General features: G+C 38.1%; 3 protein-coding genes across 3 annotated transcripts in view; 2 read left to right on the forward strand and 1 right to left on the reverse strand.

Moving 5' to 3' along the window:
• The first annotated feature begins 6,002 nt into the window (after positions 1–6,002).
• Positions 6,003–36,221, forward strand: pdhx (pyruvate dehydrogenase complex component X). Its single transcript, XM_012853277.3, has 12 exons — positions 6,003–6,058; positions 8,563–8,738; positions 11,508–11,591; positions 13,487–13,587; positions 18,714–18,910; positions 20,754–20,852; positions 26,218–26,395; positions 26,618–26,765; positions 29,640–29,698; positions 31,177–31,335; positions 34,581–34,645; positions 35,393–36,221. Exons 1-12 carry the CDS (start codon positions 6,018–6,020, stop codon positions 35,646–35,648), a joined length of 1,563 nt encoding a protein of 520 aa, XP_012708731.3. The 5' UTR covers positions 6,003–6,017; the 3' UTR covers positions 35,649–36,221.
• A 10,626-nt stretch (positions 36,222–46,847) lies between these two features.
• cd44b (CD44 molecule (Indian blood group) b) lies at positions 46,848–63,735 on the forward strand. Its single transcript, XM_036151382.1, has 8 exons — positions 46,848–47,243; positions 57,618–57,783; positions 58,007–58,143; positions 58,239–58,304; positions 58,941–59,294; positions 60,174–60,257; positions 60,415–60,493; positions 62,030–63,735. The coding sequence occupies exons 1-8, from the start codon at positions 47,177–47,179 to the stop codon at positions 62,241–62,243; spliced, it is 1,167 nt and encodes a 388-aa protein (XP_036007275.1). The 5' UTR covers positions 46,848–47,176; the 3' UTR covers positions 62,244–63,735.
• Positions 63,736–70,031: 6,296 nt separating this feature from the next.
• The window catches only part of slc1a2b (solute carrier family 1 member 2b), a 14,059-nt gene continuing 12,001 nt past the window's right edge, over positions 70,032–72,089 (reverse strand). The window contains exon 11 of the mRNA XM_021310995.2: positions 70,032–70,103. Coding sequence (XP_021166670.2) covers positions 70,032–70,103 — 72 coding nt within the window. The remainder of the gene's footprint in view (positions 70,104–72,089) is intronic.

A 72,089-nucleotide genomic window follows, 5' to 3' on the forward strand; every position in this document is an offset into this window, starting at 1 on the left:
TTAATCAAATCAGCAGAAAAGTGTAACATTGCAGTTCATGTCAAAATAATCTAGCATTTTAATAAGCTTCAGAAAACAGATATGCACCACTTTTATTACTTTCTTTAATAAAAATGTTCACTCTTTTGTATTTCATGTGTTTATGTTGCCTATTTTTGTGGCAGCTGAGTTTTTTATATATATCTTATTATATTATAGTGGCACTATAGTGGATTTATATAGTACTTTGAATGAAGTTAATCTGAGTTTGTTTATGCAAAACCTAATTTAAGAAATGTACAATCGTGCAAAAAATTGCACCCACTCTGAAAGCATGTAAATGTTTAAAACAAGTTTGGGTATTAGGATGTTTAGTATCAAATTTGCCAAAATTGAAAATTTTAATTTAAAATTTAAATTAAATAAAATTTAAATGAATATAAACACTAGAAGCTGAATCGAAAACCTTTTTCTGGAAATGGAAAAATCAGCACACATTATTTCCACTTAAAATGGCAGAAATCACATAGAAGTATATTATGTCAGGTGTGCATGATGGAAACAATTTCATTCAGCATTTTCAAGGAGGAATGAACAGTGACGCAGTTGGGAGCACTTTTGCTGGGTTCAAATCCCAGCCAGGGGTCTTTTTGCACGGAGTTTGCATGTTCTCCCTGTGCATGAAATATAAATATCAAAATTTATTGTTCAGAACAGTACCAGCCTTCTAATTTAGCATAGGAACCTCACAATGTCCCTTACCAGCACTAAGGAGCTATAAGGAATCCCACAATCCTTTGCATGACATGACGTATAAGCACAGCCCACCTCACGAAAATTAATGAAAACGGTCAGAGAAAAGAGAGCGTTCCCTTTGTTTGTAGTTCATTTTCGGAAGGCCGTAGGCCTGGATTTGACTCGCATCATCCATGTCGGCGTAAAAGGCAGTACAAAATCAGCATAGCAGTTCCAAGCTCCTTTCCTCTCCACGATAGTGTTCTTACTGTTGACCCCATTAAAGAAGGAACAGGAGTTAGGAGCTATAGTTAGATGTATTCAGATGGTGCTGTAGTGTAAAGTTCTTTGGGGTCATCAGTGCTTTATAATGTGCCATACATGTAAAGGCTTTTTACCATTTATTAAACAGGGGCAGGACAGTGAGGAAACCCAGGAAGAAAGCTATCAGAATATAATACCCAAATGAATTAACAGAATCCACTAATTAAATCCATAAAAGTTAAAACAAACAAACTCTAAAGGACAATAAACCAAACAAAGCACAGTCGGGAACTTAAAAAACCTGTCCTAAACAAACACCTAAAGATTGTGACACAACTTTCAAATTATTTATTTCTATCTACAACAGCAAGCCTTCCTGTAAGGAAATGCTTTTGACTTCACATCATCTTTAGTTGAAATCCTACAAGGAAGAGTGCTAAAAAAAAAAGACTTCCTTAGTTACTGGAAACACTTGATGTTATCACTGCCAGGAGGAGGTTCAACTGGTTATTAAATTGGTGAGTTTACACAAAGACAAGATGTCCATTGTTGTGAGTTTATTTACTAGAAATTTTGTACAATGATGACATCCTAAAAGTGACTCACTACCTTTCTGCCTCCTTGTTGTTGAAAGAAACGACAAAAAGCTATGGTAGAACACTTAATTTTTCACAAATAGATGATAATATTTTAAAGGCTTGTTTAAGATTGATTAAAATTGTGTTCATGTAGAGTTAAATGAGCTTGATTCAAATTCAAATGACACATACACAGTGCCTGTCACGGAGACCAGCAATTTACTGAATAGGGCATTGTTGCTGTAAAACTCCACTGAATCTTTACTTCCACAGGACAGGTATATAGTGTTGTAGTCTCTTCTACTGCTGGACCGCTTCTTTTACTGGCTTACATGTTTGCAGGCTGCTGCTCTTTTGCCAAAATAAAATATCAAATGTTGTGCTCTGTTTTGGAAACTCTCATATGATTGGCTCAGGAAACCAGGACGTAAACATGTGCTACACTCTGAACATGTGTAGTTCCAGACCGTGCCTCTAGGTTTGATCCCAGGTGAGAAATGAGAATGATTTAGGTTGACTTTACAGTAAACATCTTACTTATAGCTCCTTTAACCAGACACAAGGACTATTATGAAAGTACAGACATGCACTGCACCTGATGCTGTGCATGTCTTTATCATGGAATACATACGTGTGTGAGTGTATGTATATATATATATATATATATATATATATATATATATATATATATATATATATATATTCTCACTGATGAATACTGTGTTGTGTCATTGTATAGTATTTCATTTACAATGAAATGGCAATAACTGGGATTGTCAGTTCATATAAATTTCAATTTATATTTAATTTAATAGGGTGACACTGTCTTTACATTTTGATTTCAGCAATGAGTGATTACACATTCTTTAACAAACTGAATGTTGACTTTTGTACCGATAACCACTAATAAAAAGGTATTATAATAGAAATAAAAAAGAAAAACATATTGTGCTTTTACCCTAGAGGAAATATTTGAAAGTAAAGGGCACTGGTTCAGTTGCAGAAACATTTTGTAATACTTATGCAAAGTTTTAATTGTGTGTTATTGACTACAGTATTGTGAATAAAATCATCACCATGGCAACATTGTCATTGAGGCATTGTCAATTTCAAAATTTTGATTTTAAGGCAATTACAGATGCAGAATTCCAATACCTAAAGCCTGAAGAGGACAGAAGAAGCTGAAACCTTTTATGGTAAATCATTCATTTTAGATGTATTTATGCAGGTGAATTTCAGGGAGAAAATGCATCTCTTTTTAAATGAGACCTTTGCATTTTACTTTAGTTTCGAAACTAAGCTTTAAGTGTCCACATAGTTGGGAGAGTAACATAACATTTAGATGCATTAGACATTTGTTACTTGTCTTTCTGAAGCAGTGGTTTTACTTGCAATAAAAAAAAAAGAAAATTTACAATTTCAGAAAAGTAAACCATACTTATGTTAACATAGCAAGTTACCGTTTTTATGTGAGAATTTTTTTTAATCAAATCTTTTTAGTCAAGTCCTTCCTGTCCTCAAAAGAAAAATGTGTCCTTTTTCATACATTGTTTTTTTTCTTTGTATATTGGGAATGTCTTCCCACTAACAAGCACGGCCTGCTACTTCTTCCTGCCTCATTCATGGAGGCGTAAGACCTAAATAGAACAGTATGCATACATATTTTGACAGAATTAATTTCAGATTTTCCCTTAAGAGTAAGATATCCCAACCTATAAATTAAAAATTTACTCAGCACATTATATCCTATAGATATACCAGAATCAATAAAATAAAGTACTTTGGCAGTAAGGTATTACCCCATTAAATCTGTGCAGCTGCCCAGAGACTTTTAAACTTCGTACCTGTAGAGGTCTTCTTATTTCCCAACTTGAAATATTTCCTTCTGAATGTATGATCCGCCATATCATTTTTAATTCAGTTAACACATGTCACATGACCATAGGAGTCTTAAACCAGATTGACAGGGATGTCCTTCACAGATGGATGTAACGCATTAGGAGTAGCCCAATCAAAGCAAGCCAGAATACCACAGAAATGAAGACCAGATCATTATGCAAAACACAACCAATATCCTGACATTTCTCATAATCAAATTCTTAGGAATAATGAACTTATGACCATTTCAGTGATTACAAATTTCATTTTCTTTCACAATAGAATTCATTCAGTTCCTTCATGGGTTATTCTTTCTTTCGGACGCTCTTGATAAAAGTTGGTGGCTCACACAGCCCACTTAGCGCTACCGCGATAAAGTCTTCAACACACAGGGTAGACTGCCTGTGGTGTCAAGAACCAGAGGAGATGATTTTGTGCCTGTATCTGGTCCTGCTTGAAGCTGACTGAGCACTAACAGCTGACCTGCTCCCTTAGACCCTCCTGCTTCTCCTTCAGTGACCCCTGGGGTTCCGATGTTGCCACGCACTGGTAGGGCCCTGTGAATCTTGGCTAGAACAACTTTCTTTTGATGACCTTAAGGCACACCCAGTCGGCGTCTAGGGGTGGTGCAGCTCCTTCTCCTTCCTTGGGATCTTCTGGTATTCTGGTTTATGCCTCCAAGACAGTCTGTAACTGAGAAAAATAATCTTTGTGTCAAATCTTGCGAGTCACCTGTGGATCCCAGTGGTTCACGTTGGGGCCCCGGAAAACTACTTCCAGTCTCCAACTCGTAGGAGGTGTATCCTGTAGCAGTATTAACTGAACACCCAATTGACATCAAAGCAAGAGGCAAAACATCAACCCATAATAATTTAGTTTGTGCACAGATTTTAGCCAATTGGATTTTCAGGTTTTAATTAATCCTTTTCCCCTTCCCTTTTAATTAGGGATTAAACACCATAACAAACCTATGTTTGAGTCCTAAACTGGACTCCACTCATTGCAGGTCCTGATTCTTAAAGTGGGTTCTATTGTCCATCCTCAACTTTTCAGGGTACCCGTGCCTATGAATGCCATGGTTAATGAGAAATTTATCACAGTTTTGCCGACCTCTCTTAGCAGGCCAGGCCTCTGGTCACCCTGTAACAGCATCTAGACACACAAGAAAATACTTAAAACCTCTGACAGGGCTCTCCTTGTCTGTGTCTATACACTCATTCTCTTCCGCTTATCTGTGGTCGGGTCGCGGGGGAAGCAGCTTCAGTGAGGAGGCCCAGACGTCCTTCTCCCCAGCCACTCTGAAACAGTAGCAGGTCAACCTGCGCACAAAAGAAGTCACATTACACCAGCACCTTACACATCCAGGTAATAAGAAACTGCATTTTTACCTCTCTAAGGTGAAAACCAGTCCATGGCAATCTGTGCGTCTCTCTATAAATGCATTGCCTAAAATGATCAAAAAAGGGATCAACCAAATCATCTTACACCAACCTCACGGCCAATGGTAAACGTACCTTTGCAGGAATCCTCAGCCTCGGATCTGATCTCCTCAACGATCTACGCCCCTTTAGATAGAAAGGCTGATTATCTGCCTCGTTAACCACCAGCCATGCGCTGTCGCAGCGTCCTCCATATATGGGCAGGAGGAAGGGTGCACAGCACCATACTTCAGGGACAGAATGGCCCGGCTACAATTTCATTCAGTATTATTTGAACAATTGTGGGTTTTTTTCTGTTTTAACCCACTAACTGAGCAATAACGTATTAACACTTCTGTTACTTCACTTTTTAACAAAAGTAATACATGTCTACTTCTATGTCTGGTACACACGGCCAGTACAGTGGAACTGCGAATGGCTCATTAAATCAATTATGGTTGCTCCACCATTACTTGGATAACTGTGGAAATTCTAGAACTAATACATGCAAACGAGTGCTGACCCTCTGGGGATGCGTGCATTCATCAGATCCATATCCCACGCGGGGCCGCCCCTTCGCAGGGGCAACCCGGCCGCTTTGGTGACTCTAGATAACCTCGAGCCGATCGCTGGCCCCTTGTGGCGGCGACGTCTCATTCGAATGTCTGCCCTATCAACTTTTGATGGTACGCTACAGGCCTACCATAGTGACCACGGGTAACTATGAAAGCTCGTAATTTCCCTCCCGAAAAAGCTGCACAAACACCGGGTCCAGGGGCAAGCTATGCAGAGGTAAGTAACATTTTATGTTCTAGAAAGAGCTAAAAATCCTAAACTTCCTAAGATGTTTTCTTTTTTACTTCCTTACAGACAACCTTCACAAAACCAAAAGCTCCCAGCTTCACCGTTGGACTCCGCGTTTCACAGTACAAGGTCCCTCTTATAGTGAAAGTGGATGAAATCTGACAATAAACCGACCCCAATAAATACGCAATCATTTCTTTTTCCCCTTTTTCTAGTAGACAAGCCATGATCTGCTTATCTGTTCTCCATTTTTCATTTGAATGAAATAATAGCTGGAAGTAAATCCACACCCGTCTCCATTTGTTGGAAAGATCCTGTCCTTCACCTGGAGCGGTTCTCTCAGTACTATTGAGCAGCGTGGATGGTCAGACAGCTGATTGGCCAGAGCTGGGTCATCTTCAGGTAGTCCACTGTGCTGACTGCTACCATCAAAGTGGATGATGCTGTTCTCTCTCAGTCTGGTAGAACAAAATCATTATAAAAGCCTGGCTGGATAATTTTGGAACTCTCTCTGTCACAGCCCATCCCTGTCTCATTTTAAAAAAACAAACACAGAAAACACAGTATAAGGCTTTTACCCAGTGGTTAAATGTATATTTACTCAATTGCTAAAGTAGAAATTTGAGGATTTTATGCAACTTCAATTTTGTGTACGTCACTGTAACTCAGAGGAACATACTGCAATTTCTACTCTACTACTAAACCTTTTATATGCTGGCTACATATTTTAACACCTTCATGCTCAGTGGAAACCTTGAGTGGTTAACAATATGTTAACATTAAAATGACGATTTAATTTTAACATTTGTGATAAACTGAATAAGTCTTTATTTTGAAGGGATGACATCTTAAACCAGAACTCTTTAAAAGACTAATTTTCTGTCTTTTCAGACGGAAAATGAATTATAACAAAACAAAAAAAAGGTTTGTCACAGGAAAGACTAGTGATGCTAATAATATGACAATTTCTTAAGCTACCGAACAGTAAATTAGCTTGTTTATAAATTACTCGACCCTTAATATCCACAGCTGTACACAATAACACACATTAAAGCAATCTTAATACAATGCTGTAATGGAGAGTGAGAAGTTGATAATAACTTCCGTATGTTTTTTGAACGTATAACTTAAATGAAGGACTAAAACACCTGCCAGGACTACCTGTAAAACCTGAGGGGAATTTTAGAAAGAACACCAAGAGAAAAAAAACACACCTAAATAATTGATTTCTAATCGTTTGTAGCTAATACAAACAAAATTCGAAACTTCCTTCTTCTTTCTCTTCTTTCTAAGCATCTCTAGGGTAGCTTCTTATCTATTTCTTCCTTTCTTTCTTTTATTTAATTTTCTCTCTTCTTCTCTTCTCCTTGAGCTGTTTGTTTCAAATGGTTTACTTCTTCTTCTTCTTTGAAATTTTTTTGGCAGTTGGCAAACAACAGATAGATGCATTGTGTGTGGACCAGAATGACTCTCAGGAATTGAATTCTATTATATAAATGTGTTACTTTTAGATATTGAAATACTATACCGTAAATGTTACTATCTGAATAACTTCTGAATAATTGAAATAAATCTAATTTCCGTCTGTTTGGACCTTTCTGCCCATGCGCAGCAAATGGACTGATCCAATGTAGTGGAGACTGTAGAGGGGGGGAGAGACACTTAATATTATAAGCATTCTGATGGCATTTTAGCAAAAGGATTTTATTCAAAAACGTAATTAATGTGCACAGATAAGTCGTAGCTGCAGTAACCATACACGTAAAAGGAGTTTTAGGGGGGCCTCAGGAACATGGGGGCCCTAGGCAACTATCTAGTTTCGCCTAATGGTAAATCCGCCCCTGAGCCCTGACGTCGATTCAAACAAAAATACGCCGCACAGTGCTGAACCATCATTTGTCTGCTCAGCTTGAAACAACAGGATAGGGTAGCAGGTCGACCGCTCCAAGATGGCGGCCGTAATCCTGCCCCGCGACAGTCAATGCGGGGTCTACTCTTATATAATGTCTATGGTGCTCACTAAACGGCGGGCGGGACGTCATTACCTTGATTAAGTTTTTTTAAGAAGCGAAACTATTATGGACCCAAGGAGAGCCAACCACTGAGCTCTATTATACACTGAAGTACTGAAGCCCGCTGTTAGAATGAGTCGTTTTGAAGCCACCAGCCGCCATATTGGTACTCCCTATTTTCCTCCAGTAACTAGGGAATATGTGCGCTACAGCATCGAATAACGAGGATTTTCTCATGTTTAGGGGGGGCTTAAAACTTTTAAAATGTCAAATGCCATATAGTTTTGTTATGTTCTAAAACTATCAAGTACTGAGAAAGTCCTGTGCTGAAATATTTTGCATTTTATATATATATATATATATATATATATATATATATATATATATATATATATATATATATATATATATATATATATATATAACAATATACAAAAACATATTTACATATATGTATATAATATACATACATACATATACACATACTTATATATACATATATATATATATATATTTAATATGAATAACATGTAAAATATTTCAGCACCTAATTTCCTAGTAGTTGATAGTGTTAGTACATCCAATGACTGTAAAATTACCTCTGAAACGTTTTCACACAGCCAGAAAACTGCTTGTTGTTGCAACCAAATCCCATGGGGTTCTGTGAGAGTAGGGAGTAGCAAGATGGCGGCCAGTGGGGCCAACCCACAGACAAGAAGGCTCACATTGCCTTCTCGTAAAGGCTTATTTAAGTTTCTAATTTATTTCACAATAAAATATTGTTCACCCCACCTCATTCAATAACATTACGCGTTAATTTTTTCTTCATACGTTTCTAAACGTCCATTTATCATTAATTTGGGTCGTCCTCAAATCTTGTTGGTTTCTTGTCAGGCATTTGGATGGACTCCTCTCCCTGTCGGAGGACGACAACATGGCGGCCTCCTTGCAGCTGGGTCGTCAGGGAGTTTTATTTGGTCTCAGGCTGTCTCGGTTTAACAAATGTTCGTGGCTCAGACAGCCGTGTCAGGACCGTGTGAGGGGTTTCTTTCAGTCGCCATGGGTGCTGGGTGAGTGTTGAACGGTAAACGTACGGTTAGCTTTCGTCCTTTCCAAGATGACATTTGCTGCTAGCGTCATTTGGCTTTTCCAACAGTCAGCTATGTTTCGGATAATTTCAACTGTTCTGTCATATTAAAAGGCAATATTGTGAAGTTGATAGTAACTTTGTCGTAAGTTGATTAACTTACGACAAATAGCTGTCGTAAGTTAATATTCTGCTGAATAATTTCAGCTATTTTTGTATCTGTATCTGCATGTCTTTTTCATTTAATACTTGAAAAAGGCTTCAGTGTCATTACTTGCAAATGGGAAGATATGACACACATAAAGAAACACTTCTTTAGTGTCACTTTATCAGTTGGGGACGCTGTTACTTAACGTCCTTGAACATAAAGTAAGAGTTAAACTGTATTGTAAACAATACAATTTAGAGAGAAATCATGGGTCAGGATCACAAAAACGCAACACAACTGAGATATTGGCACAACGCCTTTTTATTATCTAAGGCTTTTTTTATATTAAGGTTGCTAGCTTGACATCCTTAGACATTAATAGATGTGTTACTGTTATTGCAAGTGATTAGCTTCATTTACGCAAGGGTAAAGGTATAAAAGACTGATTTCAGTTTGACAGTCAGCCGACAGGGAGGAAAAGCTAAGGAAATAAAAAAAAAAAAAAACAGTTTGGGACAAATAAATAAAATACTTGTCAAATGAGCTTTTTCTCAAGTTTAAAAACAATGGGAAAAATGGCAAAGTACTTGTTTTAAACCTATCACAAGAATAATTGTCAGCGAATAAAAAATAATAATAATCTTTTTGCGGTGAGTGCAATAAGGGCTGCTATCATTTCTGCTCTTAATTTAATCAGAACCTTCTTTTTGTGACATCAAGATGTCTAACATGAAGATTTAATTTGCAAAGCAAGGTAGAATTCCAAAGACACTGCAAAGTGCTTTACATGATTAAAATACAGGAAAATAAAACAGAATATAAGCAAGTAGGAATAAAATGTAGAAACAAAATAGAACATTAATGAACAGTTGGGCTAAAAAAGTTTAACTAATGCTGTTTCGGTAGAACAGTTTAACTAGAACAGTCAAAAGCAATCCTAGACAAATGTGTTTTTAATCTTGATTTAAAAGAACTCAGGTTTTCTGCACTTTTGCAGTTTTCTGGAAGTGTGTTTCAGATAAGTGGAGCGTAGGAACTAAATGCTGCTTCTCCTTGTTTAGTTCTGGTTCTAGGTATGCAGAGAAGGCTGGAGCCAGAAGACCTCAGTGGTCTGGAGGGTTTATACACTGATAACAAGTCTGTGATGTATTTAGGTGCTAAGCCATTCAGGGATTTATAAACTAACAGAAGTATTTTAAAGTCTATTCTCTGAGATACAGGGAGCCAGTGTAAGGACTTTAGAACTGGGGTTATGTGCTCTACTTTCTTAGTCTTAGTGAGGACGCGTGCAGCAGCGTTCTGGATCAGCTGCAGCTGTCTGATCCACTTTTTACCTGTGAAAACACAGTTGCAGTAATCAATTCGACTAAAAATAAATGCATGGATTAGTTTTTCTAATCCATGTTTTTCTAATCTCTTTATTTATGGAGGTTGTGTGTGATAGATTAAAGATCAACAAATAAACACATGTTGCACCGCTGCCATCCAGCAGATGGCACTAGATCTCTGCTTTTCTGTGAACTGTTAATTTGTTCAGGACTTGTATAGTATTTGAGTTGATAGTGCAGCAAGTTCTGTAAGAAAGCTCTTTGTTTACTTTTATTAGAATTTACTAAATCACCTTAAAAAAAGAGGGAAAAGTCAGTAAACTGAGATATGACACCGCTGTATCACTAGAGTGTTCTTATAATCATATCCTATTTGCTTTTGTATTTCTATTAACAGTGGTTGTGATGTGTAGGGCTGCATAAAATTGAGCTTTAATCATAATATAACTGATATGGTATTAATATTGAAAAAGGAGTTTCGGTAACACAATGTTAGTTGTTGTTGTTGTTATTATTATTATTATTGTTATTATTCCATAGTCAAAGAGTGTGTTGCACGGTTAAAAAAAAAACATGAAAGTGATGAAAAGGTAATGCTGTCAATGCAACGTTCAACACTTTATTTTGCGTTCACATCCAGGGTTGGCACTAATGAATAGATGTAGTTTATATGTAGGAAATATGCCATACCTTCGTCATTTGTTATGGATGTTTGAGGGACCGCTGCAAAAGGTACACCTTTGTGCCTCTGTGCTTACAGCCACTGTTCTCCAAACATCCACCTTTTCCCAGGTGTGTTTTACAAACGGAAAAATCTTTGGAAGAATGTCTGGCTGAGGGCAAACAAGGTCAAGAACAGAAAACAGACAAGATAAAAGTGAGACCTCTTCTGTCCATTACAATACTGACAGCCAGTTGACCTCTGGGGAGCTGGGTGACTGTTGTTGGTAGCAGTCGCCATCTAAAAGAAACTGAAAAAGGACTAAAGCCTCTTTGTTGTGATGCAGCTGTATTCAGGTCCATTGTTAAACCATAGACGTGACCTGCTGCAACTGCCAGTCTTTGACGGTAGAACTATCTCTTTTCCTCTGCTCTGCAGCTGTGAGCTAGATGTGTTGACCTACTGGGTTACAGCCCAGATGTTCTGCCTGTAGGCTAAATACTCCATTTATTTTGTCACCCAAGTTGCTCTTTTTGATTTTATGCTCTTACTCGTTGATCCTTTTCATTGCTAGTGTCTTAATAAAAAGTGTGTTGTCTTCTTTCTGTCCTCTAGATGTCGGTCCCCTCAAAGTGCAAATGCCCGCTCTCTCCCCCACCATGGAGGAAGGGAACATAGTCAAATGGCTGAAGAAGGAAGGTAAAAGGAGCACATAGTTTCATAGTTCCTTAATTTTTTGTGGGGGGGAAAAAATTAGTTATTTTTTTGTAAGAAAAATATAAATTTATTTCTTTTGATACACACCTTTTATGAGGTTTTATTTCAGTAAATTTTTTTTAAGCAAAGTCAAAAGCTCTGCATTTCTATTTCCCATGATTAAAGGTTATAAGCAGAACCAATCAATGACTTGTTTGGTTGAAGCCTAACCAGTGGAGAAGTATCTTAAGTGGCTCAAGGAGTCAGAGGACTTGCTGCTTTTCTCTGCTTAGTAACTCTTCCTGGCCATCAGCCTTAGCCTTGCTCTTACTCATCTGGGGACAGTGTGCTGTGTTCTGATTGGCTGCTCTGATTTGTTGCCATGTATTTTTGTGGCGTCAGCTGGGTTGTTTACATCAATGTACACGCAAAATAAAGGAAGGAGAAAGCGTTATTCACTGGAACCCATTCATTTAAAAAGGAATTTGATGTATTTTAAAGACTAAAATTGTTTTTGGATGACAGTAAAGCTTTATAAATTCTAAATGGAACACTTTGTTTTAGCAGGACCTTAATAATTATAGGTTTTAGTTTCATCGTAAGTGATGTGTTAGCACCTCCCTGACCTGCTTTTTGTTTTTTTCCAGAAATATATAGATTTTATTTCCACTCCTTTGTGGTGGAGCAGAGGTAAAAAAAAAAGGGGCTCCAAGCTCCATGGTAAATCTTTAATACTGAACATCACACCAAACCTCAGGGGTCATGGGTTGTTAATGGCTCATACAAATCCAATCATTGCTTGGTATCAGGGGCCTCTAAACCCAATACTCCTCAGATGTTACAGCCCTTTTCTCTATATTCCCATCCATTCTTCATTTCTCACACACTGAGAAGTGACCAGATGTGTCTGATTTTTTATTTATTTTTTTCTGCATCAATGACTACTCACAAACCAACAATCTGTTTGTTGATTGCACCATATTTAAGTGCTCTGGAAGTTGTTGCAGTGGGAAGAGCAGTCAAAGTTGCCCATTTATACTTTTGGTGAGCTTTATAAAAATGAAGTCAGTAGAACAAAAATAACAAAACGGTAGTAATTTATTTAATTCAAGCTGTATTTTTATGAAGATGTGATGGCTGTTACTTTTGGCTTCTTCGACAGGGATGTAGACTTCCTGGTCTTTTTGTCCCTTTATTTTATAGTTCTGTAGTTTTCATACCGAACTCTTTTGGACCGTCTACCACAGGATGTCCGTTCGACCCGCCTTTGGGATATTTGGTTTAATTGTTGAACCAGAATTTATTTTAGTACCAGGAAGGCTGAATATTACAGCAAATAGGGGTGTCCCAATACCAGTGGAATTACCATGCAAATATCTTGTATAATTAATATAAAGCCTATATCGTTTTCAACACTTGTTCTGTGTCTTTTTTTCTTCATTCACTTTCAGTTGATATATTCCAACTCCTAAACAAATGAAATTTGTGGGATCCTGACATGATTCTTTAAAGTTAGGCAGAAATCTAATCTCTTAAGATCTGCTGTATCTCTCTCTGTCTCACATTATTTCTTATGACACAACTTTATGTATTCCAAATTCAAATCATTGTATATATATATATATATATATATATATATATATATATATATATATATATATATATTAGCTTTAAGTGTGTTCTGAGTATATGCAAAGGTCTTGTTAAGAGCAATTGAAAATGCCACCAATGATTATTATTCATGTATTCCAGTCACAGCACAAGTGATTCATGTGCACCCTAGCATAGTTCAGAACCCTTTAATAATGAAAATTATGTTAGATAATTGGCTGTGTGAATGCCAAATGAGCGTTAATGGCTCTTTTAAAAGTTCTCAGACGTGTTGTTTTTTTTGACAGGGGAGGCAGTGGCAGCAGGCGATGCCCTGTGTGAGATAGAGACTGACAAGGCTGTGGTTACTCTGGAATCCAATGATGATGGTGTTTTGGCAAAAATATTGGTAAGAGAGTCAAAAAAAAAAACTATGAATGTTTACTCATGAATTTATCACCATGGAAACTTGAGAACTGTAAATAGTTTTGTCATGTGACTTTGATTTGCAGTATATTCATATTAACATGCTATGTAGTGCTGTTTATTCCTATTAGGGTTCAGTTTGCAAGTAGGCTATGCTTGTTTAATCTGCTTTCCCTTAACAGAGACAGCAACATCATTGACAAGCTGAATTCACAGACAAATGTTTCTTCATCCCCCCAGTGTGTTTATTTGTTGTTTGAATTTTTAATAAGCTGCCAGAGATGGTGCAATCAGCTGTCATTCAGCAGGACTCCACCACTTGCCACTTGTTTGTCGCCCTACACAGTGAAAATACAGTTGTTCCTCTACTGTTAGTTCCCATGCAAACATCAGGGTTCCATGTTGTTGGAGCGCTTTGTTCAATCTAGGTCTCGTTTTCTGTCCATGTAATCTTGGACTCCTGCTCACGGTGTGTTAAATGAATCTGGTTCAATTAAATGTTTTCCAGCCAGTCTTAACCACACATTTTCCCATTAGTGCTCTTTTATTCTATATGTAGCTTTAAGCTTGGTTCTCAAATGTAATTCATTGGGCTGTGTGTTGGTTGTATCTCTCACATCACTGGCTTCCATTCTTCTCCATGTTTTAGCCACCGTGGGGATAAGATAGTTTCCATAGCAACCACCGAAGAATTGGGGGTAGGGGCTTAAGCTGGCAAAGAAAGATGGTCTGCATTAGATGAGCCCCAAGCTCTCCGTTACTAGGTGTGTGTGTGTGTGTGTGTGTGTGTGTGTGTGTGTGTGTGTGTGATATTAATGGCTATAACAGCAGATCTTAACAGCATTTTTACAGATTTTGGAAAGTTTGCTTGGTCTTATGTTTTGGATCAGAGCACGTTTAGCAAGTAGCAGTGTCAACGTGGCTCTCCAAGCACCCAGTAGGTTTTTAATTTAAAGTCTAGCATAATTACTCGCCTTTGGCCAAATATCTTGACAGGCTGCAGTAGAAACAGAAATTGGGCTCCAAAGGGATTTCGAATGAGGGTCAAGCTGTGTTATAGTTGTGTGTTAGCTAACATGTTAGATTTTTTTTTCAACACATCCCACCCAGAGAACATTTAACAGATCTTTACACTGTGAAATAATAATAAGAAACTGACTTTAATATGAAAATGGGCCCCTGGTTTTGTCAGTTAGCGACTTGAAGACATGGCACAGGTTAAATCATGCCTGCCCATGTACTTCTTAATGAACTTTTAGTGACTGAATAGAATTATTTAAAACTATCAACTGTGTTGGGCACTGTACCTTCCCATCTGTTTGACACCTTTGTTGTGCTGTTATGATTTCTATTATTATTGAAATTACTGGCTATTATATTTATACAATCAGGCAGCCCTAATAAGACTATTGTCAGTTCCCCTTTAACATTCACTTAGACATTACACTTTAATAAAGGTTTACACTATCAGGCGTCACCCGATAAATCAAAACCTTTGAGAATATTAAAAAAATTCAAGACAAGTTACTGAAATAGATTTAACTGATAGTTGTACAGTTGCTTCTCTCTCAGCTGAATCATGAATATGGAGGCACCGTATTTCACATGGCTGAAGTCAATAAAGATTGATTGGCGTGCTTGCTCTCACCACAGCCTGACCTACCCTTAATTCTGTAGTTCTGGTTTAGAAGTGTATCAACAAAAAGGTTGTTGGCTGATTCACGTATTATACATTGCATTGTTTTTCTTGGCATGTGAAAGCTGTAAGCAGTTTTGTTTCCAAAAGCTGCTTTAACCATCTTTCTTTCAGAAATAAAATGCACAAATGTTTCTTTAGTCATTTGAAAATAAATGTGCGTACATGCACTTCAGTCCACAGCTTCTCCCTATGAGAGTACTGTTTATGGCTGACAATTGTGTAGCAGTGACCCATTAGGACAAGTGCCCTAAACCAGGTACTTATAATAAGGATCTCTTAACCTCCACCTTGTGGCAGCAGCAGTTGATTGCAGACAGATGGCAATAAACACACGGTGTAAAGAAAGCATTTTTTTTGTTGAACCTGTTGAAATTGCACGCTGGAATGACTAAAGCTTTTTGATAATCTGCACCAATCCTCTTGTCCTATTTTTTTTTTCTTTTTCTTTATCAGGTTTATCAATAGAAAAATATTGGTTCATGTTTGTTGCACAGAGATATCAACATGGTAATCTCGGAAAAAAAAAAACAAAACATTGCACCTAGGAGAGTTGGATAGCTGTTGTGGGAAACATATCTTATCTGCTTTATTAATCTCTGTGGAAATGTACAGAATGCTGTGTTTTCCAAAGAAGCCCTTATATTTACCCTCATCTATCACCACCCACTCCAAGAGACAGGTGCTGTGCAGGTGCTAAACTTAGCAAAACCAGATAGATTACACACATGCACATGTGGAAACAGCAGGATGGGGTTGGGGGGAGTAAAAATAGACAGATTAATAATCGCATATTTGAGCTGTTCATAAATTTTTTTTAAGCCTTATCATTAAACCTAATTTTGGTTATTTACTGTTTGACAACAAATACATTAACCTTTAAATTTAAGCAGGACACTGCTGAAGTGAATACGATTGACTGTAACAATGAAATAATTCAATTAAGTTTATTTGTATAGCGCCAATTCACAACACATGTCATTTCAAGGCACTTTACAAAGTCAAATTCAATCAAATTATACAGATAGGTCAAAAAGTTTCCTATCTAAGGAAACCCAGTAGATTGCAAAGTCTTGACAAGCAGCATTCACTCCTCACGAAAGAGTGTAGAGCCACAGTCTTCATTGTCGATGGCTTTGCAGCAATCCATCATACTGAGCAAGCATGAAGCGACAGTGGAGAGGAAAAGTCCCCTTTAACATGAAGGAAAACCTTCAGCAGAACCAGGCTCAGTGTGAACGGTCATAACAACAAAAAATGCAAATTGGAGAATTCAGCAGAGTGAGGAACATAGACACTGATGTCCTCCAGCAGCCTAAGCCTATAAAAGCATAACTATAAAGATAGCTCAGGTTAACCTAAGCCACTCTAACTATAAGCTTTGTCAAAAAGGAACTTTTAAAACCTAGTTTTAAAAGTAGACAGGGTGTCGGCCTGACGGACCAAAAATGGGAGTTGGTTCCACAGGAGAAACACTAATTTTAGTGACCTCTGATTGCTGTGACCAGGTGCCATTACAGCCAGCGTGAATAACAATCTTGCTGTATTACGCTTATCCTTAGCCAGCAGTTTCAGGTAGGATTTGATGACGTCCGTTCTGACCCCTGGCAGGCATTTAACTATGGTCCCTGGTGTCTTTAATACCACATTTCTGACTATGGAGCTTACAATTACCAGAGTCAGGTTCTCAGCGGGTGTGTTGGTGAGTGGGGAAAATCTGTTAGAAACGCAAACGGGGTGGTGATGACCTTGGGGTGGAATGAAAACAGTACATTTATTACATGTACCGTTATCACTAAAGGAGGCAGAGGAATAACTAAACATCAGACACAGAGAGCAGGAGAGAGTGGGAGACTTAAACAGAGATGGAGAAGCTGATAGTAATAAACAATATATTAAATTTTTTTGGGTGCCACCATATCATCTAATTAAAAAAAAACTGCCTTACTGTAAATAAAAGCTTAGCAATGTATGCATTTTAATGCATTTTAAGTCAGGATGCTGCATTTTTATAGGAATGTTACGGCTCCTACCTTCTCCACTAGTATGGTTTTGCAACTGTACAGCTGAAAAGTCAGCATAGAGTCATCAAAACGACATTTAGAATTATTGATCAGAACCTCCTAAAGTAGATGCTACCCATCTTTAAAAAAATAAAAATAAAAATCTGAATTGCTTTCAATCCCATACCATCAGATGAAAGGTGGAGAAGCATCAGGTCCAGACCAATTCAGTTTCTAAATAGTACATCTCCTCAGGCAGGGAGAGCCCTCACTCTCCTAAACCTCCATTATCCGCCTTACTTAACAAGCACAGTCCCCCGTGTCTCTCTTAATTTACTGCACTATTTTTATCAGTGTATTTAGTTACGTCATTGTTTAACTACTTTTTTCTTTATATCATGTATTGTCTTGTCTCTTTCAAGCAACCACACCAAACTAAATTCCAGAGGTTTTACAAATTTAAGCAATCATTTTAAAAACAACTCAAGAGTTAAGTTCAGTAATTTATTGGCAATGTGATAAACAACCGTGCTGCCTAGTGCAACTTTGATATAGAGATTTATTTTAAGCTCTAGCGTGGTTTATCTGTGTAATATGGCTGCAGCCAGGTTATCTAAAAAGCACAAAAGTAGGGTAGCACAGGCATAACCTTGCAGCTCAGGTGTTCTCATTCTGTTGTTCTTTCCAGTCTGGCGGGTTAATCATTGGAGCTCTGCTTTTGATTTCACAAGTTTACTCGGGTAGAGAGGGTGTTTAATTTAGTACTTGGTGTGTTTTTTTCTTGTTCATATTGTTGCTAGGTTCAGGGTATTATCGTTTTTTGGAAGAGCAGTTTGTTAAAACTGCACAGCTTTTTGTTACCTCACCTGTTCCCCCTTTCTCCCTCTTAATTTTGAGCCACATCCTGACAAGCAGTGTTTTAAAAGTGATAAAGTGCAGCCTGCCAAACACTGTTGTGGCCAGCCTTCAATTAGATTGATCTATATTTGAGAAACAACACCCTGCATAGCTCGGGGAGACCAACAAAAGGCTTGTATTGGATTTGGATTACTGTGTAACGAGATAATCGATTGCTAACAGCATAGAGAAGGAAAGCAACACATACAGCGTTCAAGGAGTCTGTTGCAGTGCAGTGAGGGTTTTCACTAGTATCATACACTTGAATTATGAAAGTAGTAAGAGGATTAAAGAGGTTCCCCAGTAGCGGCTATCAAACAATTTAGGCTGTGAGAATGGGTACTAACTGACTACAGTTCTCAGAATCATTTTCTCTTAATTTAATTTGTGTAATTTTCCACATGTTCGTACAAGAGTCCTTAACCTTTATTCTACCCTTTATGGATGCAATTGTGAAGTCATAAAATGTGTTTCCATGTAATTGTCTAAGTGCCTTGCTCGCCTTCTTTGCAGATGGAAGAGGGCAGTCGCAACGTGCGCCTTGGCACTCTCATTGCCCTCATGGTGGAAGAAGGACAGGACTGGAAGCATGTTGAGATCCCCCCTCCAGATGCTGCAATTCCAGCTGCCTCAGATGCTGACAGTGCCTCAACAATGACCCCTGCTTCTCCATCACCAAGCCCTCAGCCAAAAACAGTAACATCAGGGCCGTGAGTGTTACTTTTTTGTCTTTTGGGTTATTCAAATTAAACCTGTCCAGTGTGGGGGGTTTAGAAAGATTCAATATTAAGTTTAGAGTTATAATTATTAGAATTGCATTCATTTTGTTATAGTAATACTAATTTTCAGTAATAGAATTATTAAACATTCAGTTAAAATTAATTAATAATGCGGCATTTCTCAAATGACGTCACATTTGTCTGGAGGCAGCCCGGTCTCTCGACGGGTTGGACAAGCAGAGTGCAAATTACAATGGCTACAACCGCAATACTAATCATTTTGGAAGATGACATCTCAGGAGATTCATTTCAACCTGCTTCAATTGAGAAACCCAGCATAGAACACCTTAAACATTGGTTGAAATGGTGAGGGCTCAAAGTGAGTGGAAAGAAAGCAGTATTAGTTGAAAAGTAGGAGAGGCTGTCCTCTCCTCTCTCACAACGGATCAAACCAGAGGAAGAAACCCATTGAATCTGTGTAGAATTACAGCTTATACTTAGAAAAAATATATGTATTGTTACAGGCCTGTTTTAATTTATTATACAGTTCATTGAGTGTTTTTAAGTCGATTTTCTGCAATCATCCCGTTGTAATCAGACACTCAGATCCCGTCCCACCTTCACATACACACACACACACACACACAGACACCCAACTCTCCGCAGATACACAAACAAGATCATTGTTAAAAAGAATCGACTTGATACATGAAATAAAGCAGAAGACCACCAAGAAAACCACCACAGCCACTTCCAGTCAACAAATTCATTCAAACAAATTCATGTATTTAGCAAGGATTTATACACACCGGGACTTTTACTGCCCGTAAAAAAAGCTGCCGCGGGTTGAGCCCCACTCTCTTGCTGTGTGGCGCGTTAACTAGAAAAAAGCGTTCTGTTGGGGGAAAAAGCAAAGCCCAAAAAAGTGACCTCACGTTCAAGATCGACCCCAAGAATACAAGGTTGTATCCAACACTGACATTTCTCTGCAATCCTTTGGTGTTTTGGAAAATCAGTGGAAAAAAAAAAAAAAACTCCCTTCATGTGGTCACGATCATCAGACCATGAGTCACTCCCGCAGATACCAACGCAGCAGCGGTGTTTTGTTGTTGCCATGTTATTGTCCGTTGAGGCGATATTCAGGACAGATCTATTCACTGTTTGACTCATGCAAGTAAACTATTCAAGCCTTTACCGCTCTGCTTGTACGACCACAAGATGACCCAGACGCATGCGTCTATTTTTAGTAATTTGACGTCACTTGAGGAATGTCCTGTTGGAGGAGGCCTGTATGTTGAGGTCACAGCCTCTGGGTGGCAGTGGTTGTAATATCATTTTAGAATTGTACTTTAAAGCTGAATTTTAGTTTCAGCCCACAGACCAGAGCAGGTTTTGTTGTCAAATATGTGGTAAGCTTCTTGTTTACACAATGAAGATCTTTTTGATCATGGAAGCACTGGTATCTAACAAACTCTATTTATGACTTACTAAAAGTTTTAAAGCTAAGGCTGTCTGCAAACTAAGATTTATTTCAGTTTTACACCAGCTAGTCTAGTTTTAAAGCTGAGTGGGTCATGTTTAACTTCACTCATGCTGACTATACTGAAAACTGAGAATAAGCTGGTATACAGGCTGGTTAAAAGGTGCAGAGTCAGACAACGACTCTATTAAATCCAAAATCCACACTGAAGCTAGAAAACATCTCTTTACCTTTCCTCTAGTTGTACACTCCCAATAATGTCTCAAAAACATCTATAGACAGGTTATATATTTTTTGTATGTTTTTAACACATGGATCTTTAGCTAATTTCTCAATATTTTCTTCCAAGCTCAGGTTACGTTTGAGTCCAGCAGCAAGACACATTTTGGACACCCATGGTATTGACCCAAAGTTGGCTACACCCACAGGGCCAAGGGGACTGATCACTAAAGAGTGAGTGATTAAATAACTTTACATCTAGGGTTACTGCATGTAAGCTTTGTTCTTTTTCACCCAGTGACATCTAGGATGCTTGATCTACCAGGTCCTGATGGTTGGACGGCAGACGTAGACAAACCAGTGTTGGAAAATGCGTTACGTAAAAATAAATACCGTAGTTTTCGGAATATAAGTCGCATTAGTCAAAAAAAAAAGCGTCATAAGGAGAAAATAATGTATATAAATCACACCAGATTATAAAACGCATTTACTTAGACATTTCTTTCACACAATCCAAGACTAAAAGGTGACATTTAATCTGGTAAGGCAATTTATTTAATTACACAGCTGCACCCACAACTGGCTGAATAACATGGAACATACATGGGAGGTGTAATGGGGTAAATTAATATAGTAAGCCAGCAACTCAAACCAGGAAGGTTCTTGCCAGCGCATTTCAGCTTGACAGCCCTTTATACTGAAAGATGATGCTGAAATTAGACCATGAGCATGTTGCTACATGCTAAGATAACAGTATGACACAAATGTTCGAGAACAACTCACCTGTTCGGACAACAGACCTGTAAGCTAGCGTTAGCTGTAATGAGCTTCACAGCGAGCCCAATAACAGGGTTGTGTCGTGGTCTGTGCCGTTCGAGCTGCCCCACGCAACGCCCCACTGCGGGAATGCATACTGAAACAGCAAAACAAGCTACAAACATTTGTTCAGTCTATATAAGTTAATGTTTCAATTCATTTTTAAGTGGTACAGGAACAGCATATAGTTTTCACTACATAAATGCATCAAGCACTTATAGTCAAGTGCTTGATGCACTTGACTATAAGTCGCAGGATCGGCCAAACTATGAGGGGGAAAAAAAATGCGACTTATAGTCCAAAAAATAAGGTGTATACAGTAGCTGTCACATGTTATCTCACAACTGATGGTTTTCAACACCAATGCAGCTCCTCTTCTAGTTATGCTTCATCTGTCTACCACAGTTTCCTAAAATTTGTCCTGGTACTTATTGAACTTTTTCTTGGCAGTTTCTATGTTGACCAACCATAAATTTAAACCCTCACATTTCCTAAGTAGTATTAACTGACTTGTTGATTTAATTGGGCTCGCAGGACTAAAACGAGGTTTGAGCCTCTGCAAGCGTGCAGCACTGCAAGACATTTTTGTCCTTGCTTATTCTTTCATTTGGCCCCTACCAGAGTGCAGTAATGTTGGGGGATCAGTAAAAGGTCTTGTAAACAACAGCAAAAGCATGTGTGAGAAGCTGAAAAGGTGGTGATTTAGACCTCTAGTGGAGATCACTTCTGGATTGAATTCACTAAGGAGAAATCTTTAAACACACACACACTTTCTAATGGCTACCTGCCGTCACTTGAGACCTAACTGAATGCTCTTGCTGCTCTCCAAACAGCCTGCTGGGGAATCTCATTATGGAACTTCTGTTGCCATAGCGACCCAGTCTGTAGGATCTGCGGTGACCATGGAAACATGGACAATATGTACTTGGGTGCATATGTGTCTATTTGTACGGATGAAAATAACTAAATGTTTAAACTTGTTGAATTAGTCCCTGATGATTGAACTAAGAATATGTTTCTGATTGTGTACTGCTTATAAAGTTCATGGGATTTTACTGTATCGGACCAAAAACACCTTACAACTGCTAAAATAATGATATGACATACAATATAACCTTTTTTAACTTTTCTAAACAACTAATTAGAATGTAATCTTTCTGCTTTGGGTTCATAGCAAATATAAACCCCAGGTAATGAGTTGTTACTTGGGGGAGGATCATTATTTCCATCTCAACAAGGTTTTTAAAAAAACAAGGTTTTTAAAAAAAAAAAAAGAATGAATACAAATCTGGATCCGTCAGCTTTGGCTTAGAAACAACGTATTTGTACTTCTATGATCTGACCACAATCTTCACATTTTAAAAATGTTTTATTCTGCATTTAGCAAATGGTGTCACCAAATACCTTGCTTTAAAAAATGTAAAAGAACACTTTGAAAGCACATTAGATCTCAATCGGGGGAAACAAAACTCAGTTGGGTTTCTATACTGATATGGAATGGTTAATGTGTTAGGAACAAAAGGATACCACATTAGATGGTGAAAAAGATCAACCCACAGAGGTCGCACAGAGAAAATGAAAAACTGATGCGGCAAGCAAATCCAATTTGCTGAAATGTCACTGCTGCAACTCAGAATGGTACTCCATTGTTTGTATGGTCGCCACATACGTGTTTGCATGCCTTACAATGTTTGGGCATGCTCCTTATGAGATGACGGATGTTGTCCTGGAGTATCTCCTCCTGACCAGGGCATCACTGAGCGCCTGGATTATCTGAAGTGCCACCTGGTGGTGTCCAAAGGACCTAAACACAATGTCCTAGAGATATTCTCTTGCATTTTGGTCAGGGGAGCATGGAGGCCAGTCAGTGGTATCAATTCCTTCTTTCTACAGGAACTGTCTGCATAATTCTTGCTGCATGAGGCCAGACTCTATCATGTACAAGGAGGAACTAGGGACCCAGTGAAGGGCCTAACAATGGGTCTAAGGGTTTTATACCAAGACTTATTGGCAGACAGGGTGCCATGGTGTATCCTGTACGGGTTTGTGCACAGACTTGATCTGTCACACCAGAGCAACGCTGAACCACCATCAACCAGATTGTGCAGAACAGTGTTGCAGGCAGCATAACGACAAATGCTAGTCGAGCTCCATGGTGCCATGCAGTAAGCAAAGGATCTATTAGATGACGTTGGGCCCTTCGGCCACCCTCTTGAAGTCTGTTTCTAATGGTTTGGTCAGATATTCATCTAAGTGGCCCTCTGGATGTCATTTTGTAACGGCTCTGGCAGCTCTCATCCTCTTCCTCCTTCCTCCACCTGTCAATGTGCCATCCTGGTGGTGTTGAACTGCCTGTGCAACCTCTGTAGGGTCCAGGTATCCCCTCTTGCTACATGTAATGACACTGACCCTGGTCAAACAAAAAGCAGTCATTTGTCTTCTATCTGCAAAAACGTTCTTGTTTTTGAGGTCATCTCATTTATTTAATTTCATTAATACCAAACCGATGACTCTGATCAACAACCACTTCTACTTCTTAACTTACCTGATCAATAATCCAGACTGGATACTTAAAGTGTTTCTTTACTTTTTTTGAGCAGTGTATATTATATAGGCACAGAGCGATGGTGTTCAAATAATGACCCAATACTTGTTAGAGGCCAGGCGCTTCTTTGCAAAATGCATATTGTGTTCAGTGACCTCGCCATAATGACATATTTGTGATGTATTGTTCAGCCATGCTCAAGAACACTTTTTAAAAGCGTTTTACTTTATAAACAAAATGAAAGCAATTAGGTGTAGTTCAAGAGTTTTACTATGTTTTTACACCTGAATTTAATTTATGTCAAACAAATAAAAGAGGCTTGGTGGTAGTTGCATTTTCTGGTATGTTAGTCATACAGATGGTTCTTTGGGCTAAATTAATCATTTTGGAAAACTCTTAACCAGAAAAATCAAACCCTAAATGTCTTTCCTACATGTCAGACACAAGACTTCTAAGACTATTGTTTAAATTAATAGTCATTGTGATGGAGACATTTTTTTGTGAAACCTGTTTCACTTTCCAATGGAGTGTTTCAGTTGTTTTCTTCTGTATAAGGTTGTTCTGTGGCAACATTACAAATTGGTAGATTTCTACAAACTTTTTTTTTTAATAATTTCTGCTTGTGAAGAATTCCTTGTCTCCTCTTTAATATTCAAGTCACCTTCTCCTGCTCTTTCACAAGTTCTTTTGCCTTGCCTTGTTAGTAGGGGTGCAATTGAACTGTCTCCACAATAGCGGTGCTATTATCAAGCCGCACAGATTGCATTAATGAACGGTTTTTTATTTGTCATTTTTTATTTATTTACATTTTTCCTGATTCCTTGTAGCTGATGACATAGTTGGTCTGTAATGAAATACTGTGTTGGACCTGGCAGTTTAACTAGAAGATTTCAAAGTTATCCTCACAAACAAATCTGTAATGGGAAGGGAGGAGCTTAGCGGGACCTAGAGGGACTTAAAAAAGGCAGTTCACAGAATGATGAGCGAAAGTGAGATGTGAGCCCCAGGCAGTTTCAGCACCATGGTAAAGACTGGAGCAGCTGGTCTAAACAAAAGGCTGCCTACATATGGGTAGGTGGATCACAGTGCAGTGAACCAGAACCAGAGAGCTTCAAACACCTGATACCTTCCCACTTAGTGCTTTTGTGACTCAAACCAAAATTAGTGAATGAAATAATATCTCTAAGGCAGATTTTCTTTTTTTTTAAATAATTATCTTTATCTTTGTAATTTCTGCATCTGTCATTGCTCTGTGTTCTGCTCTTAAAAGCTCAGTTTTATTTTATTTACTGCTTAGAACAGTTGCACTGAAGCACACCAATGTTTCAGTCATTTTAGTTTAAGTGTAATTATATAAATTGCATTTTAAACCTACCATTAAGCCTCAGGTCAGCTGAAAATTCTCTTGATCAAAGAAGCAAAGCTTGGGTGTGAAAAATTATTAGTCAGCTATAATTTACTATCGCATGTTATCATTGAGTTGTTTATTCCTTGAAGCTAGGGATGTTGGTGAAACCAAGGTATTGAAGGACGTAGTCCCTTGGTGCACCTGAAACCTGATCGTGCCACACCTGTTAAGTGTAGATGTGAGCATGACATGATTCTCATGACACCCATCCTCTGGCAGATGACCTAAAGTTACCTTTCTGTAAGCCTGATACAAACAAAAACAGAGTTTTTTTTTTTCTGTGTCAGTGGGTGGAACAAGATGAAGCGCTGCTGATATTAGACGTATTGTTTTGAAAGTGTGAAACAAGAAAATAAAGGATAATATTTGTGACAAAATGTATTTCATTTCATTCTTCATGCAAAATTTTGCTGTCTTCTCAACATTAATAAATTTGGTTTGCAAGAGCATTTACAATTGTAGATTTTTTTTGGTTACCGTTTCTTTTGTTTTTTATAATCAACTTGAACCAAATGTCACATGTGCAACAAGTGTAGACCCAGTGCAAAACAATTTTGCTAATTTTAATTAATGTTGATTTTGCAAGCTGGTTCTCTACTGTTTTTTCTATATATATGTTGTTTTTCCAAGTGTTTTTATAATGCTGAATGTCTTCATTTTTGCGTGGTAGTAGAATCTAAAGGTAGAGTTAATTGGCAGCACTCACTTTTTCACTCTTTTCCCTTTTAGCCTTTACATATTAATGAAGTTGTTTTTCTATGAATGGTTTAACTCTCTATACTGTGTGTAAATTTCTCTGATGTATTTAATTTAATTTTTTATTTTCTTAGAGATGCATTGAACCTTTTAAAGAAGTCCCCGGCCCCGAAGGCAGCACCAGCTGCCATGACAGCAGCAGCCCCGATTCCTGTCCCAAGTCCTGTCCCCACCCCAGCAGCCCCCCCTCCACCTCCAGGCAGCAGACCCAACATCCCTCCTCTATCTGTACCCGGGAAACCAGGAGGACCAGTGAGCGATTCTGTCCTTTTTTTTTTCAGACCAGTTTGATTAATTAAAGTGTGTAATTCCTTTAATTTTGATAATGTTCACAGATACAAAAGCCGATCAGCTTTGTTTTGGGATACATTTCACTTTGGGATACATTTCACTTTTTTACTTATGCCTTTCTGAAATATATCCTCGTCATCTCATTAATTTCTTCATCCAACTCCTTCTACTTGTCATCTTTAGGGAACTTTTACTGAGATCCTTGCCACAAATATCCGTCGAGTGATTGCTCAAAGACTGACCGAATCGAAGACTACAATCCCTCATGCATATGCATCCATAGACTGTGACATGGCTGCTGTCATGAAGCTCCGCAAAGAGCTTGCCAAAGGTAAAAACCCACAACTTTAATAATGTGTACAATAGTTTGATTTTCCATGGACAAATGTTTCCATCCCTGAAGTGAATGCCTCACAGTTAATTTTATATGGTTTCCATTTCCTTAAAGATGAGCATTTCAAGGTTTTTGCACGAATGCTTATTTATGCATTCAGAAAACCATTTCTGCTATTGGAGAAGTCTGGTTTCAACACAACTGACATCTCTGACCCTGCTTTATTAATGATTGGGAAACTTCCGATTCAAGTTCAAATTCAATAACCCATGTCCATGCATAGCTACTGCATCATGCTTTAGAGACTTGGGAGAAGAGAATGCAGAGGTGTCAGCTGATTCACTGGCAGGGTAGATTGCCAGGACAGACAAAGGAAACCCAAATGAGTGTTTAGGGCGACCAGGAATCCTGTTCAAAAGATCTTCAACTCGCATTTCTAAGAGTTTTTCCTCTGAGGGAAGTTTGGGACATGAGATCCGAGGCTACTGAGATTCCTCCTGAATTTTGGTAGCTCCGACTTCGTGCAGTCTAGGGACATTTTGGGAGCTATCGAGGTTCACGTGCTGGGTATCTGATCAGGATACCTAATGTGCGCATGGCTTTGGAGGTTTTAGGTGCACCCAGAATACACTGAACAAACTACATATTCCTCGTGGTCTGGAAAAAGTTTGAGAATGTTGCTGTGCAAAGGAATGCAGGATGTCCCTTCATTGACCTGATCTTGGATCAGCAAAGGACAATGAACGGATGGATGGATGAATGGTAAAGCTATGCGTTTTACTTGTGTTTTCAGAGGATTGTTGTAGACTTTGTGAACCAAATTAACCCATATTAAAATTGCATATTTTGAATGATGTTCAATAACTTAAAATTGCAAAACATCTGTTGCCATTAAATAGAAGAATAGGGAAGACTGGAGCATCTAGAAGGTACTTACTTTTGAAACGTAGTTTCCTTTCACTTCAAAGCTACCAAGATTTTCACAGTTTACTTGGCATTTAATGTATTACCTTTTTATTGTATTGTCAGACAGCAACTCTATATTGGCCTATACCCTTAAATGACATGGTATCTTAAACAAAAAAATCCTGATTGAAAAGCTCTTTAAATATATGTGCTTAAAAAGTTATCAGTATGGTTGTCATATTCAGGATTTTTTTTTTTTTTATCCAACTTAGTCCTAGTCCGACACTTAGAGGTGGGTGGTAACTAGTTACATTTACTCAGTTGTATTTACTTGGGTAACTTCTTGAACAAAATTTACTTTTAGTTGTTTTACTGCGCTGTACTTTTTACTTGAGTCATATAATTGCTCAGGTATCTCTACTCTGAAAGTAAAATTTCTGGCAACTCTACCTACTGCGAGTAACTTCATGAATAAAGAACATAATAAAGACAAAGCTGACAGAAAGACTTCCTTCCGTATCATAAACTATGCTTTGATGTCAAAGTCATAAATCTAACGAGTGGTGCTTTAGTTGCGCTCTGCTCATCTCTCCAAGGGTACAGCAGGATATATCAGTTTGATGGTAAGGTTTAAAATCCAGTTGGATGGGTATGGCAAAATAATGTGCACAGCTTACAATAAAGTTTGGCCAACCATGAAAACTAAAATAGGCCGTGATTTTTGGAGAGTACAGAGTTGACCCCCGGGAATAGAGTACAGCCACAAACTCTTGATACTGACATTTCTTTTTAAATGGCTTGATCAGGACTCAAGCCTGATACTTGGAATTGGATCAGGACAGTTGTTGTCAGTAGTGTATTTTTCTGAGCTCTTGTTGTAATCTTTGCAATAAATACCGGTTTATAGTGTCAACATCCAAACAAGAAAATATGCATGCCTGTGAGTACAGAGTCATTAAAAAACAATCAGTTCGCTATTTTATTAGTACTCACAGAAGCCTTGATGAAGTACATCTCAAATTTCAGCAAACATTTGTCTTTCTCAGTCCCACAGTAGTTCTTGACAAACGGTTACTCCTTGTGCAACAGAAATCAGGATGTGGATGTTGAAAATGAAGGGTGTGAACGGTGTGCAGGGAGGTCGACACCACACCAAAAACGGGAACTTTAATTTCATGTGTCACAACTGTCACAGTTTGGTGCTTTCCTATTTTGAGTGAAATTATCCATTACTTTGACCCGATTGACCTTTTATGTTGAAATGGCAAAAAAAAAATAGCTTGTTTAAGCACCTATAACGTAATTGGTTTCGTTTAGCTTAACTTTGCCTCACTGTCAAACAAACTGTAAATCTCGACGGGTGCCGTCTGTATGGTGGAGGAAATGGGACGCCCATTCCATGCCTGTTAGCGGGGCTGTGTGTGTACTGAGGGATTCTCTGCTCCCGGTTGTTTTTGTGGCCCCTTATTGTTCAGGAGCAGTGTGATTTCACGGTTGGCTCATTAATCATCCAGCTCGCAGCATTCATAACTGCCTGGTGCTGCACTTTTGGACACCAGTAAGAGTTTGCTGCCAGTTGCCAGTCCAAACCTGTCTGTCTCACTGGTGTTTCTCACACAGACATTGAGCTGGTTCTATTGCCTCAGCCTTATAAAGAGAGATGTAGGCTCTGATACTTTTGAGGGCTCATCTGTAATTAACGTTTTTTCCCCTATATCTTGACCTGCGTATTCTGCTTGATACAGGCAGTTTGAATCAGGTGATCTAATTGTTTTGTTCTTCAGGAATGTGTCCTTCATGTTTTATGTCGTTTTGCATTCATCCTAATTTATTCTTTAGCTCCAGTTCTTTTCGTCACCTCTCACCTTCCTCCAACACTGTCAAATGTTATAGTATGCATTTAATGTTATGATATCTTGAATTATACTTACAGGTTGTTGTTGTTTTTTTTCTTTGTCTTTTCAGATCAGATTAAAGTGTCTGTGAATGATTTCATTATCAAGGCAGCTGCTGTTACTCTTAGAGTGAGTATTCTACTTAGTTTTCTCAGTTCTTGTTATTCTGCCATTTATACATGCTTAAATGTTTATTATTTATGTTTATTCCTTAGCCCTTTTTTCATATTTTAGTTTTTTATTATTATGCTCAGTTTGTGTTTCAGACTCTCTATCAACTATTGCACCTACTTTGGTATCGCACCGACTTTTAAACTTTAGGAACAATATGCTTTAGGAACTTTTCAGATGTTTCAAAATCTTTTTTTTTTTTTTTTACCCATGATACTAGGAAGCGCCCAACGCCTACTTTCAGGCCTTTATTGCTTAATGAAGCATATTGATGTGGTCATGATTTCCTACTCAACCTTATCCAGGTTGGGCAATCATTATCAATTGAAAAATGACCTTGGAACACATTTTTAACAGTCTTCATCTTAAATATATTGTAAGTGGACTTGGAATGGAATGTAAAAGGATGCAGTCACTAAGTAATTTGATTATTCTACTTTGACATGGCTTTACAGTATTTCATCTGCGCAGTGAAAACAATTTCTTAATTATTGTTCAATTTAAACGTTGCCTTTGTATCAAAAACAAGCCATACCTAATAAAATATGGTCGGATGGAGCAGGGGTCATGATAACAGCATTGTGGGACAAGCATTTACATTCTCACCATTTAAAAGAGGCAAAAAGTACCAAGAGGATCCCTTCACTCGTTACACTTCATGTGGCTGGTACTGCAGTTTAACACATGACTAAAATACTTCTTTGGATGAGCTTCTGCTGAAGACTAGAATATCTGACCCTGTTTGACCTAAAGACGCTTTATTTTCCTGCCGTCACACTTGATTTCACTTTTGACATGGAAATTCTGCTGTGGAGCAGAAATGGAAACTTTCTTAAACATAAGTACCTAACTGGCCCGATACAGTGGCTGCAGATTGCTAACTTTGCACAGAGATTTCCCGGTGAGGTAGTAAGTTCATGGTTACCCCACCATACTTGCAAATGAATGTTTCCAAATCCGTTGCCATACACAGTGTTCCCACTCAGTCCTAACATTGTGATGTCCAGTCTAATTTTAAGGAAATTTTGCTCTTGCTGCCAAATAAACCTCGAATCAATCAGATTAGAGCTTGGACAAACAGCAATGGAGGATGTCAAGAAATGTCTGGTGCTGTGATCTTAGTAATTGAGCTATCCTGCTCTGTGGTTTGTGGATTGGGCTTTCCTCCCAGAAATGCTATTAGATCCAAGTTTCAAACTCCACAAATTGCAATTTCAGGAGTTTGGAAGCAGGAGGTAACGTCAAACTTTTTGTTTTTTCTGGAGACATTCTGCCTACTGACTCCAATGTTGTCTACTCCAGGAAAACCTCTTGTCTAAAAGAATAATGTTGGTTTAATGTCTTTTGTCGGTGTGCTAGTTTTATCTGACTGCACCCTTCACTGAGGTGTGTAAATGGAAAACATCTTATCGCAAAGTATTATTTTTTTTCCCCAGGAAATGCCAGAAGTTAATGTGACGTGGTCTGATGATGGACCTCATCCACTAGACTCAATCCATATCTCAGTTGCAGTGGCTACTGAGAGAGGCCTCATTACACCAATCATTAGGGATGCTGCAAACAAAGGAGTGCAGGAGATCTCAGCAACTGCTAAGGTATGAAAAAAAATCGTTGAGATTAATTTAAAAAAGTACATTATTCTACATGGGATTCTTTAAAGAATCAAGAATATCCCCACCATATGTTGTTGAGACATTCAGGCAACAGATTAAGGAGTTGATACTTGAGTGTTGGTATGAGAAAAAACATATTTTATGAATATATATGATTCTTCTGTTAAACATCATAATACAACTGCTAAGACTGGATTAAGAGTAGTTTAGATTTCTCTGTACCTTTTGTGAATCGAATATCAGTAATTAGGTTCTGTTTTAGCAGTTTTAATCATTATTGGCTGCAAAAAATATTAAGTTGAAAAAAGGGCTGTGGAAATCTGTTCGACCAAATGCCAATTTAAATTACTAATTTTAAAACTGTTCAACTCATCTTTTGTTGCGCCCACTGAATAAACCTGCTGCATAAATATGCAAGACTAAGTCAAGATATTGTGACGTGTTGTCGCCCCAAACCACATTTGTACATTGCCTTCAGGGTTTCCCCCACCATATTATAGGCTTGGCAGGCCACCAGGCTTTACTGCAGTACCTCAGTAAACTATGCAGAGGCACTGCTTATAAGGCTGACTTTACTTACAACTCTACAGACTGAAGAACTCTGTCGGAGAAGAGATTAAATGTTTCAACAATATAGAACCCGTCCAGAGGACCTATCCAGTTTCTTGCAATTTATTGATTACAAAAAGATTTTAGAAGAATTGGGCATTTGAATTATATAGTTAACGCGCACTTAAAATCCTTAAATTTTCTCAAAAATTGATGGTGCACCTTATATATGATTTTTGTTGTGCTTACGGACCGATTTTATGTGGTACAATGTGCTAAAAAATCAGCTATCCTTGCCTGTTTTCATTTTGTGTACACAATCAAGTCAAATTTCTCAATTGGCCAAATTCCCCTTTTAATAAGGAGCGCTTATTCTGATAAAATGAGACATCTCTTCTCGATCTATATGCCAAATGGGTTTATTAAATGAATTACAAAAAAGTTGTTCAAAGAGGCAAGAACAGTGATCACTGTGAACAAACTGTACTGAGCAGCCCGTTGCAGATTAAAGCCCACTCATATTTGTCAGGCTGTCTGATGCGTTTCTAGTCCATAGAAGAAAAATTAATAAACGGAAAGCTTCCGCTCTCGGTGTCTTGTAAGGCGTATGTTGAAATCTAAGAGAGGGGAAAAAGAAACTGTGTTTACCAGGTGGCACTTAGATCTATTAGTCTACACAGGTGCAATGATTGTGAAATGTGACTAAATTGTTGCTGTCTGCATCTGATAAAGATTAGACCAATAAAAACAATTTGTCTTCTTGCTGGTGTTGGCACCGACTCTGTTTAGTTTTTGTTGTCTTATCATGCATCATGTTTTCAGCTGTGTGGCAAAGAGCGGTGTCAGCTTAAGCAGGTGTACAATCCTGTTTGCTGTCTAACAGATGTTCTCTTTTGATCTATGAATTTTAATAGCAGACAAATATAGCCTGCAGAAATACAAAAAGTACATTCTGAAATGATCATTTAATGTGTTCAAGGAAAATGGCTATTAAAATCAGTGCGGTTCTATATACAAATATGATTGCCCTACTTGCCAACTCCTGGTTTAACTAAGATTAACCCCGTTTTTGGAAAGCTGAATTTTCAGTCTTGTAAATTCAACGATTCACCGGCTCAGACAGAATATGTCTAGAACCGTGAAACAGGCTAAAAGATTTCAAAAAGCAAAACATCCTGCCCAGTCTTAACCAAGTTGATAACAAGGATTAAGTTACCGACATCTGGTAGTCTCGGGATTGAAGCGAACCACAGTTAGAGCTTTTATCCACAAATAGCGAACACACGCAGCTGTGAACATTCCCAGGAGTGGTCACCCTATCCAAATTACTTAAAAGAATGTCTAAATAAATCATGGGCATGCATTGTGTCACATCTAACATAAAACTACCAGCATTTTTGAAAAAAAAAAGAAAAATAAACGCAGATAGTCAAACTTAGTGGTAGTAGTATGATGGTCTGGGAATGCTTTGCTGCTTTAGGACATAGATCATTTGCCGTAACTAATGGAACTATGAATTCTGGGCTCTACTACAAATCTTTAAGGAGAATGTACGTCCATCACTTTGGGAAGTGCTTTAGTTTATTTGCGTTATGCATCAAGACAATAAATTGAAGCACACTTGCAGGTTCACCTGGCTATGTCTCAAAAAAATAACAAAATAAAAGTTCTGGAGGTACTTGGTTCTTGCCCAGGCACCCTTCAGTGTGGCTGAATAAAAAAAAAAAAAAAACATTTACCAAAGAGAGTGGGCAAAGTTCCTCCATAGTGATGTAAAACCTGGCACAAACAATTACTAGATATAAAGGCACTTTTTACATAAGGTCAGGTTCTCTAAGGTGGCTCAATAGTTCTCTCCTAGCACTTTTCAGTGATAATCAGTACAGCAACGGAAGAGTAACTTGTCAAACAAATTAGGTTTTTCAGTGTGAGCCTATTTATACATTCATCTAATTTAACGATCCAAAACTACATTGATATTTTTGAGTCATACCTTTCACTCCTGTCGCAACAAAGCTAGAATTCACATAATGGGGCTGTGTAAATGTAGCAGTTTTTCCACCAGTTTTATCATCTCACCCTTTGGGTGTTGTCAATTCCCTTTCTTCATTTTAGCAGTGAACAGTCTGATTATTTCCATTTAGATGAGCATTTGCTGTGGGACATTCAGTCATTGTCTTAAACACGGTTTGAAACAAAAATACCTGTGATCTTTTTTTTGACTTAGGTTTTTCATAACTGTCTTTTAACAGCTGTAGGATAAATCTATGTGGCAAACTACAAATTACCACTGTGGTAATAATCTGTAATCGGTAAGTGCTTAGCAAAAAGCCACGTTGTCCCTGCACGAAGGTCGCAGTGCCTACACAGCTGGGTCTTTTTATGTCTTTTGACTGAAATCCCTGCTCTTTGCTCCAGTTTATTTCTTTAAGCTTAATAAACCACCACAAAATGAATTACAGAACACAAGTTACTTTCTGAGCTTCATAGGGGTGTAGTCTGTGATAAAGAAATATACCGTGCCAAAGAAGGAGCTCTGGTATATATTTCTTTCAAGATTCAGGTCTATCTAAAAGTCATAACTCGGGCATATTTGTCACCACATGTACTGTATATGGTTTCCTTTGTAAACTATATATTCTGAAACAAAGCCTACATAATATAAAATGTATTCACAGGTATTGGCCCAGAAAGCTCGAGATGGTAAACTATTGCCTGAGGAGTACCAGGGAGGCTCATTCAGGTAAGCCTGAGCTATTGGTCAAAAGGAATAATGTGTAATAAACTGTTATTTTCTCATCTTTTCTGTAAAATCCATGGTGTCTTGGAGTCCATACAATTTTATCTCAAAATTGTGCATTTTTGATGGGTAACATCACTGTCTCACATTTTCCTCTGCAGATCAGGGTGATCATAACTTTCCTTAGTAGCCAGCATAATTAGGTTTTATGGCTTCATTCTGGCTTCGCAGACTGTCAGTATATTACACATATTTTACATTTTGTGTGGTCTTGAACTGAATGTGGTCTGGGGCGACAAGTTATAGTGTTATCTGTTAGGAAAGAAAAATTTCCACTCGTTTGAATTAATGGTGTCATTTACACATTATTGGGGTTTCTGTGTCAGAGGAGAACAACAAATCTGTGCAGAGATGTCGCTCTCTTAGTCCTGCTGAGGATATAAGGGTGTGTGCTCTTTTTATTCATTTATTTCATCCTCAGAGCAAAAGCTCTCATTAAGACAAATGGTTTAGTGGCCTCTGGTTAGACTTATTAAACCGTGTACAGAATATAGTGGGAGTCTGCTGCTGCTGCTGCTGCTGTCTTGATTTTTGGCAGCTCAGTGTTCTCTATGGAATAGAAAATGTAAAGAATTGTAGAACAATCATAATTATGTCCTTATTTGTTTTTTAATGCTTTGTTTCTTGACTAATAACACAATACGTGCCATTTCCTAATTTTCCTACCTCTTAAATTCCTTCTGGGAACAGTATATCCAACCTGGGCATGTTTGGGATCAGCGGTTTCAGCGCCGTGATCAACCCTCCTCAGGCCTGCATCCTCGCCATTGGCACTTCCAGGCCTGAGCTGCGACTGAATGAAGATGACCAGACGCTGCGCACACAACAGCTGATGACAGTAACGTTGTCCAGTGATGGGCGGCTAGTGGATGACGAATTAGCCTCCCGGTTTCTTGATAAATTTCGTGCCAACCTTGAGCAACCGCAGCGTATGGCCCTTGCCTGAAAGTTAAAGGATAAAAATTAAATGGAAAGCGGAAAGTTCAAAATAAAAAAGCCCAGCTCATGGTATCACAATTAGGAAGCTTTTAATAGTGGATTGAAATTATTTAAAGCTTAGAAGGTGGCGTTGTATATAATGTAAACTGACTGGTTACCACCTGGTTGACATGGACTTCTACCAGCACCATGTTGAACTGAACTTCAGTGCAACAACAAAAGTGTGTCCCAAATACTGCTAAATATACAGGCTATCTACCACACAAGCATTGTATATAAAATCCTCAGCCAGTTTTAAATCCTACGGTACCAACTCTTGTACCAATTAAAACCCTAAAAATGGACAATTTGTCAATATTTATTACAGAAGATCTGTGGCGACGCCATTTGTGCTACGGTTAAATCCATGTGAGCCAACTGCTGTTAGTAAATTTCTAAAACATATTAAGTTGTTACTGTTAATTTTATTTCCTTTCATTATTTAAAATATTTGTCACTGACAGGTTCTATAAGTCCAAATGTAATTACATTCATGTTGTGTCATTTAGTTGTCAATAAAACACACTGTTAAACCGTTAAACCTTTGTGCTTTATTAAAATGTCTTTTTTCTTACAGTTTTGACAAAGAACTCGTTAGGCAATTCTAGAGCTGCCTTTGCCCCTTTCAGTTTCAGAGGAATCTAAATGCCTCGCATAATTCTCCTAATAGGATAATTCTCTAAGCTCAGTGGACAGGCCGGCGTACGCTGGCAGATGTCTTTTTCCTGTACGCATTGGTAGAACAGGTGTTCGTTAATATGTGCATCAGCTTCAGTTTGTTAGAAGCACATTAAAACACAAGGTATGCAACTAGAAAATATCCTCCCCTGACAAATTTAACAGATGACGGCAGGCATCTCAAGGCGCTTTAACAAACGGCTTCAGTGCATATCCTGGTGTAGTCAAATCAGTCTGTTTGCAGAGGATTCTGTTTAACATGCTACATACTGCCATACGCACGGCTCGCATTATTAGAATAAAGGACTAGTTATAGTCTGATGAAACAACCTCCTTGCTCATTATGCTTAATGGCTGAATTATAGAGTTTTATTTGTGCACATTGAATAATCTCTTGAGTTTAACTAATTATTATATACCTGAAACAAGTTATGTAGGTAACGGTGGTGGAGGAATTGCTTTATTTTTTTAACTGTTTAGGGCCAGTAGAGCAGGTAACAACACTTAACTGTTCCAATACTATCCTATTTTTCTGCAGCCCTAGACACACTTTCACCACTTTGCTGAAACTAAGCAGCAAGAACATTTTGTTTTGTGGTCACGGTGGAAGCAGTTTGAAATCCATCTCCCAGGCAGACATGGGCACAGGGCACTTCAGGAGAAGTTTCTGAGGGGTGTTATTAACAATTGCCAGAGACCAGTTGTTTTATACAGTATGCAAAAACTGGCCTGTGTGTCCTTGCTATGAGTTTGAGGAAAAAGCTGATCCATGTGAATAACAATGAGAGAACAAACTAAATGACAGGTTTCCATCTGTCATTTACATAGTGCCTTTTAAAAGTATCCATACCTACTTGAATGTTTCACATTTTTACACACTGCAACCCCAACCTGCATTCTGTTTTATGATTTTTGTGTGATGAAGCAACACAAAGTGGCACATCGTTATGAAGTTTCATTTAAAAAAGGATGTGTGGTTACCAGAAATCTTTAGAACAAAACTCTTAACTGGGATGCATTGTAATACAGGCCCTCTTTACTCCTAAACGAAATCCAGTGCAACAAGTTGTCTTGAGACATCACCTAAAAATGTCTGTAAAAACTTGCCTGACAAAACATTCTTGAACAAACACCTTCCCCTTTTGAATCAGACAGAGAATCTGCAAAGGAAGGTAAAGATTATTAATTTAAGCTATAATGGAGGATTTGTGCAGTTTAAGTTTTTGAGATTTTAGGCAGATGGATATGAGCGAGGACTTTGAAGCAATGATGATACACTGTTGGTCATAAATCACATCTGATCATCTGCTCTGAGCCCCAGTCTGGCTAATCTCTTCCTGCATCTCCAGGCATCATCTTCTCATCGAATATAAATGTGTTATTTCTCTGTGAGCAGCATCATAATCCTTCTGCTCTACCATTTGAGTATTCATCCTGGTGCGCCATCTGCCACAAAGAGATAGGATGGGTTACAGAGATCAACTTGCAAGCAGTTCCTTAAAATGCTTTAACCAATGTGCGGAAACTGCAATCAAAGTTATAGAAAAGCGGGAAGTAAAAGCAAAGTGTGTAGGGTGTGTTTGGGATATTTTTGTTCTTTCTTTCTAATCAGATTGCAGATCTGCTTTGTTTCAGCAATAAACCTCAGCAGTATAAATAAGGTGATGGACAGCCATGTACATGTATTCATATTTTTGTAGTATCAGCACATAGTCTCCTTTATGACAAACAGACAAAAAGACTACTAATTGCAGAGCAGTGTTATTTCCAGTTCATTTATTCACTGTTTGGGCAAAGCAAATCATCAGGCTGGTGAAATTGTGCTATCAGGGCATATGTTTATGTTTTTTTTATTTTGTTATCACCCGCCAGAGTGATTAGGCAGAGCAGCTGAACAGTACCCGTCTAAATATCAGCTCTGCAGACGCAGCGATGTACTCTAGTTTTTGACATTTCCTTTTGGTTCTCTGTCACAGTATGACATTTACTTCGCGGACGGCCGCCTGTCAGTCTTTGCCAGCAATCCTGTTAAATGTAACAGCTGGATAAGAGACCTGCCTGGTGGAAATAATCCCATTTGTTCCCGCCAAGGTCCTTTTCTGAACAATACACAGGGTCTAGTAGATAATGCCAAGGCTCGGGCTGGACTGCAGGTCGGACTCACGAAACGCACAGCGTGGTGCGGGAAGATTGGGGGTTGGGGGGGGGGCTGTTGCTATGGTGACGCAATGGGTTGAATTATTTTTTTTACCTCTGGTGCTCAGCTGTGCATGTCCTTCAGTTTCATAGCCTGTTAAAGATGTTAATCAAACAGCTGATGTGGCAAGTTCCTTAATCAATGTTTTTTTTTAAATTGTTTGGTGGAAGCTCACAGTCACTTTCTCTAACTCTTTACATTAACTAGATTTATGATAATAGGTCTCTCTGAATGACAAAAAAAAAAACTCTCAGAAGGGATTAAGCCTCTCCCTATACCATAATCCATCTATCCATAATCTATCATCATCAGTTGCAGAGCTAGATTGTTATTGTTGGGGGCGCAAGGTACGGGAAAGGATAGAGTGCCTTCTCGGGGTCGGTGAGGATGTGCTGCTCCAAGAGGAGGAGTTTAAGTATCTTGTTGGGGTCATGTTAACGAATGAGGGAGAGATGGAACGGAGATAACGATAGGCGGGTTGGTGCTGCGTCTGCAGTGAAGCGCTTGTTGTACCGGTCTGTTGTGGGTAAGAGAGAGCTGAGCCAAAAGGCGAAGCTCTCGATTTACCAGTTGATCTGCGTTCCCACCCTCATCTATGGTCATGAGATTTGGGTCGTGTCCGAAAAAACGAGATCGCGGACACAAGCCGCCGAAATGAGTTTTCTCCGTAGCGTGTCAGGGCTCTGGGTGAGCAGCTCGGTCCTGCTACCTCTGGTCCAATAAAACCCTCTCGCCTTTTCTGCCATTCTTTCATCAGTTTTTGATTGATAACGCTCCTTCGCTCAGATTTACTTGTATGAACTAGAACGTTTTTCTTCTAGTTGGGTGGATTGCAACCCTTTGTGTTACATAGCTAACGACTATACAGGAGTGTCCTGGTGCTGGGACATGTCAATCATTTAGGCGGGGGCACCTAGAGAGGACAGTCAGATTTCAGGAGGGTCCAGTGTCCACCCCCTTACCTCCACCCACCCCCTCCGCCTAGCTCCAACCCCCTGATCATGAAGACTGTTTGTCAGCGGAGAGGCTCACTCTCATCCTCATTCTCTCACCCTCAAGATTGCCCAACCATTGTTGACAGGATTTCCTGTGCTCTACCTCCTTTTTCCCTCTCACATTTGTATTCTTCCGTTCCATGCATCGTTATATTAGCAAGAAAGCACCTCCCCATCCTTCCTCTTTCTGAGTTTTGCTAGTTTTAGACCTTAATGTGATTTCTTTGAATAGGATGTTAGTCCTGTTAGAAGAAGCGCAGCCCAGACACCACCACACCTGTAAGTTAACTGAGGCTTATCCCCATGTTAAACCAAGCAGGGTCAACATGAAACATTCCTTTTCGTCCGACAGTTTGTTGAAACACTCTGCTTAACATGCTTTCTCTGCCATTCTGGCGGCTAAACTAAAGCGAGGCCTTTGCTCTGTTGTTGTTGCAAAGCCCTGCCTTTTGAAGAAGTCCAGTCATGCTCCCATGACGCAGGGACGGCTCATTCAGCTCGAGACGCTGAGGCAGAGTTTGATCAAATGTACACAATGAGAACACAGTCCAAACAAGCCTTTCTCACTACATCACAGGCTAGCTCAGGCAGAAGCATTTATAGAATGCTGTATCTTACCTTACGTTTATTTAACAGGAAACACTAACAGGAAGCTTGAAAGTGAGCAAGAATACCATCTGTTGAATGCAAAAAGGGTAAAAGCGTATACAAGCGCTTCCTGGCAAGCCCGGTCTGCTGCTTGTAATTTCTCACTGTGGCAAATGACTGTAATTGTAATTGCCATTTTTTCTTTAGTTCTGACCAACCTTGATACACACGGTTCTCCAAACAACCCTCGTTCTTGTGTTATTGTTCCCTTTGATGCTGCAATTTCAACTGTTGCATAACCACAGAGTAAAAAGTCTTTCCCACAGGGGAACACGTGAAGCTCACCAAGATGGGTGACGATTAAGAGCCACACACCCATTTGAAAAAATTGTTTTCTTTTTTTTTGTCAAGGAAACAATCAATTTTGTGGCAAAAACCATCTCAACTGATTCATACGCTGCATTTCCAGATGGCACATCATCATCCATGTTTGATAGTAACTTTTTGTTTTACTGGGGTGTGCCCTATTAGATTCATCATGTGCCATAAAACAGTATTTTGAAAAACACTGAAAAGGACTCCAGAGTCACTACATTAGGTGCACCTCTTCAATTGTCTGCTACCCGATCGTTAATAAATCACATGGCAGCAACTAATCTACTGGGAGTTTCAAGCACAACAATCTCCCAGGTTTACAGAGAATGAGCCAAAAATGAGAACGTATCCGGTGAGTGGCAGTAGTGTGGAGGAAGAGCTGCTGCCGATATCAGAGATCATAGGAGATTGGGTAGGCGGGTTAAAGATGAAAAAGAAGCAACTGTAGCTCAAATAATTATTTGTCAAAACCAAAGTGTTATGCTATTATGCACTGTTTAAGTTATTTAATATTTAATAAATAACTTTATCTGTTAGGTATTGTCTGGTGAATATCGGCCCAAACAGCTGATATTAGGACAATAGTTGAAAGGGTGATTCGAGCACTCGCATTCTTTTCACAGCAAACTCTGCACACACATAGAATAAAAGAGTGACTTCTTTTCAAGTTCGAGAATTTATAAACAGAAATAAAATGAACATCCAGAGAACATCACTATATAATGCTGTTTATCTGAATTAACAATATATTTCAGTCAACAATTCCTCTCTACTAGGCTAGTGAAGCTTAACTAAAACTACTAAGCAAAATTCAGATAAAAAGAAGCTAAGGAACTATGTACACACAAAATAAACAAAAAGACAAATAGTATGGTTGAAAACTATCATCAGAATAATTCGGTGAATCCTGGTTCACTGTAGATCCAAGTTAGAGAAGCAAAGTTCATCTTACAGAATATGGAATGAGGTTAAATTAGCTTAACTAATTTAGAACAATAATTTAGTACGTGTTTCAACCCATTCACAATGTAAATCCTGAGGTAAATAAAACATTATTTGAGAAAATAACATTTTGAAGAATGATTTGTTTGGTAAATACCTTTGGTAAAAAAGGACACTCGATTTTATTAATGTAATTATTCTTCCGGGATGCTATGGGTGCTGTAGCGATCGGTCGCTTGATGGGTTAATCATAAAGTTGTACAAAGCACCATTAAATAGACATTAATGTGCTATATTAATGCGGTAATAATGCTCATAGCACTATCGAACGATGGCAGAGAGAAACCAAAGCAAGCATTATTGGGGGGGGGGGGTCCTTGGTGCCTATTAAAGTCTTAAAATTATTTCCGACTTACAATTTAGTCTGATGTTTTCACATGGCTTGATTACACAACAAGGGTATACCATCTCCAAATGCAAAATACTGGAAACTGCGGGCGTCATTTGCATTGACAAATCTTAACTGGGCAAATTAAGAAATATTGCTTGGTCAAAAGAGTCTTGAATTCTGCTGCGACAATAAGATTGTAGGGTCAGTGCTTGGCTTTAATAACTAAGGCATGAATCTATCATGGCTTGTGTTAGAAGATCAGACAGCTGGTGATGGTAGAATGGTTTAGAAATTGGACCTCTTGGTACCAACTGAACATTGTTCAAACACTTTAACCAGCCCCAGAATTGTTTCTGATCCAGGAGGACAATGTGATAGTCATCTCTAGCTGGTTTCTAACACCAAATCAAGGCTAATAAGGTACCTAATAATTCTATTTGGCTTTGAAATTTACCTTTTAAACACCTAGAAACTATGGCTACTAGCCAGCTTGTCATCTCTTAGCAAAACTTAGAAATGCCAACCAACATAGCAACAACTCACCAAACCCTGGGAAGACACCCTGAGGCCAAAATACAAAGTGTTTGTCATCACTGGGTCACATTTGTGCGTATATGGACGTCTCCAAACAGCCAACTTCTCAAATTCCAGTGACTTTACTGGTCGAAGGGGAAAAAAACACGTTGCCTCAGAGGAATGCTGAGGATGTGCTATTAGTTTGGCCATTACCGCAAGGACTCCCAAACCACAAGGACGTCTGATGAGGATGTATGTGTGTGTTCTCACCAAGTAACCATCATGGAAAAGTTTCCTCCTCTCTCTTTTGCTGTTAGCTGACTCAGAAGCCTTGTGTCTAATACTGGGTTCAGACGTGGCCTGTGTTTTCAGGGTTTTTTGTTTTAATTGCCCCAGGCATGGTAAACGATCAGTCATTCACCCATTCATATACACATGCACATGTTGACAACGTTAAGCTACTTTGCAGCTACAGCTGCCCTGGGGCAGACTGACAGTAGCAGAGCCGCTGAGCAGACATTAGCCATAAAGCTCTGATAATTAATTGCTGCTGTCTCCACTAAATAAAAGAAAATTTATCAATCTTTTGTTTTTGCCCCATAATTTATTCCAAAGCTGCTTCCCACTTCAATGAGACGCATACATCAGCTCTCGGGTCATGGTTACGTTCACACACGCTCCTAATCAGGGTTAACATGTCCATTTATTTTTTTTTTAAGATCGGACAGTTATTGAGACTTATTTTGTTGAATGAGCTTGCCTCTATTTGTCTCTCAACCTGAAAAGGATTCACTAGCCACATCAAATTTAAATCCAACCACTCCTTCCTGAAAGTAGATCCCTGTGCCACGAAAGGTAGCTTTCATATTGAAACACAAGTAGTTCTGCAAGGTTAGTCAGATGTTATTAATGTTCTAAAATTCGCATGAATAGGGAACTACATGCGGAGACCATATTAAAAAAAAAGTGAACCAAACGTAATGTGGTATTATTGATTTTCTGCAAATGTGTTTGTTGTAGTGTTACTATAGTGTTGCTATGGAAGCATCAACACAGGAAGTGTACACATGTACAAGAACGAGGTGTGAAGTCGGCTGCTGTTTCGCTTTTTAACCTCTATGAACTGTGTTGGCAATCCTGACGGCTTTGAATTAAATGACTTAAGAGAACAAACTGTTGAGATATTATATATTATTAATGGAAGAGCACAAATTTTACTTTTTCACTTGGTCACTTGTGATGCGACACAACTTTATCTTCCAGTTTAACTTTTCTCCCAAAGGTCTTACGTTATCATTGATTTTATTATAATTTCCTTCCAAACAGCAAGACATTTGTATTTATACTACATGTGAGATACCAATTTGTCACAGACCGAAAACAGTGTTTAGGAAGCAACATGATAATAACAATAAAATCTTGGTATCAAAGAACAATGAACACTGATGCCTCTTGTAGTACTTTCCTAGTTATTTATTATATTTCCAAAACAAAGCTTTTGGATACATTCATCTTCCTTGTGTTTACTGAACCTATGAGCCTGTATCAATTTCAAATGTTTCAGTGAAAGCTTTAGTTAGTATAATCTGTTCCAGAGGCCTTTCTGGCTTTCCAAATATATATCATAAAAGTTCATGAGTTGTGTGTTGAAATTCCTAGATTCTAAAATCATTACAAGTTTAATTAAAAAGGGTCAAACAACTAAAACAGGTCAGGACCAAAGTTTATTTTGCCGCAATAAAAGAGAATGGTAAAAGAAGCTGAAAAAAATTTCTCTAAATCTGATTCTTAATAGCAAACAAAAAAGAAGAACAAGAACAGGATGCCTTGTGGCAAGAAGGTTCTGAGTCCAAATGGTTGCTTGCTCTCTTCCTGTATCGAGTTTGCTAGTTCTCCCTTTATGTGAGTTGATTCTCATTGGGGACTTTGGTAGAGTTAGTGAAGTCCTAACCTGTTTGGTTAGACCTCTTCAAGAAAACCCAACAGAGATATCTTGAGGTCATTTACAAAGAGCAGATAAAACTGAATAATATCATTACTACTTCTGCATTACTATTCATCTATATTCAGGCACAGCTCATCATCAGCATTACAAAACATATTTCACAGTTGACTCTAACGGAAATATTCAGTTTATTTAGGGTGACAGAGCCGCAGGAGTTAAGGAGTCCGTCCTGCAATTGGCAGGTTGCCGGTTCGATCCCCTGCTCCGACCGTCTCGGTCGTTGTGTCCACCCGAGTTGCCTGCTGGCGGTGGTCAGAGGGCCCGGTGGCACCGATGTATGGCAGCCTCGCTTCTGTCAGTCTGCCCCAGCTGTGTCTACTAGCAGAGCTCTCCACCGTCAGGGTGTGAATGTGTATGTGAATGACTGATTATAGTGTAAAGCGCTTTGGGGTCGTTGGACTAGTTAAAGCACTGTACAAGTACAAACCATTTGCCATTTACCATCTATTCTTGTGTTAACATTACACTTAAATGTAAAACGTGCATGTAATTGGTTATCAAATAACACCCATTACAATTCCCTGTCACTTGTAAGAATGTGGTTGTATGTGCACTTGTGTTAATGTGGCATTTAGTATGACAATCAAGTCTTTCTCATAATATTAGTCATTCATTGGTTTTTGAAAAGAAATACAGGACTTTTAAATAGCACCTATTACCAGAACTATTATTATCAAAATAGATAAGCTGGTGCTGTGGAGCTCTGCCAATATTAGCTCAGCAAGGAAGATGGCAGTCAACATTCTTCCTTCTAAAAGGGTAAAAAGCAAATCAAACACACATTTGCGTATTTGTAAAAACTCGCAATACTTGGAATATTGGAATATTGCCCATAATAAACATTTAGAAAATAAGTCCAGGAGAAACACCTAGAGATTTACCAACCTGACCCCATGAGACATTTTCCCACATAAATGAAAAGATGCCATGTGAGGGTAATAATAATAAAAAAAAAAATGTCAACTGAAAGGCCAGATCATTCGCTAGTTAAGTGCTATTCCCATGACTGCAAGTTAGTGACCATGGCAAGCCATTAGACAGGTCTTCACGGCCTGTTTGGGGGGAAGGAAAAGAATTGCAGATAGCGGTCATGGTTTCATATTACATCTGGTTATTACGCAATCACAAGCAAACAGCGCTGGGGAGATTCCAGAAACCTGAGGTGACTCCATCAATTGCCTGATGAAGTGAAATGTTAAACCTGGAATAATAATAGAGGACACTTTCTCATGATGGAAGTGCTTGTTAAGATATTTAAGATAGTATTGACTAGAGTGCTTTAGATTATTTTTAGATGTTTTTGACACCTTGTTGAATCTAGGCCGCAAACAATTTAGCCTACAGGGTTCTGACCACTGAGCTATATAATACACTAGAGTGCTGATTTTGCCGAAAAACTGAAGTCACTGGCCGCCATCTTGTTACTCCCTACTCTCACAGAATCCCATAGGATTTGGTTGCAACAACAAGCAGTTTTCTGGCTGTGTGAAAACGTTTCATAGGTAATTCTACAGTCAGTGGATGTACTAACACTATCAACTACTAGGAAATTAGGTGCTGAAATATTTTACATGTTATTCATATTAAATATATATATATATATATATATATATATATATATATATATATATATGTATATGTATATATGTATATGTATATATAAGTATGTATATATGTATATATATGTACACACATATGTAAATATATGTTTTTGTATATTGTTATTTATATATTTATTAATGTTAAACATATATATTTAAATGAATAAAATGCAAAATATTTCAGCACATGACTTTCTCAGTACTTGGTATTTTTAGAACATAACATAAAACTATATGGCATTTGACATTTTAAAAGTCTTAAGCCCCCCCTGAACATGAGAAAATCCTCGTTATTCGATGCTGTAGCGCACATATTCCCTAGTTACTGGGGGGAAATAGGGAGTACCAATATGGCGGCTGGTGGCTTCAAAGCGACTCGTTCTAACAGACGGTTATTAGCACTCCAGTGTATAATATAGCTCAGTGGTTCTGACCCATTGCTGGCAAAATGTGCCTGATAAAGTGATTGTATGTGCCCCAGGTAAAAGCATTCAGTACATACACAATATTAAGAAAAACTGACTCTGCAAAATATACAAGCTTTTCCAAATGTTGGGCCAGAAAGAATGACGAAGAAACCATGGTGAGCTGAGATGAGGAAATCAGATGAGTTGACAACGTAGAAAAGATTGAGCAAAATATCAGATGGGCTTACTCGAACTGTTGCTTTGTCAGGAACATGAATAAAAGGATATGGGGGTGTATGATGATAGGGTGAAAATGAAGTATGGAGACAAGGACAAACAGTCTGAAGGAAGGAGAAATCACCTTCTTCCTTCTGAAGAAGAAGAGAGTGTAGAGAACGAAAAAGAGAGAGTAAGTGGAGGGGTGGGGCAGTAGAGGAGGAGGGGCAATTGTAGGAGAGGCAGAAGGGTGTGTGTACACTTGAACCACTCTTCCCCTTCTATGTGCATGCCACCAGCCACTGCTGTCTGCCCAGCAGAGAGGAGAAAGTTGATGCACATTTTGAGCCATCTCCAGCAGCTTTCAGACACCCAGAGCAAGTTCAGGTGTCCTCTTCTGTTGTGTGTGTGTGTGTGCGTGCTTTTTTTTAAAACATCTCTCCTACTCATTTACTCTTTCTCAAACACATACACCCACCAGCCATCACTGCTGGCACTGTAGAGGGAAGACAGGACACGAAGAGGACTGGTATACACCTTTATGCCTAGCTGCTCACCCAGCCTTCACCAGACAGTTTGGCAAAGATGTGGACTTTTCTCTTAGGGGTCATCTTTGGAATACTGGCCTCTGGCAGGTCGGATCAACTTCAAGGTGAGCAGATTGTATTTTTACCGACATTATAGCTCTTTGTTTTTTTTTTTGTTTTTTTGTGTGTGTGTTTGTTTGTTTTATGTGCTACTGTGTCTGGCACTTCCCCTTGATATCAGATTTTTTACAACCAGACAATAGTCTTTATTTCATCCTGAGGCTTGAGGAGGAGATGAAAGAGTAGTGCTCCTAAAAAAGGCAACGTGTGAGTGAGAGACGCTGCTGAGTGTGCAGCTTGTAGAATGGATGAGTTGATGCCGGCAAGGGAGCATGTGCTACTCCAGACAGGCTTGCGTCTGGCATAGTCTGAGACCGACACACGATAGACACAAAGAAGGCAGCCTTTCCTCTTCCTCACTCCATCTGAGACACGTTTGCTTTCAAAGCTGCTTTTTCAGAGGTTTTCTCTCCTAAACAGTGTGGTTGTTAGAAGCAGATTTATTAATGCAGGAAAAAAAAATATTACTGTTCTGCCTTATTTAATGTTTTATTCTGTGAGACAAAGGATGTTCCTCAATCGCTCATGTTTCCTTCCCTTTTATTCTCTCCTTCTAACTCTTTGTGTCTGACATATGATTTCATTGGATTTGTTGCCAAGAGCAATAGTCTCTGGAGGTTTACTTAGCTTCGAATCAAACAGGTCCAGGGTCTGTCTGGCTTTATCCCTGAGGAGCCGGTGGTCTGGTTGTTCACAAAGACCTTGCTCTGGCTCTGTGCCAGAGAAAAATCAGCATCTAGCTATAAATTTAACCAGGATTTAAAGGCAAAGAGAGGGGATATCTAGACAGCTCGGATGCAGTGTGTGGGAGGGGGGGGGGGGTCATATTACCCTTAAAGACAGCCCCTGTTGGCTCCTCAAGAATCATTATATTGAGAAGTGTGGCTTTGTTTGTGCATGTGTCAATTGTCTATAGTTATTGTCCATCTGGGTCCAGACGTAGTCTTTGAGCTGATCCTGTTGGCGTGTTTTCATGAGGAGATTTATGGTACACTACCTGCATGGACCTTATCTTTTTTTGGGTGGAAAAAAAAAGGAAAATAGAAACTCCCACCACCATACTAACACCAAAATGACTGGAAACACTTTCACCACATTCATATATGGAGTTTTTTCCCTTTTAGTTGAAAAAAAAAATTTGGTTTGATTTTGCAAGGATTTCAGACTTTTCATGGATGTTAAATTGAATTGGTAACTTAAATGATTTGGAGAAAGGCAGTGAAACATTACAATTTTGACAGTGACACGTGTGTTCTTTTATCAGTATGCAAAAAGCTAAACCACTGGTTAAAATTAAACGATACGAGCAGCTTCCAAAAAAAACCTTAAAACTTTATTGCTTACACATTATAGAACATACCGTTTTTTTCGGTTGGAATTATCTTATTTCTAATTTATCGTTCACTGGCAAGCCTGTAGGTTGCATGTCCTGCAGGCATGCTATTATTTGCTTCCTTGGTTGGGCAAACCTTCTCCTGAATGCTCCTGTGTCATGTTTCAAGGTGGGGGGTGGCCAGAGTCCCCATGGACCAGGCCCTGACAAAGACTGCTTTTGTTGACATGGTCTCGAATACTTAAAGGCACGTGTTTGCCTCCTCTACCAATGTGCCCTCTACTGCAAACCGCATTTTCTTTCAGCCTGTAGCAAGGACCCCGGTTCCCATAGACTCTGGTGCAAAGCACACAGTTTATCAGTCTGCCTTTGCAGAACATTACAAGATGTCAGACAGTTTTCTTTCTAAACTAAGCATTATTTCTAGCTTTTGCACCAGGCGTCAAATCAAGAATAAACATCAACGTTCTATGGTCTTTTTTACAGGCAGGACCCTGAGGCTAGGGGCTGGGACTCCTTCTTTGTGAAGCACTCTCTGGCCCAGTTATTTGTTCACATGGCTTTCCTTGTGACTTCTATGTGGATGATTCCCTGCTATTTTCAGTAAATGTCCTCAACATTTAGGCCTGAGTCTCAGCTCGCTTGAGGAAGGATGGTCCCCCTCCAGCTAAATCTTTCCAGAGCTGATCTGTTGGTCATCATTGCCCGTCAAGTCATGACTCACCAACGAGAGTAGTTCCAGTTTCAGACTTATTCAGAGCTACTGTAGCACAGATGTCTACGGTTATAACGACTCTTTAAAATATCTTCGATTGTAACAGTTCCCACAACATCTATATTACCTTAGGGATTAAGACATTATTTTTGATTTTGGTTGACTTGACACACATTATCACCATGCCTGTCTGAGTTTCTCCTTGACAAAATTGCAAGTGGCATGGATATTATTAATGACCAGTTGTCCTTTTCCCAGATTGTTCCTCTTTCTCTTCCATGCCCCTTTGCACACTATAGAATAATAAAAATTAAAAAAAACTCTTGGTATAACTGACAGTCACACCTTCCCAACCTGCATTAAACTCCCTTAACATCCCCCATCACTCATATTGAAAGCAACACTGAAGTTTCACATCTAATTATTTGGACACTTGTCTCTTTACAACTCATTGACCTTCTCTGGCAGTCAGAGCTGAATCAAAGTCTTCAACTCCTGCTTCGAGAATGGCTATGTCGTTGGCATTTAGCAATCTAAAGTGTGTATGCTCCATCCCGATTGCTGAATTCCTCCCAGGAATGTTGTCTGGCCCTCCTGTCTCCATGAAAAAGGCAGTTGATCCAGATTATTTACATTTCTCATTCCACAAAGCAATGAGCTACCCATATCTCTAGCATTTACGGTGTTGCTAAAGTCTCTTACTGTACTGAGATTAGCTCCCTCCAAAATCTTGTTTTTCCAACAAATAGCCATTTCTGGAGTCTGATCAGTTTCTACACTTTTTAAATGAATTTCTTCATTTATATTTAACTGTTAGTACTCCTAATGTCCAAATTTTAATCTTGGTTATGTAAAAAGAACCAAAGTGAAAATCTGACTAATATTGTATCAGTGGCCTAGAGGTGTCTGACAAAGGTGGATTGACAAATCTTTCAAAATTAGGATACGCTAACATTTTGTACCTTGTCCTGCAGGCTCTAGCTACATTATATTTAAATAGATTAAACTAGATTAGCTTTGTCAGAGTTGTTATCAAGTTGTGTCACTAGAAACACCTTGTTTTGAAGTCCAACAATGATATTCTTGAGGGGTGAAAAGTGAAAGCCCTCCGTTTTTCTGTTGTAGCCAGAGTTAACCCAGAAAACAAATTTGTATAAAGCAATCTAATAGTAATATAAATTAAATAAACAAACAATAACTAACTAAATAAATAACTAATAAACACATACTATAATAAAACCCGAGAAAATTATTCTAAAGTTGATGTTTTTATAGACTCATGAAGAACAAAGTTAGAAGGGGGCAATTGTTAAAGTTACCCATTTGTTTAACCGTCATTTTGCTATCGGTTCACCACAGACTCATTTGGATTTCAAGTCCTCCAAATACAGCATTTCAAAGCAAATGATAATGCTCCTTGGTGAAGAGTCGTAACAAACACCCCACAGGCTAGTAGTTATTAAAATGAGTCAAAGAGCTACAGGATGCTGCACTTTGCATATTATTGACAAGTTGATTGAAAAGGTAAATGTAAATGTTTGGGGGAGGATTTTTCTGTCCTCTTCCTCATTCTCCTCTTTTCACAATTTTTTTCAAGGGACAGATTAGCACAGACTGGACAGATTTCTCGTCACATCTGTTTTAGAGGAAGTGAAAGCTTTGGGACTGTAGAAACGAAAAAAGACTAAACTGCCACCCTGATATGTCTGCAAAAACGTGCCTACCGCTAAGTCTGAAGTGGGTGGAGGTGTGAACTTTCGAAGTGAGATGGGATGCCACGCTCCTCGGAGAACATCAGTTTTGTCAAAGTCCTTTATGTGACCCTTTGGTTGTTTTGTATCTAGGTTATATGCTTGAGTGTTTGCAAACATATTTCTGACCACATCTCATGTTTCAGTTGTCCCTAGTACCCCAGAGACTTTTCCCAGGGGTGGGATAGGTGTGTCTGCTGACATAATGAAGTTCACCCAGGTGTGATGACGTTTGTCGGAGAAGTTTTGCGGGTATTAAGGCAACAAAGTCTCACTTCACAACCCTTTTATGGACTATGGCTAAACAGATGTTACAGCGTGAATGGGACCAACACAGTAGGTTCTTTCTCCAAGCATGACTTACTAACCTCATGACATTTTTAGAGCACTTAAATGAGAACACTCCCTGCACAGCGTGTCTGGGAACGGCAAGTAACGACGTAGATAAGAAGATAAAAACGAGACATAGCTTTGTATGTTATTAATGTTGACAATAGCATACTGCTACCTAGTCTCCTCCTCTGCCATGGCTCTGCAAGGTCATGAAGGAATAATCGGCCTTATGCATCTGCAAGCTGTCCGTTTTTGTTTTTTAAACCGTGTGCGGGGGGTATATTGTGTTTTATTGCTGGCATGGAAACAACAAATGGAGAGGGGTAAGAGAAAACAAGACCAAATGAAAAAGCAGAGCGGGGGAAAAAAGTGAAGTTGGAGCAGAGACTCAGGTTTGACAATTACTCCCACTGCAGCTGAAGGTTTTGGCAACACAGAGCTTTAGAGCTCAATTTCTATTGAACTCTGCAACCAGTCTTTGCAGTCTCCTTGGTTCCAACTCTATTAGGTGACAAAGGAGCTTTTGGGAGAGTCAGTGCCTTGGCGTAACAGGCCTCTGGACTGCATAAAGACACCCACAACTGTCCCTCTGCATATTAATGAACACCCCCTTAGATCACTGTCAGGACTCTTTTCAGCCCACCGATGGTGTGCTGTTCTCCCTTTGATCCTTTTGGGGCCAGGTTTGCAGGGCCAAGGTTGTTGTCTATTTCATCCCTCTACACTTGGAAGGATGGAGTCTGCTCTGTTAGCAAGTACTGAGGTTGTTTTGGGTTTTCGTGCGAGATACTGAGAAGTAGAGGTGAACTCTATTTTCAGCATGTGCACAGGAACCTGCTGCTGTTGAGCAACTGCCACCAACAGACAAAAATTGAATTTCCTGCTGCTGCTGTTGGTGCTGTTTGCTCATAACAGCATGTCGGAAAATAGGACGGGCCTCTGCTCTTATCTCATGTATGTAAAACCGGATATCAAGATAATATAAAACATTTCTCAATAAATAATTAAATATATTATTCTCAGATGGATACTGATTAATAAAACTGTCAGGTTGAGAATGCAGCCAAAAAGGCATATAGTTGGTTTTATACACAATATAAAAAATCAAAACTAACTAAAAATCTGTGAGTTACTGTTAATAGATTCAAATTAAAAATTTTCAAGTGATACAACTATGTAAACCTTTGAAAGACGTATTGCTGTTAAATGACAATAGTGTCATTTATTTACTTATACATAGTGTGATGTTATACTTATAATTGCAAATTTCCTTTCAATGCCACTTTATAAGCCAGATCTTGCTAGTCCCAGGTTGAATCTCTTTTTCCTTAAGAACTTAACTCTTACACACACTGAGACTTTGGTCCATGTTAGTGAGAAGGTGTCATGCAGTTGCTGCATACTTTATCTCCTTTACATTCCTGCTGAGAATCTCCCACTCCACCATATGCCAATAGTACTCTGTTGGATTGAGATACAGTGTCTTTGGAAACTATTGGAATTAGTGAACTCATAGTCATGTTTACAAATTTTTTTTTTTAGATAATTAGTTTATTATTCTGCTGCACATAGTGTAGTCTTAAAGCTACATTACTAACAAAGGCTGTGATGTTTACCACAGCCTTTGTGAGAATGCTCTGACTATGCCATTTGAATGTTGCGGCTGAAATTATGACTCATCGGACCACCAAACGTTTTCCTAATCTGTTATTATTGTCAAATTAATAAATAAATAATCAGCCTGTGTGAATTGTAGTTTTATGTCTTTCCTAGTTCCTGGTATACAGGACTAAGACCTGGTGTGGTCCTACACTGCTGTGGCCTATTTGCTCTAGGCTCTAATATGCATTCAGAGCAAGATAGTCCACATACCTTGGGGTGTAAGAAACAATGATTTGACCTACTGTTGTGAATGGTATAAATCATTTTTGAAATGCCAGACATTTTTTTAAACTGATGCCCCATGATGTTTTTTTTTAACTCTTTTAAGAGATACCAGTTTATTTTCCCATCAGAAAATACTTCTTAGCAAACTAAAAATCGTTGTATCTGCTGGGGTGCGGATAGATTGAGCTTAACAGTAAGATAAAAATAAGAGGCTATGAAAAAAAAAAAACACTAACACAAAATACACAACTGAGTAAAGATAGAATTGAAGGAAACCCAAATCAAATGATGCAATGAGTGGCGGCCAAGTGTTTGGTTGATTATTTTGTTGTGTTAACAAGTAGTTCAACAGGTGTCCCTAATGAAGTGGCTGATGAGGTTATCTTGAAGGTGCATCGTCCAAGTTTAGAAGGAAAAAAATATTTATTTTCTTTCCCATTCATGCCCTTACAATTGCCTAATGTGTGAATAAGTAATCCTATATTTACTACAGCCTCTGTAGGTTGGATTAGTAACTTCACGAGAGAGGGATTCAGGCCAACTCGTCTGGGTGTGTGCGTGATGTGTGCTCTCATTCACCTGGCTACTTTGTTGAGTCTCCACCATAATCAATGCATTAGCACGACAACACAGGCTAACTTCAATGTTTATGGCTTTCTTACCCCAGAAGACATTACACCTCTAAACTAAAGACCTGTGCAGTCACAGAGGCAGATGTTTTCCCTCTGCTTCCATGCACATGCACAACACTGGTGTCATTTCAGCTTGTCACCAGAGGGGGCAAGGTTCTACAAAAACTCTGGAACTTACACTATGCTCCTTTAAAAGGATATTGTCTAACTACAACTACAGCAGAAAGGGAGACTATTTGCCATGTTGGTTTTGTGCATATTTTTACACAGCAGTGCCCAAAGAAGTTGTTTATTGTCTCAATGGAAGTTTTTAATTTGTTCAGCATTTGTTCAGAATTTGTGTAGTTGGTGTGACTGAAAAGCCTGTGTGACACTTACTTTCACAGCCCTACACCAAAAAACACAGCGATAAGATTTAAAAAATTTGTTCTTATTTCCTGTCAAACATCGCAATGTGACTAAGCGATCTTTCACAACGCATAAATTATTCACCCTGGTAACAAATGTAAACTACAGACAAACAACAGGCTAAGAAAGCGTCTCAAATATTTTTGACCCATCTTCATGTGATCAGCGGCAGTATTATTATTATTATTATTATTTACATTTTTCAGAACAAGTGAAAAGCCTTTAGAGTGTCAACTTACTGTGCAGTTTGAGTAGTTAAGACATATAGTACAACATTTCATTTTGACTGTGACAGCAATCAAAAACCAAGTTTTTAGTTGTTATTGTTTTTTTTATGTAGAAAGGCTACCATGTAGCAACAGTCTCCTCTGAAATCAAGCCAAGGGTAAAGATTCAGCATGAGCTCTGTGTTCTGAGCTCCTGCCACCTGCTGTCTGTCTCTCAGTCACTATACCAGGGTTCACCTGCCTGCCAGGTGTTTCACTTCTAAAACATGCACGTTTGGATTTTGAAGGGAGTGTGCCCACCAACTGTTGCCATCTTATCTGATGAAGCCAACTTTGCTTCTTTTGTGTTTATTTCCATACCCTGATGATCACCCACAAACTTAGGCAAATTTCTTTTGAGGCAAACGACACAATAATATTGTCCTCGGAAGTTGGGATTCACGACCTCCGGGTTGGAAAATTTAACTGGAACATTACAGGCCCATAAAGTCAGTATTACGAGTCGGAAAGTCAGTGCAACAGGATGGTATCTGACATCGGCATTCATGATGGCTGCTACTCGCTGCAACATTGAGTAAAATATCACACTTTGACTGTTTGTAGCAGCTCTCTATTATTTATGTAACATTTAGTCAGTCGTACATGTGTTATCTTTCAGTGTTTATCAGAGGGGATGTTTCAACTCTGTTTATTTGCACAAAATATCGCCTAGACCAGCGTTATTGTTATTGTTTTAACAACATTGTGAGCATCCATGTTTTTTACTACTTTCCAACGGAGGGAAACTGGAACCCAAGAAGGTGATTGGGACCTAATCTGTAATTTGTTAATTCCAACCTCGCACCATAATGACCAGGTTGTTGTTGTTGACGGATCCAAACTAAGTTTAGGATTACTGTCCTTTATTATTCTTTATTTTTTTTGCCCACAAATGACCCTTACAACAGATGTCAAAGAATTGTTGTAATCCGGCAAGAAGCTAATTAAAGAAATAAGATCCTCTATAAAAATAACTGTTTTGTTGGGATTTTGCATAATTTACATTGGTTTAGATTATCCCTAAAGTGACTGGATTTCCATGTTGTATTTTTTCCCCAGAACATATTCCTCAGCATATTAACCTCAGCAATTATAATCTCTTATTTTGTTTACACCAAGAGAAGCATTTGACAAGAATGGCTTAAAGTGTGACATAAAAATAACACTTTGTTCATTTTGAGCTTTGTATTTTTTTATTGAACACACATTGAAAATACTTGTGCTTATTTGGTTCCTGTTTGGGTTATTCATTTGAAACCAGGCACGCCGTTTGAGCAAGGCACAAACAAAGATGATTCTGCAGTGGCGATGTTAAATGTGAAACCCACTCTATCACTGGGAAGAATGTGATAGAAGCAGGATCTACCTGTGCACAAGTGATCTAGCACATTACAATTGGCCTGTTCTCGCTATTAAATGCTTTAAAATGTTTGATGGGTGCATAAAAAAATCATTATTAGTTTTGTCAAAAATATATATTTTTGATATTAATAATAATTGAATTATTATAATAAATTTAATTAAATTAATAAAGGTATTTCACAAAATGGAGTGATTTATTGCTTCCAGGATTAGATAAAAGTACAAATTTGCAATGGATACTGTGCCTTAAGGAGGAAATACAAACAATTTGTAAATCTGTAATTTCTTATTTTGATTGAGCACTTCCAGATATTATTATTATTATTATTATTATTATTATTATTATTATTATTATTATTATTATTATTATTATTATTATTATTGCAATGCATTATGCTGAGGTACAGCTCAGCATAATGCAGTAGTTATTTCGTCAACCTGTGAATGGAGCTATATAACACATGTGCCTTAATGCAACAACTAGTAGCAGAATAAGACTCTAAAGAGGAACTGCAGTAGGAAAGATTGGCCTCATAACTGTAACTTTAAAACCGTTTTGACAAGTCTGTGAAACATTTAGCAACAATGATTCTCTCCGTGTTTATATTTATACGTGAATGTGGGGGTAAAGACCAGGGTGACCAAATGTCCCTGATTTCCAGGGACATTCCTGTTTCTCTCCAAAGAGTACCCTACTGCAGGCATAGGACACAGCCATTTTTACAATCAGTGCTGGAAGAACACACTGGAAGTCTACGGGAAACACCTCAAGGCACTCTATGCACTCTATAGACACTAAATGTTTATTGTTTTGATATGCGAGATCACCCAACTGTACTTCGTGTTCATGACTTGAATTTAAAAAAAATAAATAAATAATGTCATGTCAAAGAGCTGCTGCTCTTTTGCCAAGATAAAATACCAAATGCTACACTCTGTTTTGGGAACCCTGGGAGCTCTCATATGATTGGCTCAGGAACCAGGAAGTACACGCGGGGTACACACTACACCAAAGTAGTTCCAGACTGTACCTCTAGGTTTGAAAGGGGAAAAACTTGACCAAGGTATTGTTGATGGAGAGGACTCTTTGTTTATAGGGAATGTTACTTTCATCCCAGGTGACAAAAGAGAATGAGTTGGTAAATTTTAGCGTAAATTACTTACTTATTGCTCCTTTAATGAAGTTGTATTAAATCCACTGATATTAGGGTAAAGTTTCTCATCCAACATTGAAAGGGTTAGTTCTCAGGAAAGGGAATAAAGCATATACATTGAATTCATTTTATATATTAAACCCTCTCACCCATAGGTTTAGGTTTCCTTACCTCTCTTGGTCTCCGCATATTAGAATGTCCAAATGATTGTGATTGCAATGATTGTAAAAATCTATCTATCTATCTATCTATCTATCTATCTATCTATCTATCTATCTATCTATCTATCTATCTATCTATCTATCTATCTGTCTATCTGTCTGTCTGTCTGTCTGTCTGTCTGTCTGTCTGTCTGTCTGTCTGTCTGTCTGTCTGTCTGTCTGTCTGTCTGTCTGTCTGTCTGTCTGTCTGTCTGTCTGTCTGTCTGTCTGTCTGTCTGTCTGTCTGTCTGTCTGTCTGTCTGTCTGTCTGTAACATTTTAGATGTAAAAGTAATAAAAAAAAAACTTCTCATTTGATGTATCTGCTTTTTTTTCTAGTTAATTCTCGCTCCTGCAGTTTCTCTGGTGTGTTTCTGGTTGAGGGAGCGAGCCGTCACTCTCTAAGTTTTGACATGGCCCAAAAAGTCTGTGAGCAGCTTGAGAGCACCATGGCAAGTCTGGAGCAAGTCCAGGAGGCCTATAACAATAAAATGCAAACTTGCAGGTAAAGGTTATTCCATAACACTTTCTTGAAATAAACATTGTGGGAAAAAAACATGTTTGTATAACAAATGACATATGTTAGATGTATGCCACATATTTAGTTTTGAGTTAGGCAACGTAAACAGAAAATTGGTAGATACCAGATATAGTTCACATGTCTATAAAGCATGGAGGATCAAAGTCTGAATCTAACATTTATTATTTTATTTTTGTTGTCTTTTTAGGTATGGTTGGACCACCAATGGGAGCACTGTCATTCTCAGACACAAGCAACATGAAAACTGTGCAAAGAACATGACCGGGTTTATTACTCACATACCGACTACAGGAGATTTCGATGCCTACTGTTATGATGAAAATGGTAAATTTGTAATTAAGGAACTATAATAAAGTTTTGGTTTATTTTGCTGTTTTTATTTGTGTTTTAAAACTTGTCTCTGTGTTCTTTACTGCCAGTTGGGCCTGAGAAGAACTGCAGCAAAGCTTTCCAGAAAACGGGAGCATCCCTCTTAGATCCACCAGGTCAGTATGATACACGCTTACCTTTATCTGACTGTAATGGAATAAAAAGGACCCAAAAGTTACAAAAAACCATGCTGCTGAGTGAATTCGTGTTGTGGATTAGTTGTAGCATTGAAGCATATACATTGGAGGAAAGTAGCTCTGATTAAACATCTACCTAATTATCTAACCTCTGTTGTTTGCACTCTATGGATTAACCCAAATTGATACACAAGTGGATTGATAAACTGCATTCTATTGTGAAGTGTTGCCTAGCTGTTTATGATTTCAGCCTCACATTCAGGACTAAAGAAAGAAGTGTTTTTATAAGATATTTGGTTGCACGCGGTGCTCCATAATATAAGACTCTAATCAGTGGCCATTTGCATGTGTATGTCCAAAAGCATATCAAATGCAAAGCAGCTGAAACAACTCATTTTATATTTCCGATTGAATTTGCATGCCAAACTGTGTTTTCTTTTCTCTGATCAGGGTCTAGCAAAAACATTTCTTCCTGACATATACTTAACAACAGTGTTATAAGTAAAGTGCTATAATAATACTACTGTGTAGCTTAGATACTACCTATTTTTAAAAAAAATGTCTTATAAAATACACAAACACTGTTTAATCAAACACTGCTTATTCTCTAAACAGCCTCGACATCAGCGCAGCCTCTGACCCAAGACGCAGCGGAACCAGAAACAACCTCAACATCCCAGTCTGATGGTGTTTTTCAAAGCCAAACTGGCACCCCCACTGAGGAAGAAGCATCTCCCATACCTGCAACTACTCCAGCACATTGGAGTGAAGACGAGTCCAAGAACCCTGTTGAGGGAAGCTCCCTTGGAGGAAGCAACATCAGTGTAGTTTCCTCTTTCACTACAATGGAGCCCGACTCAGCTGATGGATCTGGGATTGAGCCGACTATCACATTGACGGACAATGTTATACCAGTGACCCAGGTTGGAACAACAATGTCGAGTGAGAAGAAACCAGCAGAGCCTACTGGTAAAAACCTAAAATCAGAATTTAAGAGAAGCTCTAACATTATACGCAGGTACTCAAGACATTAAAGAAATTAAGATTTGTTCCAATGAATCTATTTCGGAAGATTAAAAGTACCTTTTGAAAATAACAACTTTAAACCGGGTACTAAAATATACTTTTCACATTTCTGTATTAAAATGCTTTCTTTTTTTATTGGTCTGATGCAATACTAGTATTTAACAAAATTCAATATTGTGTTTTTACACAACAAGAAAGGCTAGAAAACTTCAGTCTTTGTTTAATTAATGTGCATATGTGTTTTGGTCGGGGAACTGAGTTACTTAAAAAAGGGAATATTTCAATAATATACTTATTTATTGAAAAGCACCTGTAGGGTTGCAGTTACCCCCAATCAATATGGTGCATATAAGTCAGTATATATATATATATATATATATATATATATATATATATATATATATATATATATATATATATATATATATATATATATATATATATATATATACATATATATATAGATAGATATAGATAGATATAGATATATATATATATAGAGAGAGAGAGAGAGATAGATAGATTTGTGTGTGTGTAATAAATATAAATATTTTAAAATCTGTTTCAACAATGACCAAAGTAACTGGAGTATTTTTTCAAACAAAGGACGCCCCCTTGTGTTAGCTGAAATATATTTAGAGTTGATTTAAATAAAAAAATCACTCATCTGATCAAAGCAGACAAATCATAGTTCTACTGGAAAAGCAAGAGGAGCATTTTTCTTTGCGATGAAGATGAATGAATGCCGCCTTAAAGAGTAGTCGGCTTGTTTGTTTTTTCCCTTCTATTGCTTAACATATTTGTTATTTTATTGATGTGCAGTCGCAAAACTAAATCACCAGGGAAGAAACATAGTAGGCCCCGCTCCAGCTGACGATGAGAAGCAAAAGGGCGGGAGCTCATCGGGTGAGTGACCTAACATGCACCTCAAACACCCCAAGGTTGTTTGAGGTGCGTAATGACAGTAAACAAACAATATCCCTGCATTGTTCTTGACTTTTTCTGGAATCCTTTTTAACTCTGTCTTGATATTCATTTTGCATTGTATTATTTCTCCTTCTAGACTGGCTGGTTGTTCTTGGTGTTATTGTAGCAGTTGCGGCAATTCTCTTTGTGTGTGCTGCTGTCGCAAGGAGAAGAGGGTAAGGGGTTTGATTGATGTGGACCTTATGGTGCTGTCACTCACATTTGGGGCTTTTGTTTAACTGAAGATACAAACTGCACCTTCAATATATTTAAAGAGAAGAATAGGGTGAGCATGTTTAAATTCATTGTCACAGGGTAAAAATAGTACATGATGGGTCAAAGGTATACATACAGCGCCACAGATATTATCGAAATGTCCCCTGAAGAGTTGTACCATAACCACATGTGTTTTGTGGCCATTTGTGAGCTTCTGGCGTACATCTCGCTGGACCACCCTTCTTTTTTTTCGTTTACTGGCAGGTATGTAGCTTTTAAATGCAGCTCACAAGCTGTAGGGTTAAGAGCAGGGAACGTCCAGAAACTTAATGCTAACCCTCATCATCTATTCTATAACCAGTTCCTGTTTGAATGCCCAACACCAAATTGTGTTCAAGTTTCTACCATCTAGCTTTTGATTTGAAGGCAGACCTAGCTTGTCATTATTCCACCCAGTTTGTGCAATCTATCAATTCCATTTGCAGTGGAACGTCTCCTCATAGTGATACTGTCACTGCTGTGGTCGACAGCTGGTACAGCGTTCTCAGGTTTCAAGAACTCAGCTTGACTTCCAACATAGTTCTATTTTCGTGGCCAAATGGTTAAATCTTTTTAACTTTTAATTATAACTTTCCTCCAGCAGGAATTTGACTATACTATGCAGATATCTGCTTATCTGTGTAGTTGTTTTCAGTTAACCTTGAAGGTCTAAAGTTTTGGAGCATTTGATTTTATCTTGGTTGGCAGCCTCTGAGTCCTTATTGGTGTTAAACTTGATTTACTGTGGACAGTGACACTATCGTTTCAGGATTTTCTGGTTTGATACACATGATCCTTGGTTGTTTATTAGTTGTTCTTGGACATTTTAATCAATTTCCTTTCATATGAGTGTGGGTGAGATTGTACCAGCGGAACAATAATTCCAAACCCACACCAATGCTGGTTTAAGAGTGGATAAAGCAGGTTGACTTTAAGCATTTGGAATGGCTCAAATACCTCAACCCTCTTTAGTTTCTATGAGCTATGCACAAATACCAGAGCCACGAAACCAGCTGACTGGAGTAAACGATCATTTCTGATTAGAAGACTGGTCGAAATCCATCCAGGATTATGCCAAAATGATTCCTGCAAAACTGCTGTGGTTTGTCTGCGACCTGCTTATAGACCAACATACAAATAAGTCTGCAGGCATATATTCGAGTCTTTTTATACACAATTCAGACTAGGTGTGGATTAAATACAATTTCCAATCATTTTAAATTCAAGCAACCAGCTTAACTTTCGTGTCGCATAGTCATTTGAGAAAAGATATTGATTCAAATGCATTAATTATAGATTTTCTAGCTTGTAAACATCTAATGGCAACAGTACCTTGTTTTTATCATCCAGACTCTTGGTCCAGAGTTACACTTTTCATATATTTAGCTGCTGGCTGATGCATGGCAAAAAAAAAAAAAACAGGTGCAATAATACGTGCTCCCAATGTGTTTTTGCAGCTTGTGTGGCAGAACACAAACGCTGAACATCACACCCAGAAACAGCAGCGACGGCAATGGGGTCGCCGCCGCACCGTCCAGTTCCAACAACCCGGAGAGAGAACAGGAAATGGTGACCCTCATGAACAAGGAGAACATCCAGGAGAATGGCAACACGGAGGAGTTTACCGTCATCAAATTGGAGGAGTCTCCAGATAAAGACCAGCAAGCCTGAGAGTTGGGCAGTAAAGAGCCTAAGATGGGGGAGGACTATTGAGAGGGTAGAAAAGTTGGTTGTTGAACGCTTTCAGTGGCTGTGCACTGGTAAAGAGGATTCAAATGTATAATTTCAAGCTATTGTTCAACTAGAGTGCACAGCTGTGTTCAGACGCCTTTCAAAAGGGGCCCAAGAATTTCAGACCAGAATGAGCGATTTTGAACATGGTGTGAGAATATGTTCAATCTCCGGTCATGTGTTAATTCCTTTCTATGCTTTGTTGCTTATGGGCCTGGAGAGGAGTCCAAAGAGTGAATCAGAAGTTATGTATTGATTTTGATGTGTCCAAAATTTCAGCAATTCACTTTAACCAGGAAACAATAACCCGATAATCATGTCCTTTTTGTAAAATGTATTTAAGAGGAAAAAATTCTTCACTTAATTGTTTAATTTGTTGTTTAATTTTTGTTTGTTTCTAATATAAAATGGCTATTCCTTTCTGTGCATTATTTCGGACAATCCCTGTTGTCTGTAACTGTTAAAAAAAACTGGGGATGTTACAATGTAGATTGTTACTATCTACATTGTTCCAGTTTGATTCTATTTTCTCTGTCTCTGTACATAAAAAAGTAAAACGTTATAAATGTTACAATAGCTGCCAGTGCTTTTTGTTATTTTGTAGGAAAGGGCTTTGTTGATTTAGCTTGAAGAAATGCTTCTGTTTTTAGCACTATTTAATCAGAAATTGTAGCAAGTATACCTTGGGGGTAAATGGCTCAGTTTGTAAAGGTCAAAGTAGATGGCATGCTAAATCAGCATGTTTCATAGCTTTCCAAAGTGAGTGTTTTATGCACAACTAAAGGTAATCAATAAAGAAATAAGTTGATGTAATTATACCATGGGAATGAAAAACGTGTTATAGGCATTGTGCACAACAGATACTGATTTTGAAGGAAACTAAAGAAACCAGGTTGGTATTTCAAGCACATTTATACATTTTTAAATTAAACTTAAACTTGTTTTTTTACGAGTGAGTGATGGATGCTTATCTGTAAATACTGGACTGATAAGCACATAAACATGAGAAGCTAATCCAATGTAGACATGTAGCATTGCAAATGAAAAAAGACTGTCACAAGTGTCTACATGCTGTATATCTATAAATTAAGCTGCTGTGTTTGTTCAATGTTTCTATACCAAGCTTTGAATCTTGTAAGCATCTTTTTCTAGTGGACTTTCCATAGCTTGAATGTATCCCACATTGTGTAATAATCTACATTATGCTCTGTGTGGCCGATACTTCATTTTAGCTTTTAGAATAAGACTAAACCATATACAGTCGCTGTAAAGAACATTTTTCTGACTTGTTCCAATTTTTGTTATTTTTGTTTTAAACTGAAGAAGACGAATGGTTGCACTAGAGCAGGCAGGTTTGACAAAAAGGTGTTGCTGAAAAGATCTGTAAAGTGGCTAAATCAATAAAATGTGTACAGACATGGATGCACTGGAACGTGGTGTCCCACTGACTGATCACTCTTTGAGCACAAGGGGGAAAAAAAAGGGGGAAACGAATGAGGGACATGGCAGGAAACTCATGTTGCATTGCTACCACGTAAGAGGAAGTAAGGTTTCCATGGCACCGGAGTCGGGATGCGGGAAAACGTTAGCACGGGAGAAAAAGAGTAGGACAAAGATGGACATTTTGAAAGATAGCCATGGCGTCTTTCCAGCAGGAACATCCACGCAAGGGTGTCAGAAGAATATAATAGCTAGTTCTTCCATTCATTGTAAAGAATACAAAGTAGTTTAACGTTTTATGTTCTTATGAGAATGATGTGTGGTAAATGATGTGGGATCTTGAAAATTGTCTTTCTTTCTACCCATCAATCAAAATTAGTCCTATTTTGTAGCTTATTGCTCTATTTCCCTTGGATTCTATGGGTTGGGATTCCTCCCTGTGGACCAAATACACGTATAAAAGTTTCACTGGCATTTCTAAATGTGTCCCTGGTGTGAATGTGCTTGGCTGTCACGGTTCTCTCCATGTTGGGGCTTGGATGGACAGTTCTCCTGAAAAACTGAATATGGATGCAGAGGATTCTATAGACAGTGTTTTCCAGTAACATGGGGTCCACTTTAAAAGTGGTCAACAGCTTTAGAACCAAACAAAGTAAATGCTAAAAGTAATTTATACTTTTTTTAAGGACTGCACTGATCATCTGACTGTAAATATGCACGGTGTGGGATTATTTTGATGCACCCAACCTTTACTTGAGTAATAGAGCTCAAAGATAACCAATCTGCCAGACCAAACATTATTCCATGTTGCCACTGCTCCTTTTTCTTACTTTTCTCATATACAGATTGGTAGAGCCAGAGCCACATCTTTCTTGATTCTGTTTCCAATTAATTATTCAGGCATCTTCACAGCCATCACTGTTTCAGCCCAGCCTGCCCATAAAATACCAACCGCAGATCCTAAACAGTAAAGGAAGCAAATCAAACCACCACAAGGCTTTTATACTTTTCATTTCAATGGTTTTCATTTTCACGTTTTGTTTGTCATAACCTTTACAACCTGCTGAAAAGGATGATTTGATTTTGTACTGACTGACACACCCAAAGATGACTGTTTCTGAAAGCTCACCTTTCAGATCCGTCTAAAAACGCTGTCCACAAATCTGTTTGGAAACAAATAGCATCTGTTTTTCTTGTCAATTGTCTGTTAAAGAGAAATTAGGGATATGAAGCATCACTGGCTGTTTTCAATTGTTCAGCAGGGATTTTCAATTAAACTTACTGAAAATATTTCACTAGTTTATTTTATCTGACCTTTATTTAATCAGGTGAGATGACCCAGTTCTCATCTGCAGTGCTGACCTGGATAATTATATAATAAATTCTTTGTTTTATATATATATATATTTATTTCTGCCACTCAGAGGCCTCAGTGTTTTCAGAACCAGACCTAGACAACTGGAGGCAACATTTAGTTTCTATGTTCCTCAGCGGTGGAACCAACTACCTGCAAACTGGAGATATGCAAAAACTGTTTACCGAGAGTTTTCAATGAAGATCAAATATTTTGTTATAATTTCATTTTGTCATGTCTAAGCTATCTAAAGCTACTTTATGTGAAGCTTTTTTTTTAATTTTATTTTTTTACTTTTCTTCTTTTAATGTATTTCTTGTTTTAATTTTCCTTTGTTCCTTTATCGTCATTGGGTGAAAATTTACTTTATGTATGACTCCAAGGAGAATCTGTCTTTAAGATATGCAGAAATAAAGCTATAAAATAGATGCAATGATGAGTTAACTAGGCCATTTATAAACTGAAAGAAGCTGTGAAGTATTAAAAAAAAATCTAATCCAACTGAATTATTTACAGTATCTAGATACCATGATAAGGAAAAATGCAAAAGGTGACACAATTAAGAAATCTCAATACATCAAAGAGAACTTAGTTATGAACATTTATTAGTTATATTTGTATATGTACACCAAAGGTACAACACTTGTTGATATGTAGAAACAGATTTTTGTTTTAATGTTGACCAGAAAATATGCTTTATTCATTTTTGTTAACCCAATTTTATATTTCCCACACACATACTCTCTTGCCATTACATTGATATTACGACATGTTTACAATAAGGGCAGGGCACAGAGATGAAACAAAGCATCATCTCTGCTTAGAGGTTTCTTCAGAAAGACACACTTTACAGAAGGACAAGTTTAAAGGTATTCTTTTTTTGTTGTCAGTTAATTTGAGTCTAATTAGTAACATTTAACTGAGCAGGCAGCTGGTCTTTGTGTATTCTCTTCCAGGGTAAAAAAAAAAGAAAGGCATTTAACCAAGTGGGATTCCCACAAACATCACTGACACGGATTGTGCGACAGAGGCGGAATGTGTGCAGGTGCGGTACACTGAAGGCAAACATGGACTTGAAGGGATCTAGATATCCATGTCTTACCGCTTTAGATGAATCAGCTGAGCAAAGATGCCTGAGACTAGAAAGCCAGCATTTTTCCCTTAAAAAAATGTGTCAGATAATTCACCTGAGGATAGATGCTCTTTACTGTGGTAGGCATAAGAGTAGCACAGGCATTTATTTCGTGTTGATTTACTTCTTGGCTATAATTTCTCTCTCTCTGTCTCTCTCTGTCTCTCTTTCTCTCTGTCTTACACCTAGGGCAAACTTGACCTTTTTTTCGTTTGTCTTTAAGTACCTTTAAGCGTCAGTTGTACCCTATATAAGTGATATTGGCATCCTTTTAAAACAAGAAACCTTCTTTTACTCTTATCTTTCTTTATCTCTCCTCTTTCCCACCTTTCTCTTTCCATGCAAACAGCGTTTGATTCAGGATCACTGCAATTTTAATAGACTTCTGCATCGCCACTGAACAGAACAATTATATCCATGTATGTACAATGAAAATGAATTCACACTGCTTATATCTTTATGGAACAAACATTCAAAACGCTTACATTAGATACAAAAAAAAAGATATTTATATATATTGTGTGTGACGGGTATGTTAAACAGCTAGTTAACAGCTATTAGACAATAAGAAACAAACAGGCAATTTATTACACATTTTCCTCTATACATTTTCCGTCTAACCTAATAAAACAGAAATGTATTTTTTTTCCCCCTCCTCTAGGTGATTACATTTCAAAGAGTCACAGGAATGGAACTTTTATCTCTACATGGCGTTTCAAAAGAAACAAAACAGATCAATTAAAGGAAAAAGCAAAATCTGTTAACTACAATATGTACACAAAGTGCATGGAGGCACTTCAAAATACCATGCTTTTAAGATAGTGGTGCAGAAAAAAAATTAGCATTTTTATTTAATTCATGCATCTACAACCATGAGTTTGAACATAGTAGTCATTCAACACTCAATCCCCTTTAGTGACACTATGGTCTGCATTGTCTCCTCACTGGAGAGATTTTTTTTCCCCCATATATATTTCCTGAAGATCACAAGGTCCTAAAGATAAGACTTAAAGAGCCTTTAAAGGTGTCAGTTCTGTGCTCTGCAACTCAACCAATGGGGTTAAAACTTGACGGACCTTAACGATTTAAGTTTTTTTTTTTTTTAAATATATGTGTGTGATTCAGGAATAAAACAACCCAGGTGATTTAATGAGTGTGTTGCGCGCCCGTGTATTTTTTTTTAGTCTGAACATGCATCAGTTCTTTAATATGTTAAGCAGACAACCGAGTGTGCACGTTGTTGTTTGAACGCACGCTTCTCTTGTGTTAGATACATTTAAAAAGGCGTCTACCTAGAGTGTGCTTCGAGAATGAAAGGACAGAGTGTGACACTAAGTGCACCGTTAAGATTTCTATCGTTACTGTAAATTACATTGGATTGGAACACCTTCAAGGCATGGTTTTCATTCAGCACAAATGAAAAGAAACAAAAGAGGAGCGAATCATCCAGTGCTGAAAAAAAAAAAACAGTTTGAGTCCTCACCCACATCATAGAGGTCTAACTGCTCACTCACAAAGGGAAAGTTCAGGATTCATGTTCCGAGAGGCTGAAATTACTGCCTAGTCCTGTTGGGGGCCAAGTGGCGGCTAAAATGTTCAAGCAACTCCAATTTCAGCACCCTAGAGCTGTCCAAGCTAATGCTAATTTGTGTATTTTTATTTTTTTTAAAAACTGCTGTCATGTTTGTTTGAGTGGTTATTTTCACATAAGTTGATTATTGTTTCGACAGCGTTGTCCTAAAAGCAACAATTACCATAGTTTTTTTTTTTTTTTTTTGGCTTTTCTGACTGACTATTTAGACTTTCCTCTCAATTATTAACTTCTTTAGCTCATTTTTTCAATCTTAATAGAAAAAGACAGAAAATAGAAGTAAGACAGACTCGGGGAAATAGCAACTCCATTATTGTTCCTTGCCAAGAAACTAGTAATAGACATGGGCAAAGTGTCTTTAAGTCATCACTTTTAATTTTCTCTGGAAGCTCATCTTTTCAAACCATGGAGTTTTTGAAATTCTCCACCTTCCAAGATCTTTTAAAATCCTGAACTATCCCTTTAACAAAGATTGGTATCCGGATTTCCCTGCTTTGTTTGCACGTGTGCCGTCTTTGTAAGTACATCAGAGGCAGATGTTCTCGATATCACCTGATAGTTGGAATAATCTTGGCTTAACAGACAACTACTGCGTTTGTCCCGTTTCTCTCCTGGGTCTCCTAAAATGTCCTCTGATTGACATAGAAACAGCTGCAGCATATAGGGTTGGTAGAAACAGTCTTCAGCTCTGATGGCAAAAAAAAGCAATTAATTTTTTAGGAATTGCAGTACAGGAAGCTTCTTGGGAAAGTGTTGTAATGGTGATGGGGTTGCTTCACCTTGTGTGCTTCATACATGTTCAGGGACATCCGTGCTTTTAGGTAATAAGCCGATTCAACCACTGCAATGTAGCTTTAAAACTCTGTGAATGTCTGTGCTTTTTTTCATGTGCTGGAAATCCTCAATTTCCACTATATAGTATTATGTCGTTCAGTATAAATGTTCAAGGTAAACAATCTTTTACAGACAAAGTATTGGAAAATTGTGCTAGTACGCTGTTTACTTTAGTTGAAATAGTAATATATTTAGCATTACAGGGCAAACTTTTCCTGTTAGAGTAAACAAAGAAGGCCTGAGTATATGTTGTCGCTTGCTATAAACGGAGTAATCGTGTAGAGGCCAAAAATAACTCTAACTTGAAATGAACCTTGTTGGCGTTTTGGCTTTAATTGTGCTTCATATGTGTGTGGGTGTGTAAATTATAATTTCTTTCGATTAATAAAAATTGCTTTATATTTCATTGGCATCATAAATTTACTTTGGGGAGAAAAAGGGGAAAAGTGCAATGTGAAGTTTCATTTTTAGAACAGGGGATTCAGTTGCATCACACTGGACAAACAATGCGCCGACATGTTGCAAATACACAAGGAGGCACAGCAAAGGCCTCTGTGAACTAATTGATTTTGTGCCTGTTTGGTCCCTATAGTCATTTTTTTTTCTTGACACAAATAAATTAGTTTTAAAATCTTTCTCAACACGTGAAAGAAGAATGTCAATTTTCTTCACAGAAGACAAAAAAAAGAAGGAAAGAAACGAGGGTAAACAAAAACTTGGCTCCATGGAATAGTTTAGGCGAAGTGATAATACTTGTACGTGATACTGCTCAGAGGGACTTTCCTTTGATAGGTTGGCTAGATGTCCGGGATGGTGCGCAGTTCTTGGTTAATGCAAAGAGATGTATTATAAAGATTTTTATGAAGGTGTAAAGATAGCATGTTCAATACAGATAACAGCAGTCGTCTAGATTAATGGTGGGATTCCCACTCACCCTCTGAGAAAAAGGAGCCACCTTTGTGAAGTATGGCCTCAGTGCATATGTGTTATACCACCACTTAGTTGCTTTGCGCATAAACATACGACTGAAGCGTATTACTATAAAGGATCAAATGTGTTTTCTCTCTTCCTTCACTCCCCAAGCCTTGAAGTATGTTGTGCAAGTATCTGCTATACAGGATATGACTGTGTTCTAACAGGTGAGGTATAACTCTGTTATCAGTTCACGGTTAAGTGAATTAGTACAACATATCAGTCAGATAGACAAAAATACAAAAACCTTTTTAAAGGGACTAATAATAATAAAAAATAAAACTACATAAAAAAAACCCATTAGTAGTTCTGTTCGTGTGACTTTTCATTCACTCTTCTTGTTTTATCACCAGATAGGAAAGCTCGTGGAGCCCAGGAGCAGGGGGTGGGGTCTCTGCGCTGCCATTATTCATGTTTCCATGGTTCCTCCTCAACAAGCGTGCACTCCGCAGCAGAACCGTTAGCGGCTGAGGTTACCTGCAAGCAGTCAGCAGTAAGATCTAAGCAGCTCATCCATGGCACAGGTTACAACAAACACAAGTCACCTCACAATCAAAGGGCGGTTTAGAACATCTTGAGGTTCTGTTAAAGGAAATGCAGTTAATGTTTCTGCAGCAGATAGCTCTCTCTGTTTCTCCATTCAGGATACATCCAGAGTGGTAAATCCTTCAGGTCGAAGCTAACAGCTAGTCCGGGAGTGGCAAAAGACCAAAGTGGACATCACAGTGTTAAAAAAAAAACTTTGGTCTCAAATTGTCAGAGTGTTTTATTTGGATGCTTAATTTCTATTTTTTTTTTTTTAACAAACCTTTAATTTGCATTTGGTCATTATTTACACAGCGGAGGGAGAAGTTGGAGCACCACAAATGATCTTCAAGTGGGAAACATTTTAAGAGCACAACATAAAATAGGTTTTTGTCAGAGTAACTATTAAACAGTTACAAAATATGTAAAATAGTGTTCCTTAGAAGCGTAATAGGCTTTGCTTTTTGCTCCATTTTATTTTTATGTCAGACAGCTACTCTACCAGAAACGATGTTCGTTACATGTTACGTTCTTAGCACTTGTTTCTCTCAGGAAGATCATTTGTGAAGCTTTTCTTTTTTTTTTTTACTTCTGTGCAAATAGCCGCCCAAAGCAAACATCACAGGGATTTGAAAGTTCATAAAATAGTGTTTGCATAAAACCCGTAAGATATATTTCTTTTAAGATGGTAGAAATCCCCTCTCAGACTAGATATTAGCTTCAGCTTTCATGACCACCAGACTGGGATCTATGCTAAATGGAGACTCAGTGAGTTAGCCAATGCCGACAAGATATGAGCTGCTTATAACCTTTTGATATAACTTCAAAATTTCTGAACTATCCCTTTATATGCAACAACTACAACAGTTCATCATCACATGATAGAATAAATATTTTAAAACTAATGGATTGAAGGTTGACAAAGCAAATAAATAAATAAATAAATAAATAGATAAATAAATAGATTCCTTGCTTAACTTGCTAACTTGTTTTTCCTCATTGATTAATGGTGTACTCACACCAGGAAAATCCTTTTGTTGCGCCTGTTTGGTCTGGACCAATATTTTGTACTTTGATAAAGATTTGGCAAATAAAGCAAGGCTTTCAGGACTGTATTTTGTTACAGGAAGCCGAAATCATAGAAGGTTATGGGAACTTTTGGAAAATCAACAATTATCTTGATTATGGAAATGAAACAAATCACACATTTATGAAAAAAGATAATTCTGCAAAGAGATAGATAAATAAATATGAGATGGAATAAAAAAAATGAATATTAATTATTCATACAAAATATACACACCACTTTAAACAAGATAAAAGGACATGCGTATGATGCTTTTTATTATCTACAGCAGTGTGCAGGGTTAGAAAAGCAATGTGAGTCATGGTATGTATATCAAAACAAAACACAAAACAGATTAAAAAAGCATAAATCCTGGAAGTAGCGAGCCTTTGTGTTATATATACATTTATATACATGTATATGTCTATAACACACACACACAATGCACACAACACATATTTGTATGTATGTATGTATGTATATATATATAATATATACATTCTGTCTGAATCTGAATATATATGTGTGTATATATATATATATATATATATATATATATATATATATATATATATATATACATACAAATATGCATTGATGTATGGACACTGAAAGGAGGTTATAGCTTTTTACTGGTTGACAGTGTTGCTTAGCAGCTCCCTTCATCTTTTAATAAATGAAAAGTATCATCATCAAAAATGTTTTGGCCGGGTATGCAAGTGTGTCTGGAAACTAGTAATCTAAGCCCTCAATTAACAGTATAAAGGTAAAGAAGAGATTCAACCTGTCACCTGTTTTAAATTTAACTTAACTGCGGCTTTTTATTTTGCTGCATAGTTCTCACAGTTGGCAGGAAAAAGATGGTGTTAGCG

This window comes from Fundulus heteroclitus, chromosome 2, assembly GCF_011125445.2.
Source record: "Fundulus heteroclitus isolate FHET01 chromosome 2, MU-UCD_Fhet_4.1, whole genome shotgun sequence".
Lineage (NCBI taxonomy): Eukaryota > Metazoa > Chordata > Actinopteri > Cyprinodontiformes > Fundulidae > Fundulus > Fundulus heteroclitus.

Coding starts and splice junctions, on each gene's coding strand:
- pdhx (XM_012853277.3), top strand. CDS start 6,018: ATGGTCAGACAGCTGATTGGCCAGAGCTGGGTCATCTTCAG. Junction 18,911..20,753: donor AAAACAGTAACATCAGGGCC/GTGAGTGTTACT, acceptor TTCCAAGCTCAG/GTTACGTTTGAGTCCAGCAG. Junction 29,699..31,176: donor CAGCTGCTGTTACTCTTAGA/GTGAGTATTCTA, acceptor TTTTTTCCCCAG/GAAATGCCAGAAGTTAATGT.
- cd44b (XM_036151382.1), top strand. CDS start 47,177: ATGTGGACTTTTCTCTTAGGGGTCATCTTTGGAATACTGGCCTCTGGC. Junction 58,144..58,238: donor CTACTGTTATGATGAAAATG/GTAAATTTGTAA, acceptor CTTTACTGCCAG/TTGGGCCTGAGAAGAACTGC. Junction 58,305..58,940: donor ATCCCTCTTAGATCCACCAG/GTCAGTATGATA, acceptor TTCTCTAAACAG/CCTCGACATCAGCGCAGCCT.